General features: G+C 49.2%; 2 protein-coding genes across 5 annotated transcripts; one reads left to right on the top strand and one right to left on the bottom strand.

Moving 5' to 3' along the window:
- Positions 1–5,904: 5,904 nt before the first annotated feature.
- Positions 5,905–21,582, bottom strand: LOC144178118 (max-like protein X). 3 transcript variants are annotated; one of them, XM_077705652.1, is made up of 7 exons: positions 21,403–21,582; positions 21,006–21,071; positions 20,805–20,924; positions 16,788–16,979; positions 14,898–14,997; positions 12,657–12,741; positions 5,905–11,486 (listed from the first exon to the last, which is right to left on the bottom strand). In XM_077705652.1, the coding sequence occupies exons 1-7, from the start codon at positions 21,410–21,412 to the stop codon at positions 11,295–11,297; spliced, it is 765 nt and encodes a 254-aa protein (XP_077561778.1). In that variant the 5' UTR covers positions 21,413–21,582; the 3' UTR covers positions 5,905–11,294. The 3 variants fall into 3 exon arrangements, with proteins under 3 accessions (XP_077561778.1, XP_077561780.1, XP_077561779.1); XM_077705654.1 differs by lacking the exon at positions 21,403–21,582 and adding an exon at positions 21,205–21,378; XM_077705653.1 differs by lacking the exon at positions 21,403–21,582 and adding an exon at positions 21,218–21,378.
- A 7,373-nt stretch (positions 21,583–28,955) lies between these two features.
- Positions 28,956–62,495, top strand: Abi (tyrosine kinase Abl). Of its 2 annotated transcripts, none has more exons than XM_077705651.1 (8): positions 28,956–29,140; positions 29,577–29,716; positions 31,109–31,510; positions 35,182–35,368; positions 37,368–37,517; positions 47,055–47,357; positions 56,799–56,858; positions 61,625–62,495. In XM_077705651.1, exons 2-8 carry the CDS (start codon positions 29,588–29,590, stop codon positions 61,786–61,788), a joined length of 1,395 nt encoding a protein of 464 aa, XP_077561777.1. In that variant the 5' UTR covers positions 28,956–29,140; positions 29,577–29,587; the 3' UTR covers positions 61,789–62,495. The 2 variants fall into 2 exon arrangements, with proteins under 2 accessions (XP_077561777.1, XP_077561776.1); XM_077705650.1 differs by having other exon boundaries at positions 28,957–29,140; positions 56,721–56,858.
- The last annotated feature ends 8,356 nt before the right edge of the window (positions 62,496–70,851 follow it).

Here is a 70,851-nt window from a genome sequence, read left to right as displayed (position 1 = left end):
TTTCAAGCAGACGCACGGCTTCTTCACATGTGGGAGGCCAAGAACAGTCTACGACATCGACTCAGCAAATATAAACTAAATCGCAACCTGCGTCGTCGGCTTGCCCGACTTGACAGGGAAATCGAAGACTATACTCAGCAACTCTTGCGACAAAATTGGCACGCGGCTTGTGATCGCATGGAGAAAGAGATCGGGATGGCTAAGACATGGCGGATCATGCGTTGTCTAATAGACCCTGACAAAAGTAAGACCACGCAACGACACAATCTAAATATTGTCCTCCACAAATTTAACGGAACCAACAAACAGCTTCTGCAGGCCCTTCAGGATCTCTACATTGCCCCTTCGGCTACCGAAACGCTCCCCCCTTACTCGGGCAGTGATAACGCCTTCCTCGACAGTCCCATCACCTTAAAGGAGTACTGACACGAAATTTCAAAGCTGAGATAACTATGTAAAACGCTTCCTTTTTATCAGGAGATATCTCCCAGCAAGTTTCAACAGCAACCGTTCAGCGAAACATATTTAAAATCCATTTTAATCTTCGCCCGCACGAGAAAGCCCAGAGCGGACCGACATGACATCATCTGCTACTTGCCCCAAACTGCCGACGTCTGGGCTGCCGTGACGAAGCCGACGCGCTGGCTGTGGTTGGCGCACGCTGCTCGCGCGTGTGCACACGTCACGGTTTTGCGACTGACGTCATGCTGCCCGGGCTTGTGGGGACGGCGAAGACCTCGGCCGGTCTGGGCGCGCGCGTGCGCTCGCTCGCGCGCGCTTCCAGAGAGGCAGCGATACCGCAAGAATGGTGACGTCATGTGATACAACCTGCCATGGCGGCCGCTCGGCGTTTTTTGTCGAAACCGAAACGAGCACGACTAAACGACGCCGTAAATGAATGTTTACGCTGCGCTCGACCGTCTAATCTGTCATTCTAGGATTAGTGGGCTGGCAGACACGCATAGCAGCGGACAAAACGTAACACGAAAATTTCGTGTCAGTACTCCTTTAAGCGAGGTACGGGATGCCGTTGCGGCCCTCCGGATCGGCTCAGCACCGGGGCCGGACGGCATAACAAATAAGATACTCCGCAACCTAGATGACGACTCCATCGAGACTCTCACGCGCTACTTTAACGTGTGTTGGGACGCGGGCCACATTCCCGCTCAATGGAAAACGGCCAACGTAACCACCATCCCAAAACCCGGAAAAAAGCTCCAAATTGAAAACCTTCGTCCGATTTCCCTCACCTCTTGTGTAGGAAAACTTCTGGAGCATGTAATCCTAAACAGGATCAACGCCTACATGGAAAAAAATTCTTTATACCCACACACCATGATTGGCTTCCGCCCCAAACTCTCGACACAGGATGTGATGCTTCGACTGAAACACGACGTTATTGACGGAGCGCGCTCCTCGTCAACAGATACTCGTGCCGTCCTCGGGCTCGACCTCGTTAAAGCCTTCGATAACGTCAAACATTCGGCCATCCTAGAGAATCTCAACAGCCTGGGGATCGGAAGGAGGGTGTACAACTACATTCGCAACTTCCTCACCGATCGAACAGCAACTATCACTATTGGCGGACTTAAATCAGACAAAATTCACCTAGGCAGTAGGGGAACCCCTCAGGGTTCGGTTCTTTCCCCCTTCCTTTTCAACGTGGCAATGATCGGTCTGCCCAATCTCCTCAATAGCATACAAGAGCTCCAGCATAGTCTTTACGCCGACGATGCAACACTGTGGGTGTGCGGCGGTAGTGACGGTCACATTGAGGACACTCTCCAGCAAGCCATAAACACAGTCGAAAAATACGTTACACCCCGGGGCCTCAGCTGCTCACCCGAAAAATCAGAGCTTCTTATCTACCGTCCCACCAGTAGAGGGAGGAAATCTACTTCCACTCCCCCTTCAATCCAACTTTTTGCCGCCAGTTCGCACCGCATTCCCATCGTCTCGAGTATTCGCGTTCTTGGGCTTCGAATACAAGCCAATGGACACAATTCCGAATCGTTGCTAGCGCTCGAAAAAGTTGTGCACCAAACAACCAGGCTAATATCCAGGATAGCTGGTCGCAACCACGGAATGAAAGAAGCCAACCTCCTACGCCTCGTGCAGGCCTTTGTAATAAGTCGGGTGACGTACGCCACTCCGTACCTCCGGCTACAGCGGGTAGAGGCAATTAAAATAGACGCTCTCCTCCGCAGAGCCTACAAGCGAGCCATCGGTCTCCCACTAAACACGTCCACCGAGCGATTTGAGGCCCTGGGCCTGACAAATAGTCTGGACGAACTGATCGAGGCTCAACGGCTAGGGCAACTCGTACGGCTGACCTACAGCACAACGGGGCGCCACATACTCGACTCGCTGGGTATAGCTCACCCCCACAGTGCGCCTACTAGTGTCGCGATCCCGTCAACAATACAGGAAAATATTCAGGTCTCTCCGCTCCCGCGTAATATGCATCCTACACATAACAGGGGGCGGCGAGAGGCCAGAGCCCGTGCCCTGCAAAGACGCTTTGCGAAAGTCGAGAACGTTCTTATGCGGACGCGGCTGATTACGCTGGTCGCGAGGCAATGGCCATAGCGGTGGTCAACAATCAGGGCAACACCATCGCCTCCTGCTCTATCCGAGCGAGAGACTCGGTGGTTGGAGAAGAGGTAGCCATTGCTTTAGCCATGGTTGCCTCCACAAAAATCAAGACAATCATCAGCGACTCTAAATCAGCAATTCTAAATTTCTCACGAGGACACATACCAAGCGAAGCGTCCGCAATCCTCATTTCTGGTCTCCACCTCGAAAACCGGACAGGCAAGATCAACTTAATTTGGACCCCCGCCCACTCCGGCCTTGCAGGAAACGAGTCTGCGCACGAAGCCGCTCGAGGCTTTACCGACCGAGCGGACGGCCCTTTCAATGCGGAACTCGTCCCAATGTCAGGCAGGGACAGGCTGTTATGGTACAGTGATATCATCGGTCATTACCGTTTAGGCCGGGCCCGCTTCCCACCCGCGCACCCATCCCTCAGTAAACGGCATTCGGTGGTCTGGCGACTGCTACAGACCCACTCGTACCCAAATCCCCTAGTGTATAGCTATTGCTACCCAGGGCGCTATTCCCCCCAGTGTCATAGATGTCAGGAACGAGCGGACCTGGCGCACATGCTATGGCAGTGTCCGCAGGCGATCACAAATGGCCGCACAATCACTAACAGTGAGCAGTGGGAGACCGTGCTGCTCAGCTCCAGCCCGGAAGATCAACTCTGGGCCGTCCAGCTGGCTGAGGACGCTGCCAGAGCCCAAGGGCTCACGGCCGACGACTAAGCTACACAGCTGGCAAATTGAATAAAGTTTACTCTCTCTCTCTTTATAAATTCTTGACCACTTGCACTTCCGCGTCCAATATTTGCAATATTTGGGCTGGGACAACGCCACCTCCACCCCTTAGACCTGTCCAAAGTTTTGCGACCTAACTAGAGTTGTTGTACACGCGGGTATAAACTTTTGTGCGACTTTTGCCTCACTCGCTAAGTGAACCAAAATCAGTCTTGCTCGTGGTAACAAATACATCCGCACAAATATCTGCCGTCGTCTTCGCGAAGTGCGAAAGCTAACAAAACTGCTCCTCTCATAAACAATAAACTTAATTTTTTTTCAATTCCCAAATGAAGTATTTACTTCTGTAGAGGGCTAGATTTAGTTTACTTGAATGTAAATTGTTTTCAACAGCACATGTCTCTGGTGAAAGTATACAACAGCGGTAGATAGGTCATTTTTTTGTGTGTGTGTTTTAGTGCATCATTTAGCTGTGGAAACTGGCTTATGGTTTTAGATCCCTTTTATAATTCGATCCTCCATGTACAGCAAGGCGAAAAATGCTGGGCTGATATTCGCGAAGATATATTTGCACAATGTATAGTAAAAATAGTGATTGATCTCCACCTGCCTGCTCTTTTCTTAGCTTGTCCCAGTTCGCGATCCACCCCCCCATCCGCAACTCCTCCACTAAGAATCCCACCCTTACCCCTAGCGAGCGATGGGACATCTTGCTGTCCAGCCCCGCCTTGAAGGATCAGCTACGGCTGGTTACCAGGGGCCAGGTGGCGAAGGCAGCATATGGAATCCCGTGAAGAGGGAGCCACTGTCATCCAGCGCGTTTCGCGCTGACATGCTCTGGATTAAAAGTTTTTCCTCCTCCACCCGCCTGCGGTATATTCTCTTCGGAGGTAGCGATGTGACAGCCGAGGCGGCGGCTAACCAAAGCTGCTTTTCGATATCGTACGAGAAACTAGCATTGCAAATCAGGGCCCGCTTTTTCACTCGCAATGCCAAGGATTGGTACAACGGCAGTTATTCTGTTGGAAAAATAACTGTCGTACGGTCTGCTTCATTTTGATTGATAGCAAGGCGATGTCGAAGTTGCGCCTAACTTCATTATCCTGTGCAAACGCTGGTGGGAGTTCTGTGGAAATAACTGGGCGAAACGCGACGCTACCACGCGCATTTGAACGCGGCTTTGAGCGGCCGCCGGTTCTAGCGCGGCTGCTTCCAATCCATCATGTACGTCACGTCCGGCCGCCGGTAATGGCCGCCTTTTCTATTCAGTTTCGGTTCCAAAAACGCCAATGTCGTGAGCCGTTTGCGTCGCTCGCGTTTATGTTCGAAACGTAGTATTTTGCATTTCACACTCTTTTTATGTGTACTATTAGGTGACACTTCGGTGATAAGGACAGCCACAAGGCGATCGAACAATTGGGAAGGGCAATGTCTTTCAACAAGGCCTGGAAAAGGTGCCAAAATTGTATCAGAGATGTGTAACTGTATCAGAGATGTGTGTAACCGTTAAAAATGCCAAGTAAATTTATTTTGTGTTTGAACCATGGCGGAGTACTTACACGAAATTTCAAAGCTGAGAACTACGCAGTGTTTCCTTTTTATCAGGAGATATCTCCCAGCAAGTTTCAGCAGTAGCCGTTCAGTATAACTCCATTTTAGTATCTGCGCGCACGAGAAAGCCCAGAGAGAGCCACCATGACATCTGCTACTTGCCTCACACTGCCGATGTCAGTGTTCCTGTGACGTAGCCGACGCGCTGGCTGCGGTTGGCTCGCGCTGCTACACCGTGTGTACACGTCATGGTTTTGGGACTGACGTCACGCTGCCAGGCACGCAGGAATGATGAAGACCTCGGCTGGTCTGGGCGAGCGCGTGCGTTCGCTCGGGGGTCGGTCCAGATTGGCAGCAGTGCGACAAGTATGACGACGTCAGGTGCTACCTCCTGTCATGGCGACCGCTCGGCGTTCGTTTTGGCGAAACCGAAACTGACGCGAATAAACGACGCCGTAAAGGATTCTTTACGCTTCGATCGATCGTCTAATGAGCGATTCTATGATTAGTGAGCTTATAGGCACCCATAGCAGCAAAAAAATAATAATAATAAATAAATAAATAAAAAAATAAACGCAACACAAAAATTTCGTGTCAGTACTCCCTTAACAGCATGTTCTTGCGGTACTAACAGCATGTTTGTGTTATGCGTTTCCTGGCCACTACGTATTTTTCTGCGGTCCTGTGAAAAGTGTACAAGCAGGGTTCTACCGTATTACTCGTGTGGCGCTGCACTACGCAAGGCAAGGCAAAGAATGTGCCCCAACCAGCTTCCGGGCTATGCTATGCAATTTCTCTCTAATAATAAACCTCTAAAACAATGCTGTCACTATGCTGTACACTCAATCGGCATCATTTCGCCTGCATTAACTAAAATCTTTGTGTATTCATGTTCACATTTCTCCTTTTGAATCGGATTTGTCCACAGCTGTACATGACTTTTTCTTTAAACCAGAATGAGTTCCAACCGGCTTTTACATGATGCACAAAGGAGAGCAAATGCAATGTGAGCAAATGAAAAGAAAATCTCATTTTATTACTCACAGGAACATACCACATCCCGCAGCATAAACGGCAAGCACGCAGTTGGTTCTAGCCACCACGAACACTTGATGCTCCATAGTTCATAGAAACACACCACATCAGGCACCGTCATGAGCAAAAGATTGCTCGTTCTCGCCAGAGAAAAAAAGTTCACCCTAACCTTGGCATCACAAGATACACTCCGAATGGAAAGTAATAGATACTGAAACCATGTATCACTTTAAACAAAACAGCTCTTGATAACTTGACAGCAGATGCAAGCCTGTACACTGGAATAAAAGAGTTCATAAATCTTCAAAACGCATGTGAAGTGCCAACCTTTATGGCACGCACTGTTCCTATGTAGCCACAAACCCATGCGGCTTAGAGAAGCAAAAACAAAGGGTCAGGTGTGCCTATACAAGCATGTATATGATGCACGAGCAATTCAGATTACTGCACATGAGCGACAGCTGCAAAGAAGTACACAGGTTGACGCAGGAACCGGAGGCCCAAAAGGCCAGCACGCACGCTGCAGCAGTTCTGAAGGTGCAGCGCTCTCAGGACGTTTGGGTATGCTTCACTCTTGCGTGGGCGCAAACAGTGTGTGCAATGAAAGCGACACCCACAGTAGTTCGAAACCAAGGGGCTCAAAGGCCTTTGTGATACAAGCACTGCTCTCAGCAGACACTCATAAAGATGACCCAAAATGCACAGCACTGGCTGTGTGTTTTGTCAGCAATATCTTATGAAGGCATTAGCCTTTGCAAGACATTGCTAGTTCCAAACATAAGGCCTAACTTCACTCGACGGACTGGTTACTTGAAGCGCTGCACAAGGGTCCAGTAGTTTCATGGCAAATTTTGTCTAACGTCACGTGTGCCATGCTTACGTGCATTTGTGCATAACACCGTGCCTTCATTAAGCAACTTTACGCACTCCCCAGCCCCGCCTCTTTTCACGGCCAACATCAGCGGGTTCCTGCAGTTGCGCAGGTCCGTCCTGCACGGTGTCCTTCAGCCACAGCAGCAGCAGCTGTACAGTGCCCCGAGGCAGTCACAAAAGAAAGAGAGGCTGTGGGAGGAATACCTGGCAGTCGATGTAAAGCAAGGCGGTGCAAGAGAATGCGAGATCAGGAGGGATTTGTACTTGCACATGTGACTGCACCCGGGGCTGCCCTCCAGGCTGTCGTAGGCCAATTGGGCACACGAGGCAAAGCCCTGATCAGAGCGCCCACAATACACAAGCTTCGGGTTTTCATGCTGGCAACCAGGCGGCCAGGCAGCGTACATAGTGCTGATTATGGACGTGACTGGGACAGTCGTTTGCGTGAAGACAACTCCCCCCTCGGGAGTGCGTATTCTGCACGATGCATGCAAGACGGGAACAAGGGAGCGCAGTGTCCGACAGGGCACGACTAACCTCGGCTTCTGCGCAGCTCCAACTGCTGGCTGGCGGGCAAAAAACCACGCTTCAGTATGTACCTCTAATACTTGCGCGCTGCAGATTATACTATACAAAGCGTCTTCCTGTACAGACATAGAAGCCACCTGGCTAAATGGAAAAGACTCACTAGTACCGGTGACAAACAAGCCTTCTTTAACAGTGCATGGTCAGCATGAAACTCAGTCCAACGTTGCCAATAAAACAAACAACACGCCCTTTGCCCCTCATCTTTTTTTTTTCTTTTGCAGTGCATGCAAAGCTAAACACTGCAGACAAGACTACAAGACAGCTAAAGGCCAATGAAAACATACTGCATCCCCTTTCATTTGTCGCCCCGATAGCTGCTGAATAAAAATGGAGCAGGGGTGGGTGTTGCCATCATTTTGTGCAAGCGACTGTACATTTGTACAAATGCTCTGAAAAATAGTACATTGTGGGAACCAAGGCTATGTACAATTTGCCCCCATTACACTAAACTTCAAGATCCCAAGAACATTTGTACAGCTTATCTGCAGCTCAACTTAAACTTAATGAAGGTCGCCAAAATACACTGCGGCGTCAGTCTGAACAGCCATCTGAAAGTTTAGCCAACACCAACAAAATGCCGCTAAACGTGGCACTTAAAATGACTTTTGTATTTGGACAAAATCTAATCAAATTAGGAGCCCTTATGCAACTAACCATGCTAACAGCAAAAATGAGATTGGTTTCAGGATATCTTCTATACTTTTTGAGTTACAAGACTAATTACCTGAAGGCTACATTAAGCATAACAAACTAATTAGGTAAGAGCTCAACAAGATTTTTATACCAGAGAGGTCAAGAAGGTCTACGCTATGCAGAGGAGCTGTTAGATTATTGTTTTACATCTTTTAGGTATGAAAAAACAATAAGAAAAGTTTTACCTTCCTTTCAAAACTAGAAATAGTTTCACATCAAAACGAAAGTGAAACTTTTCGATTTATTTTTGGATACCCAAAGAAAATAAAGCAATAATGTAATAGCTTCTTCGCACAAAATAGACCTTATTGATCACACTGACATAAAAATCTTGCTGAATTATTGCCTAACTAGTTAATTATCTTGGGATGACTTTGTGAAGTCAATTAGTCTTGTAACTTAAAAAGTACAGACGATATTTTTAAGCTGATTTCAGTTTTGTTATTAGGATAGTTAACTCCGTAATTGCTCCTAATTTGATTATATTTGATCCATAAATAACAAAAAGAAATTTACTTCCCATGCCCCCCTTAACAACAAACCAAGTGCATTTCGTGAAGAGAATGCATTCACTGCAGTCTTTATGACAAACTTGTGCAGAAGACTCCTCTCTCGCATTTTGACTCTTCTTAGCACATTAGTGGCAGCATAAAGTGGAACAAGTCTATGCGATTATGCTATCTTTCACTGCCTCTACCTGTGTGAAATAAACTGCAACTTAACAGGGACATTCCAAAATGTTCGAGTTGAGCAAACATTTCTGACTGCCTTCCCCCCAGTTTGGACTGCTGAATGATTTGGCATACGGCTGAAGTGAGCTGGTGTAACAGCAGGCTACTGAACATAGATGTGCTTACCTTACCACACGCTAGCAGCATTGCCATGGAAACAAACTTATTCCAAAATCCAACTCAGTCCAATCTAACACAATCCGTCAACATCGTGTGAATGAATTTTGCTGCACCCATTCATCAATGGGCATAACTTAGCCAGCGGCTGCACACCTTTCTGCTGCCACAATTGGCACCTCGTTGCAGTTGCTATGGCTCCAAAAAAGTGCCACCGTGAAACGTCCATCACGCGCACGGTAATTTTGCCTGCTGACAGCGAGGGGAACCGAGCAGCATCATGCTGGAGACGCGAGCGTGCGGTTGACGTAAACAAAGCATAGCCATTTCTAACACGACAGTGTTTCATTCCGGGATACACAGATTTCACTGACGTCATATCCGTCACGGAAATGAAGCCAGTACATCGAAGCAAGCGGCCTGTAAAGGGTGCACCCCTGCACACAGGGTCTGATTGCGGGAAAGCAACCTTTAGTACTAAAAAGTACGTTATACATAGGGTTGTTCGTTTTTGGGTTTTATATTTTAACATGAAAGTGTTTAATGCCGGGATACACCAAGATTTCACTGAGGTTATATCGGTCACAGAAATGATGAATCACTTTTGCCGAAGCGCCCCGCCACCAGGACGTTGCTCGCCAAGCGCCCCCACAAGACAGCCGCCGACCCACAAATCATGCTGAGCGGCAGATTTCGCTGCACATTTCGCTTTCGTGTTTTACCGATTCCTACGACAGAGGAATCAACATAATTTTTTCTACACAAGGCTTCACCAGCCCTAACCATGGATGTTTTCCAGAACTTGAAGATTCCCACGTTGAATTCATAAATTAGCAGCAACTGCATCAACAGTCCATCACATTTAAAATGATGAAGGTCAAAGCACTTTAAATTGCAAACACTTTCAATGTTTCCTGCACCAGTTTTAATGCCAGCAGGACCTGGATAATAAAGTTTAGGAAGCACAAGACATTTTTGCTTCCACAGTTGCGTGCGTCAAATAAAATGTTGCAGTAAAAATTCATGCAGTGAAATTGGTGGCAAATTATTTTTTTGAGTTTTCCAAAGAAAATTTTGCTGCACAATGCAATTTTCCAAAGAAAATTTTGCTGCACAATGCAATCGGGGCGTGCTCTAATCATGCAAATACTGCAGTTTTCTCCTGCCACTGTCACGTAATTCCCTCTCGCTTCCCTCGTGATGAATGCAGTGGAGTCTCGTTGAATTCAATGCTTGTGTTCACACTGCCCGTGCACCATTTGTTGGGAGAGCTTGCGAAGTTTCTTATCTTTTGCTTCACTCTGCCTGGAGCAGCACTAGCTGACATGTTTCCTTTGAGCATTTGATTTCATCAGGCCTCTCTTAGACGCAGTGTATAACCTGGTTTCTGACTATGTGTGATTGTAAAAACCAGCCAAAGGTGAATAGTCCTTATTAAGAGGACACTGGTCCTCTCGGTTATGTACATATATTTTGCTTCAGACACACCTTAGGTTTCCTCTGCTATTGTTCAAGTTTTCAATGCACAAGCGACACTTATCTGGCGAAAAAGGCAGCACCCCAGACTCACCTAACCAAACAGCACAGCCAAAAGCTGTCGGTCAAATTCCACCTGGCGAGTGATTCCCTAGAGGCTGCTGTGCAAGGGCTCAGCTGTTGCCTGGCGGCAAGCTTTCACCAGACGGTAACAGCTTGCTGGACGCACCTACTTTGTACCCAAGGTTTATAAACGCAATCGAGGAAGTGTCTACATCATCTATAGGGCAGCTGAAATGCACAAAGACACCTGGCTTGGCGAGAAAGCAGTTGAAGAACACATTAATTGGTTTAGGGCATGGCTTGGATTCACGATCAGCTGTATAGGGCACTTGGTGTGCCTCTCTGACGTTGACATCTCAGTCATGCATTCTTTTCTCCCTCCTTCCTTTTTGCTTCCCTGCCAGACACAATGTAAAGAAGTTTCACTGCACACAAATTCTGGGTCTGAACAATATCCATGTCCTGCTGCCAAAGTCACCACAGGAAGTCAGTGGGAAGAGCAAATGGCCCAGTATGAGCTACTTATTTGCGGTGCTGCAATTGTAAATGGTCCAGTGTATACCACCCATTTTGGAAAAATGGCCAAAAAATTAAGCACTGAGCAACCGAATAATGCAGGCCACCTGGCTAAAAGAAGGACCACTAGAGAGAGGCGGAAACGCAAACCCAGTGGCACCTGTATTCGTGCCTCCTGCGCCCAGCACTGCCACAAGCGCATGGCCACAGGCAGCACCATCACAGTGCCACTTTGAGTGGTGGCTGCTGGTGCCGCAGCTTGGACAACTGCTGCAGGCGGCAAGCACAGCACGCCCTCTCTGAGCCTCCTCCCCTAGGAGGAGCGCTGGGCGCCCGCCACCAGGTGGTTCAGCTGCGAGAGCACCTGCAGCGCAACGTCCTTGAGCGTCTGCGGCTTGCAGTACTCCTCGAGCCAGCTGAAGACGCACGCCGACAGCTCCGCAAAGTTGGCCACCGAGATGGACGAGTCGAACGACTGGAACAGCGAGTCCCCAATCGCCTGGAACTGGACGCGGGGGGAGGGGGCATTCGGTGAGCGTCTTCCTCGCAGCACCCTCAAGAGGCGCACACAGCAGGGACAAGGAGGGAGAGGCATGGCTCGAAGGAACTCATTAGGACGTATACGGGGACACCGCGCGCAAGAGGCAGTTGCCACATACGAGGACTTAGAAGGTGGGGCAGTCAAGAAAGGGAGCGTGACGATGAAAAGAAAGCATGACGAAAGAGAGAGATCAACGGATGCCGTTAGCCCCATGCTGCCCAGTGCCCGTCTCCAGAGTCTTGTGCCAGACCACCAGTTACAAAAAATGACCACGCCCTTTGTCTTCCATGGTACCATTTTTCACAATGTGGAGTCCCACAAATGTCCCTGGCAGAGTTACTATTAAACAGGGGGCTTTGCAATGCCTTCCTGCCAGGGTGGAGGGAAGGTGTGTACGTCCGGGGCTTATGCTGGTTTATATGCAAAAAGTTAAAGGGCTCTTAATTAAACTAACAGCGTTCAAAGCTGTGTGTGGGCATTTTTGAGGGCCACGCTGTCTGTTACAAATCCATATAAGAAGAATGCTCAGAGGAAATGAAGAGAAATCATTGAAAAATAGCGACCACTGCTGGAGCCATCGCTTCAACAGGGAGGCTTGTCTTCAGACAAGTCCCGTTGTCAAAGCCACAGCTCCAGTGGCATTTCCTTTTCAAACACTTCCCGATCCCTTGTTTCTTGGAGTTACAGTAACAGCAAGCACTTGCACTGTGGAACAAAATGCAAACTTCCATTCACCTAGCAAGATCAAGCAAGTGACGGACACCCACTCAGTGCTTAGGCAGCCTCACGTTGCTTTTACGCTTATTGAAATCAAACACTCAAGAAATTCAAAACATTTTCGAGGGCTTCCATATTCGCAGGTTTTCAGTGGCCTGCATGTACCCTGTGCGTGGGTGAGATAAGCGCCCCCCCAGAGCTACGACCGAGCAGCAGCCACCAATGGGCACAGGTGTGCACCCATGAGCGTCCGCTGGCTGCTGCTGCCTGCAAGGGCCCCGACCTCCTCCTTCCCAGCCTTTGCTCACACACAACCAGTCCTCCTGGCGACCCCACGGATAACTACATGTGCAACACTAAAGGCCACGAAAAAGGTTCCTCGTCCGGGCTATCAAACGAGTCGCCACGAGTACATACCACTTGAAACTTGACTTCATCACTGATCTGGTTGTTATTCTGGCCAGGCTGACTCTGATGAACCTTGACAATCTGCTCGTAGTTACTGCAGGCAAGAGAAGAGCAAAAAGAGCGTGCCAATAATGTTAGTAAGAATGCAAGTAAACTGCGAAATCAGTAATGTTTTCGAAGGAACGGCCACGCAGGGCTGTGGCAAATTACACTGCCAGCTGAGGCTATTAGCAAATCAAACTGATGAATAAAATAATTCGGTTAGTTTTCCCACCAAACTTTCATAAATCCTTCTTTGTGGCTATGTGCTGCTCTCCGGATAACACGTTTCAGGGGCACCTGCAGAGAGGTGCTAAAGATTTCAGCATTCCGTACAGGTAAGTTGACATTGGATAATTGACCAAAATTGTTCACCAATTAAGTGTTTCCTCAAAACTTGGTGCGGATATGTGCTACTCATGCTCACCCGCCCGACAGTCACCCAAGAGTGAAATGCCACGGTGAAACAGCTGAAACAGATTTGGAAGCAGTTTTTGGGGCAGCAAAATCACCATTTTGGAGCAGAGGAATGTTAATTGGGAGCAGCTAATGACATTTAATGAGTCATCTTAGGAGCCTAAAAATCAAATCTGTAGCAACTCAGGGGGAAGAATACACTTTTTCGTCAGTTTGTAGTACAAACATTGAAACAGCCTTTGGAGAAAAATTGTCTTTAACAGAGTATCACAAGGTACGAACTGCACTACCTTCCTTACAAGCTTCCTAAATTTTACTGACATTGTATGCATAGACAATAGAGAGAGCGGTTAAAAATATCAAAGGGCGCTGCAGCCGCAAGGTGTTGCACTGTTCGTACGACGCAATCCAAAACTGCGTTGTACAAGCGAGTGTAAAGCCACGGCAAAAGTTATGCGAAATAAGGTGACAATGGGTGCACACCGCCAGCCTCTCCCGTTTCCATTCCCGAGGTGCAAGTGCACCACGATCGTGATTGGAGTAACATTGCCATGTTGAGTTACCTCGCCTTTGGCATCAAGTTTCAGTTCCGGTACAGGAATTATTACGCGCGCGATATCGGGTGCTGCCTGAACATTTTGCGGCAAAGAAGCCTGAGCAGCAACTTTGGCGCGTTGATCATCCCATTCTCGCAGCTTGTCAGCTGCGAGAATGGGATGATCAACGCGCCAAATGAAAGAGCAATGAGTCCAAAGACCGAGAAATTGCTGAGGCTCTCTTGATAGGCAGAGAAGGGGAAAGGTGCGTCAGCACACCATCGTTGGCGCTGTCCGTAAAGGAATCCAATTTTTTGTAAAGGGGAAGGTGGTTGCGCATGGGCGATGAATGAATGCTGTACACACGTCTGGTTTAATTTATGCCATGTGATATGGGCCGGTGCTGTGGAGTGGCCTGTGATATGAGCGATGCTGTTTTGTTTGCTTTCGCTGCGTTTTTATGATAACCTTTTCAAATATCATGTACATATTGGTGTTTCCATGTTTCTGAGGCATAAACTGCATTGAAATTCTGGCGTGCGTTTCGTCTCCTCTTTAGCTTGTCCCTGTCCTAATGTCTGCTGGTACGATGCATTCCTTAGTTAGTAACCAACTCGCCCAACTGAGTGCTTCAGTTGCGCAATAGCCATTTCAAAGCACAATGTGTTAAGAAACGCAGACTGTGTGTACCTCCAGAGGGACTACAACCTTCCGCTGAGGTCTCAAAAGCTTCCAAGCTGATGCAGACGGCAAATGGAAGGAAAGCGCCTTGAGGCCACCCTTCATTATCGGCCCCGATTCAGGACCCTGTAACCGAGAACATGGAGGTAGCACAATTCTGAGTTGGCGGAGCGGCCACTGCTTTGCGGCCTGCCTGAGCTTTGAGTCGCTGCCCACGAAGAGCTATCTGCTGATGGCTCGTGAGCCGTAGGGATGGGAGAGCATGTGAAGTGGCGACAGTCAAGCGTTGCAGCTTGTCTCGTAAACCGCTAGCTGCAGCACAGGGAGACACCAAGGAACAGGGCACTGCTCCTGCACACCCAGGAGGTCGCCTCAAGCCGCTCAGGAGGATTCCCCAGCAAGCTGCCCTCTCCACATGTCCGCCCATGGTGCCCGCTCTCTCATCCCTCCTTTGGCTTGCCCCCAACGTGCCATCACCCCAAACCCCTTTGGGTGGCACTTGAGACCTGGTGCCACGCGTGCAGCCCCTGCTGTGGGCCTCACAGCGCACGGAGGGGGGAGGGCAAAGCATGCTCACGCCTTCATGATCTGCAGGGCGACCACCTCCTTCCTGAGCGCACTGAGCTCCTCTTCGTGCTTCTTCTTCTGCTGCAGCAGGAACGTGATGTAGTCGATGGCTGCACAGGGGCAAACGGCAGGGGGCAGCAGTGAGGCCAGGGGCCCTCGGGAAATCGCAGCGCAGCCCGCCTGCTTTTTTAAAAGCGCCGACGGCCATCGTGGAACCAGAGACTACAGCTTTTCCCGCTCAGTTTAATTCAATTTCCATACAGTTTAATCCAGGCGCCAGCCAATTTAATCCAGGTGCCAGCGTATTTAATACAAGTGCCAACCAAATTAATCCAGCTACCAGAAGAATGTTCAGGAGAGTTTTGTGTGAAATTAAACACAGCCTTGCAGACTTTGTTGCATGTGGTGTGGTGAAAATTTGTTTTTTGAGCCATTATGTGCAAAATATCATATACGCACAGCTTAATTTACATTTACTAACACGCACCGACCATTAGTGCCGGGTGCTGTGAGCTGATCGTCTGTGAGAGCACCATCGACGATAACGCACATCACAAGTATCATCTGCTTTTCGTGTAACAATGCCTTCAGAAGCTCTTTTGATAAGAACACATTACTTAAATGCCCTTTGCATTCTTATTTTCAAATAATGAATGCTTTCTCGCAGCATCAAGCCTTATTTCCAAATTATAATATCGTCAGCGAGATCATCAGAAATGTCGCCTGCTTGCGACACAAGTGTCGTCTGCTTACATAACAATACACTGGCAAATCTGCTGGCGTAACAATACGCGAGCACAAGATACTTCTGCCGATCTCGCAGACGATCAGCAAACAGCCCCAACAGATCAAATGAGAAAGCTCTCCTGGTCTGTGGGCGTTAGTAAATGCCTATTAAGCTACACGCACAAGATATTTTGCACATAATGGATCAAGAAACCCCATGTTTTCACCACACCATGCGAAACAAAGTCCGCAAAGCTGCACCTAATTTCACACAAAACATTCCTGGACATTCTTACGATAGCTGGATTAATTTGGTTGGCGAAGGGATTAAATTGGTTGGCACTCGGATTGAATACACTGGCCCCTGGATTAAATTACATGGCATCTGGATTAAATTGAGCGGGAAAACCTGCAGTTGCACAAATACCACTTAACATCAAGACACACAACCTCACATTACTTTCCTCACTTTAAGTGATCTTTAAAGATAGCCTCTAAGAGTACTTAGCAAATACAGCAATGGAGCCAGCGTCTTTATGTCCCTGCTACCGTCAGGTGCAGTGGAAAAGTGGTCCTCGCCATCCCTGCACACCTATGCCACCCGAAAGGTTTGCCTCGCATAAATAAACACAAGTTCATATGGCCTCAAAGGACTAAGCAAGTTTTCCTGTTTCTATAGAAAGAAAGAATGGCAGCGTACTTTTTTTACTAGCAAAAGTACTCAGAAGAAGGAACACAAGTGGAAAGGTCAAGCCATTCCGTCCTTTGCAGCAGAGATAACAGAGCACTGCTTGACAAGCAGATCGTGTGCTGCCCTCTCCAAGTAAAAGTATCCAGCGACATTCTACGAATAGACAAATTCTCTCGTGGCACCAGAACTGTGTTGGCTGATGTCAGCCCGCAGTCAGCTGGAGATAACAGGAAACGCAGTTATCTGCCCGTTTGCGACCTCCCCACCTCTGCTCGGTGTGGCAGGCGCACCTCAAGAGCAATGGCTGGCTTGCACTCAACGAGGGGCCTCAGTGGCACGCACTCAGCTCAAACTGCACAAACAGAAGGGATGCAGTGGCAGACCCTGGGGCAGGTGGCAGAGATAAGAAGGGACGGGGAAGCTTTCGCGCCAAGGGCCAGCCCCGACTGCCGCCTGGCACTGACGCATGGCAGCGCTGCTTACACTTCTGCAGCACGGTGGCCTTGCTCATCTTGAAGGAGTTGGCGCTGTCCTGCTGGCAGGTGGGCACCAGCACCTGCAGGTCGTCGTAGCCCTTCTTGATGGCGTCCCGCCGCTTCTGCTCCGCCTGCGTGTGCGCCTCGCGCCTCCGCTCCTTGTAGCTGATGGTCGACTTGTGGTCGCTGTCCTCGTCATCTGCAGCCAGGCAGGCAACGGGTTACGCTGCTGCTGGGGCACCTCGTCGGGCCACAACTACGCTGGGGCAAGCTGGTGGCTACTGAAAGTGCCCAAAGGCCGGTGTGAAAAGCGGTTCTGTTTGTCTCAGAAATGGCCTCTTCACTGCCTGTAAAGGCAAACAGACAAAAAAGAAGTAAGCCAATTCGCTCATGCAAGAAAAAGTCACCAAAAATGCTGGGGTCACTTCTTGTCCCTGTGAAATCCCTGTCCAATGGAAAGCGAGAATTTCGTCGTTGCCTCCATCCACGCAACTTTGTGCTGGGAGGGGGGCATTACCTACCACAACTACATTCAACCCGCACGTCGTCACTGGCACATTGGTGCTTAAAAGGGGCCCTGCACCACTTACCATCGACTACTTGGAATGTATTTTGGGGTAAAGTTTATTGTCACAGCGATCTCCTCAAGCAAGAACTACGAAAATCCGTTCACTATCACCAAAACTAGGTGCGATGACAAATCGCGCATAATTGTTCCCTCTCAACTCGACCGCGGACAACGCGACAAAAGCTGCATGCTCTCTCCCAAAGAGGGGGGCAGCTCGCGGCGTTCTGTTCCGCGGCCTTCGATATATCACAGGCCGATGAGTTTTGTTCTTTTCTCTGCAACGTGCAGGGGTCTATTTCCGGTCTGGTGCCACAAAAAAGCAGGCAGGGCTGTCTGCTAGCAAGTGAATGCTCAGGCTGGAAGGGTGTTTTTGAAGCAATAAACGTTTATTGTCGAGTGGTCTCACTGAAAGGGGAGTATTGAGTTTGTCAGTTAAATTCCGCGCCCCTCGAAACACAAAAGAAACACCAAAACTGTGCGTACTGGTTCAGGCATAGAAGAGGTTGGTACACAGCGCCGACGACCGCGGATCGTCACAGAAAATGTGAGAAATAAGCCGCGAAGTTGACCAGCGATAGCCAATAGGACAGCGACGGCCTCAATGACGTCGTTTAGGCCATGCCAGGGGTGCATAATGAGGAAAATTGAAGAGAGCGTGGTTGCTTTTACCACGTCTGTCACAGCGATTTGCACGCTAACCAATTCCCATGCATGTGTAATATTTGGCTCAAGTATTTTTGGCAGTGTAATTTAAACGTTGCGCAGGTTTACTTGAACTGTTCAACGGGTGTTGCAGGGTCTTTTAGCAGCTAACTGAACACGTCACTGCTCAAGGGCCTCAAAAAAAAAAAAAAAAAGCGCCTCGTTGTCAAAAACCAAACTTGCATATGCGATTCTTCCAATAGATGCACAAAACCACTCCGCTGTCTCAGCAAATGCCACTGCTACTTAAACACACCATACTAGAAGGCCCTACAATTGTGCACTATCTATATTGCTGGGATTTGGATCGTTTCGGTACGCTTTGATGCTAAACCGAGCAAATATTCACTGGCAATAGTGCGGCCCCTACAGCTGGCTTCCCACAGCAGTGGCATTACTGAGGCCAAGTAAAGTATCAAAAATGTCCCATCCCACTGAACATCAGTCCACACAGTGCTCTACAGCTACATTGCATTAGTTGATTTATCATTCAATAAAGAAAAATTTGTCAGATGACATCATGCCACCAAGGTGGCTCAGAGTTATGGTCACTTAGTACTGACACTTAGAATTACTTAGTACTTTATTTAAACACGCACATATGCCAATCTCTTGGCACAAACTTATTAAAAATGGTTTTTAGCGGTTTCCTGGTGGTTTTACGTTCACACAAATATTTAGAACCCCAGTCGGACTATAGTATGTCATCGCTTATACTTCCACAAAAGCCCGTGCAAGACTTGCTTTAACCAACCCAAGTTGCAAAATAATTAGCGCGATATCATCTGCTTAACCTGCCCCAGAAACAGTACACGGTACTGAATGTGCCATGGATTCCAGAACCCAGAGGTAGGTGTCACATTAAGGAACTGGCATCGAAACTGTGAAACTATTACCACCACTAGGTGCCCACCTCATCAAATCACATGTCGGTTTGGAGTGGGGCTAAAACTAGCTAAAAAAGAGAAAAAACAAGATAAGCAAGAATCACCCAGTAGCACTGCCCCCACTCGAGTGCGAACAGTCGTATTCACCTCAGCGAAAATAGCTTTGTTTTTAAATACAATTATTAAGGAAGTTAAGTATCTGTATTGACAATACCATATTGAAGCATCACATCCAGCTGTAGCAAGTGCTTAGCATTGTTTACATAAAACTATTGTCAGTGGTACAGAAGAAGTGCAGCTTGCTGGGCTAATTGGTACATTAGAAGGTTGGTAAAAACCAGCGAAAAAGAGACACAAACACAAAGTAGTAACGAAACAACACGCATGCTCGACTAGCAACTTCCATTTTATTAAAAAGAAAAACGTTATACCCTGCAAACAACCAAGCCAATGCATGCACCAACAAGTACGCATGGTTTGAAAAAAATTCCATCGTTCAATTTTGCAAGAATGCGATCTCTTTATTGCCGAGAAAAATGGACGGCACTCTGATGCAATTTTCTTCCAGCTGTTGGCTGATGTAGAACGCTTCAAGTATTTCTCTTTCTGTTCCAGTCCTGCCTTTTCCAAAAATGGTTCCACTATCCAATAACGGCTCACACTTGCACTGACAACAGTGATGGGCAAGGCGACCAGCTCCTTGAGGACTGACCAAGGCGCAGTGCTCCCTCAGCCGGCCGTTTACAAATCGGCCCGGTTGGCCGATATAAACCTTCCTGCACCTCTACGAAATTTTCTAAATGACCCTGTCCTCGCACTTTATGTACTTGTTTACACGTTTTGTTTTGAAGGTGCATCTTTCTTTTGCATGATTTTCAATGCACATGCACAATCCACAGTTTACCCGACGTGGGAAACACCACTTGAACACCATGTTGGCTGACACTTGAGAAAATAGGACATTACCTCAACCTTTTCTTTTTCCTTCGTTTCATTGGGCTCTTATGCTCTTTGGTTTTGCCTTTTAAGCTTGACACAGAAGGACTCAGCGACCACCTTAAGCACTGGAGTCGGAAAACAACCTGCGGCAGTTAACCTCCGGGACTGACGTTCAAGGCTTTCCTGGATTGCGTGGACGCAGCTTTACTGTATCACGCTGCGGGAACAATGTGGCTATGGCACTTTTTACTAATTTCGAGTGGCTTGATTCGAACGGGAGCAATGCCTTCTTAGTTCTAGGTGAGTAAATCCAGCAAACGTGGCTGTCGTCTTTAAAAGTTGGTGTTTCAAAAAAACTTCTGGTTTTGTTCTTAGCAAGTTCAAGGGTAAATGTGAGAGATCCTGATTGAGTTTGACCAGAATCTCTCGGAGTGGTCGATAGCGTTTTTTCGAACCATGCGTACTTGTTGGCGCATGCTTTGGTGCAGTTGTTCACAGGGTGTATGGGCTTTTTTCAATTAAATGTCAGCTGCTAGTCCAGCATGCATGTTGTCTCGTCTCTCCTTTGTGCTTGCGTCTTTCTTCGCTGGCTTTCTCCAACCTTCAGTGGTACAGTTTTAAACAAAAAATACAGAAAAAAAATAAAGAAAAAGCAACGAAAGAAAAGCAGGGCCACATTATTTCCAGTTATTGGATTCTTTTAGTTCAGGTATTCAAGCAAACCGATTGGTCTAAAACAGCGATGGTTGCTTACGACGCCTACAGCGCATTGGAAGTCTATAAAGGGTGCTTCACATTTATGCATTGCATGCCTCATCCCTGCGAGTTCATCAATGGCGCCAAAGGTTAGTTTAGTTTAGCTCACTAGATGAAGTAGAGGCTGCGGGAAATTATGTATTCGGTTGTTGTTGGTTGTTGTGAACAGCACCTGTGTTGTGAGCTGAAGACGACGTCAGCAGGTTGTCTATGGACCCCGTCGATGAGGTCCGGGAGAAGGAAAACTTCCCTGGCAGTGTCGGGCTCGAGAGCCCGGTCTTTGGATCCCACTCTGTGCGACGGCGCAAAGAAGCAACGAAGCGCCACTGTGACCTCGTGATTCAACTGGCTTCTGCTGCTCGATGAGCCTCACCTGCAGATTCGTGCTTAGAGTCGTTGCTCATGGCTTCAGTCATATCCGAGCTGCATTCCCAGCTTCCTGCAAAGCGGACACAGAGCGAAATTCTCGCAGATGCAAATCGTACATCGGCTGCAACGTTATCTGTTCTCATCGGTTAGCCGGCACATCCACGCAAAATCACTGAGACACTCAGTCGGAACAACGTGGGAACCTGAGTCCTGTACCCCAACCACGGACAAGTCGTGGACAAGGCGAACAGCGCGGACGGCCACCTGCAAACAATTACTGTGCGCGTGAGGGAAGAAGGCTACACTTCTTAAACACGCAGCTCATCGAATTTTTCTAGGTAACCACCGCGCAGTGGCAGTACAGTAAGGCACAATCTAGTCACAAGCCGCTACACACACACCAGAAGCCATCCCCCTGCTGATAGCTGGAACAGCTGAAACGACGCGGCTACAGCAGCTACAGCCTGCTCAGCTGCTGACATCCGTTGGTATTTGGCATCGTAGGATCGCAAGATCGTAGCATCATCGGCAGCACCTAGTTGCGCACACACATGGCACGGTGCTTTTAGTTGGGATAGTGAACTTAGCATCTGTGTGGTCAGCAGCGCCAATAAGCACCAATTTATTTGCAAATTTAAGTACATAAAATTTAAATAGTCGGCCTAAATAAATTTTACCGCACAAAACTGCTTTAAGAATGTTTTATTGATGTTCTTCATTTAGCAATATATTGAAGAACTTTATATTGAAGCAAACTTTACATTTCTCTTCAAAAATCTTGGCTCTCAAAGTAACTTTTAATACAAATTTTGTCTTAAATTCGCATTGCGGTTGGTGCGGTCAAAGGTTTTGCTTAGGAGTGCGCAAAGTAAGGAGAGAAACCACCAGATGCGCTGCAAGCCAACGTTGGTGCCATGTAGACCTGTGCGCCGGTCAGAAATCGCCGGCGGCGGCGTGTGATCGGCGCGAGGGTCACCGGATCGGCGGCGGCGCGGCGCGGATTAGCGGGGAAGGGGGGGGGGGGGGGGGGGGGGGGCGGAGGGCTAAGCTCTGCCGGGTATAATCAGCCCCCTTGGTAGAGAGAGGGGGGTGTCACTTGTGCTTCTTCAAAGTGTAAACTGGGCATCGAAAAAGTGAATACGACTGTCGCGGCTCTCGCAAAACCAGCCTATTCAAAATTTTCCCCTCTTACAATGGAAGAAAAGGAGGAATGTCTGCGGTGTCCATGATATGACGACTTGAAGAGTTAATTGCAGGTGGGGCGACTGAAAGGAAAGACAGCGATTCCTGGAGAGGGGCGCCTTCCGTGTGGCCGCGACGCGCGGAAGAATGCAGCCATCGAGCTTGTTCCTCGATGGGGGCGACAGGCGCCAACGATCCTGGTCATTGTGTCCTCAGCGGCTTTTCGGGTGGCTTTTTCTTGTGCACTACAGAGGTCGTGTGAGCTCACGCCGAATGTATCGCTTTTCCTTTCATCAATGCGGTGACTCTTTGGAGAAGGTGATGGCCGCTTTGCCTGTAAGATTGCCACGGGAAATTGAACATAATATTACTGAAAAAGAAATCTGGGGAGGTTAAAACTTACAGACAGACGGAGGGGGAGGGGGGGGGGCTGGGAGAATTAAAAGGAAATGAGAGTAAGCATGTAAAGCTAAAACGGAGGTTGGTTTGACCGAACAGAATTGGTGGTATTTGTACGCACAACCTGTACGCGCTTGATCAGCATTGATGAGATATAGAACCTGCAGCTGTTTTCAAAAGGCCCGTTCTTCCTCCGCGACAATATCCTGGACTTGTCCATTAAAAAAAAAAGCTGGCGAGAACAGTGTCTTCAAATTCATTTAAACTTGACAGCGCAGCCTAAATAAACCATTCATAAGATTTTCTGCATTTTTAGGGGCAACCGAATGTTTGTAAAGTTTTAAATTGTGAGAGTGCATTTTATTTAGAAAAAATAACATAGAGAATGCGTTAGCCATCGTAAACATCGAGTAATTGTCTTTGCTGCATGATTAGCATGCCCCAGAAAAGAGCGAATATAAATAACGTCTTGTCGTAAATAAAAAAAAAATGTGCAAAAGAATTCAATCACCTGGCTGCAAAACCGATGTTCCCTGAAGTAGGTATTAAAGAAAAATACACAAATGTTCAGTTTCTAAAAATACCTGGCAAAAAAATCGCAAACACTGCATCAATATTAAAATGCAGTCGCTGCCCTAGATTGTTGTCCAAAACCCATGTTAAGCGAAAATAAAAATATAACGGCTGTTTCAAACAAACAATTCACCCGATAATACGGTCGCCGAAATGTTCGCGCAAGGATCGAAATGCCCTGCACCGAAACGTCCGTACACCGATATGTCCGTCCACCGAAATGTCCGTACACCAAAATGTCCGCACCGAAACGTCCTGCAATGGAATGTCCAGCAACGAAATGTCCTAGACCTGGGACGACGCTGTGCGCTTCTTTGGTGGAGCTCCCACGGCTTCTAGTGCAATTTTCACCGATACTGATGAAACCTCGCAGCGTAGAGCTTCTATGACATTCCAGACACTTAGATGGCTATGTCCGACTAAGCTACTAAACCAACGGTTCCAGGCTTCGCAGTTCTTGTTTGCGGTTTTAATCCAATTACTTGCATTAAAATTTTTAATCGATACTCAGCCCTACCATCCATCCTCCATCCGTCCATCCATCCATCCATCCATTCATCCATCCATCCATCCATCCATTAAACCGTCCGTCTGTCAACCCAATTTGGTTTGTTGGGTTTTAGCCTCCAGAGGCTTTAATTTCTGCCCCTATAGGAATATTAAAGCATTCCATCTCTTCCTCAACCCGTTGCTAAAACGCAAAGGGATAAAATCAAAACCGCAAAAAAGTTCAGATCTAACTTGAAGGGAAACATGTCGACTGGAGTATGGTGGGACCATTTTTTCCGTTTCCGGGGTTCACCCATCGCGGCCATGGTGGCTGCTTTTCAAATTGAGTAGAAAAGCGAAGACCCCCGTGTGTTGAGATTTTGGCGCATGGTAAAAATCCCCAGGGGATCAAAATTAATCCGGAGCCCCCCACTACAGCGCGCCTCTAGCCCATGGTTTTTTTTTTACTCACAAGTGTCAAAAAACACATGGGCTATGAGGCACTTCGGATTAATTTTGATCCAGTGCGGACGACCAGCTGGCACCACGAATGGGGTTCTGAAATGAGGACACTACTCAGCAATTTTTGAGCTGACGAAATTTATTCTCTCTCTGTCTCTCTCTCTCTCATAGCCCATGTGTAGCTTCGGTGCGCTAAACCCCACAATCAATCACGTTCACGTCACACAGCATGCGCTATTAATATATATACAACTTTTACGTTTCAAAATCATAGCTTTCTTGCGGAGCGTGGACATTGCTCGTCGAAGCTCAGTTTGGGATAGCCTAATTCGGCTGTAAAGAACTCACAATGAAGGAAAGAGGAGTAAGAATGCATTGGTAGAACCCTCTGAATTTCTGTAGATTTTCTTATGGTACCTTTCACCATTATTTCTGAATTCTTTTTCTCCAAATTTTGTTGTTAAAGGTGTTGTGCCACCAAATTTGTTGCTTGTGCATTCTTTGTTGCAAACGTTTTATAATTCGTTAGAAAGCATGATACATGCTCTCACACGCACATATTCTGAGTGAAAAATTTATTATCGCACGATTCATGTGAACAGGATTCGGTTTCGGTTTCTGGGCGCCGATTCAAGCAGTGACGTCAAAGTGTTGCGAGGAGGTTCTGCCACGGCGGCGCTGCGGTACGTTGCGACTTTACTGCGGCGTCTGCTCCCCCACATACGTGCTTCACCACGGAAGTAAACACGCCGACTCGTCACGTCAAGCCGCGACAGCTCCGACGCGGATTCTTTGTCTGCATCCTCGGATGCAGACAAATGAAAACCATGGATTTGCAAACCATAAAAATGCTAAAAAAACGCTCAAAAAAAAAAAAAAAAAAAAAAAGCTGCCTCCGCCGCGAATCGAACCGGCAACGTTGACCGGATGGGCGGAACGCGCGAGACCACTGAGCCAGCGAACAAACGATTCCGCTCCGCGATATAGCCGGTGTACTAGATGGAGGCCCATCCTTGGAGTCGTACGCCGGTGTTTACTAGCTAGTTTACAGAATTCCTGGCTTGTAAACTCACATTTTTTAAATAGCGCTTGCGCAGCAAGTTTCCGCGAAGCCCCCGCGACAGCTTATCGCCATCAACTCTGCTCTTCTGCGAAAGCGCTAGCAAAAATAAGTGTGCCCGGCTGCGACTGCGATTTTGCACTGAAGGGATAGTGCTTGCCGTACTTTGGTTTTACGTTTTACGTTAAAAACCTTTCCCGATACTGATCCCTTATTACCCAAATTACCCTACGTAACTGTTCTTCTGCACGAAACTGACCTTATATTTTCTACAGGCGAGCCGATCGCACACGCATTCCGGGGTAGCGGCGTCGCCGAAGAGCACGGCCGAAGCGTCGAACGCCAAAATACGGATCGCATTAGCGCTAGTGTTGAGTTGTATGGGCTTCATGGAACTTACTGAGTTTATTACCCTCCAGAAACTAACAAAATAGAGCCGCGTTCATTGCGGCACGAATGTTGTCGGGGCGCAGTTTTCGCTTCTCGGTCGATTGACGACGCGTCGTGCGACCAGTCAGGCGACCGGTTTTGTTGGCGTCTTCGGTCGGCGAGTCAGTCACACTACGGCGACTTTCCATCGGCCGACGTGTTTGTGTCGCCGTCGGCGTGGTGTGACAACGCGGTCAGTTGGCCGATGTTTTAACGACTCGTCGGCGTCGCCGTCGTATCGGTATAGTGTGTCGATACGACCAAGCGACCAAACAAACTGTGGTAACTGGAGTTCACGTTCACGTCGCTCGAGTCGCTAGCGTTGTATGACGTCACAAACTTTGCTGCGCTGGCAATACACTGACGTCATGGTTAGTGGCGCTAGCGATGGGTCCCGATTTCCAGAAGAGCATTTAGGTAATTTTTAGAAGCGAATTAAAATATATATTAAGCACTTGCTGTACCCAGCACTTCGTGTTGAGGGTCGTTGCATGCAGAGGAAGCCTACAGCAGGCTTTTTACAGACTTAAAATTTGGTGGCACAACACCTTTAACTGGCCTCCAGCGCAGAAAGGGCAGCATGACGTAAGCTCCTCTGCCCTCAGGGACGCTATTTTATCACAGTGCTCAAATACGACATTGGTTATCTGAAATTGTGCGAGTATTAGAATTTCCTTCCAATTTTGTGTTTCACAATGCATTGGTGATGTTAATGAGTTGTGATGCTTGTACCAGGCTCAGAGTTCCGGAGATCCTAGCTGCGCTTTCATTGACCCTTCCTGCGTACCTGGACAGTTCATTTATTGACCCACTTCCCGTGCACTCTTCCCGTAATGACGCTGCCCATTCAAGCTTGCGCGCGCACTGATTTTGGAGACTTGTGTACTCCGGTCGTTCTCTTTCACCCGCATTTATTCTTTTCAGTCTGTCTGCGACCGCATTTGTTGTGTTAATGTTTTATTTTCCTTGCTAGTGTGTATACTTTTATCCCCGTTGGATGACGATGTTATTAATACGCCAAGGGACCGGCCTTTATCTAGAAGGAAGGTGGTCAAACACTTTTGGTCATGTTTGTACAGTAGAACGAATATGGCTTGAGGGGCTGAAGCTTGCGTTCGCTCCTGTCCTCCGTCCTACTTCCCTTTGGAGAAGAAAGAAAGAGGGCTATTGACACAGAGAGAGTCCGGTGGGCCTGTTTAACCATGGGTGCCTGGAGTAACATGGGTGCCTGGTCATTTTAGAGTTTCTGAGAAAGCGGATAACACAAGAAAGATGTCGCGCTTGTGTGGCAGCGGGAGAAGCTGGGGTGCTTCAAGAGGATTCCGAGTCAAGCGCGTCGAGACGGTAGGCAATCACCCATTTATCCTTTGTTAACAAGGTCGCGGTACGCATGCAATGTAAGAGGATTAGCATGAGAGGGGCCGGGAAGAAAAGGTGAAGGAGAAGGAAAGGGACTAGAAGTCTCCCCACACGAGCAGCAGAATGAGCTGACTCCAGGCAGAAAGTACAAATCATCCGTTGATGCATGGTGGATGGCGATTATTTCCCGACGAACAGCACCGCTGAGAGAGCCATTTCTTGCAGAGGGAGAAACGACAACTTCCAGCGAAGCGACGTATTTTCCTTTCATACTCCTTCGTTCTTCAGAAGAGTCGCCCTTCAGAAGCTCCCCTCAAAGAAAAGAATAATAGGTGGGGCGGGGAGCCGGCGGCGCGCCGAAAATTTTGCCTGGCGGCGGCGGCGGCGTGCTCATTCCCGCGACTTCGGCGGCGGCGCAGACGGCGCGACCAAAATAGGCGGCGGCGGCGGCGTGGCGCGGCGGCGCACAGGTCTAGTGAGCTTGATCCAGTGGCGCGAACGGGAGCCGCTCTGCAGCGCTCGGCTGAAGCAAAACGCGTCTACCGCCGCCAGGGGCGCCACTGCGCCTTCTTCGAATGGTGCCGCCGTTGAACCGGCCATTGCTTGGGGCGCTCGCCAGGTATTGCCGCTGCCGTTTTTTTAGTGTGGCACAGTAATTAACCTTTACGGAAGAAATACACTCGCTTTTGTTCTCTCTGTAACTTTACAGGGACGTTTTGTTGCTTATCAGACCCGTTTGAGCCATCGGGAAACGGCTACAAAGTTGCGCTGCCCCGTCTGCCAGCGGCGCAGACGATAAGCGGATGTGCGATGCGTTGGCGGCGCGCGGTCAGACAGACTGTCCGTCGGTTTATGATCGAGTCCTTGCATTTCCTGAGTGTTTTGCGTTTCCGTAATGCTTCCCTACAGCAGCAAAGAATATGCAATCGTCAGAAAAATAGTTATTGCGAGTGCTGTCTAGCTCCTATACCCCTCTGTGGAGTTTGTGGCTTATTTGGAAAATGCCTTCACTACGTGTCTGAGCCTTGATATTGTGGAGGTGGTAAAGGCAAAAAGAGAGCTCCAGCTTGGCTGCCCTGACCACTCCAAAAGTTTGGCAGCCGAGCTCATTGCTTTTAAAATAACACACTTTTTTCACTAAGAACATTAACAGCATCAACACTCGAAAGCGCCAGGCTTCGAAGTACTTGAAACTGAGTCGCAGAACTTGAACTCGCCGGTGTGTTCCTTTGTTTTAAACACTTTTCTGCGATCTAACTTCGCCTGGCTAAGCCATTGTCGTGACTCCCGGCTAGGGAAAATGCGTTTTCATTTTTATTTTCAAAATTTTCTTGAACTTCCAAAAAAAAGAAAAAAAAGCTCGCCTTTCTTGTATTACCTAACGGCCTGGTAATGTCATGCACATTCTGCAAGTGAGGCTCAAAAACATTTGGGGTGCAAAATATACGAAACAGAATAGGCCGCCTAAATTAAAGATCCCTTCACTCACGGGTGCTACTGGACGCGCGAATGCTCGGTATAATTTGCTTCCGTAGAGGCCAAGCCACTAGTAGGCTCATGCCGGGACTTTATTACAGTAAATAAAGAAAGTAAACCAATTCGTAAGGAATTAAACACGGCAGTTGTACGCCGGCAGCACATCGAACGCGTACACTCGTATCGATCGTCTGCGCAGGTAGCAGGCGACACCAAAAAGCTCGATTCATAGCCGTTTCCGTACACGTCAAACGGGCGGATTTGCAACAAAAGTTCCTATGGTATGGGTATGCCAGATGAGAGCAGCCTTTTTTTGTAAAGGTTAATTACTGCCAAACATTGAAACAACGACAGCCATAACCACTGCCAATCACCTGTAGTACAGCGGCTGCCACGGCGGCACTTTTCGAAGAGGGCGCCATAGCGCCACCTGGTGCTTTCTACACAGAAGAGCACGCCCCTTCCTCGCGGTTCGCGCCACTAGATCATTCTAGTTCACTATAGTGCCATGCAAGCAGCTGGAGGGGTTGCAGCGCTAGCCAAAACAATCCAAACAAAAATCCTCGGGGGAAAGTGGTGCACCGAGTGCAAGGGACGCTGGATGCCTTCACTTGTTGGGCGTATCCATCTAATCGAAAGTTGCACGAAAAGATACAGTAGAAGACCTGCTGAAAATCACGTTATTCCGGCATTTTCGTTGTGAGGAAGACGTACGTATAAAAGTGATGCGCCTTTCACGAATGCAGTACAGTTGTAATGACATTTCCTAAGCCTAACTCGCAGCTGCTACTATCGGTTTCTCTAGTACACAGTTTGCTTTGGTTCCGTGTTTTTTTGGTTTCGTTGTTGTTATTTACAAAGGAACATGAGCATCGTTTCTTTTTTTTTTTTTGTCTGTTTTCACGCCCTTGAGCTTGCTTGGGCGATGCAAGCTTAGTGTACCGGCTGTACGCAGCTTGCAGCAGCACGGCAGAGCAGTTCCCGAGTTGTTCAAGGGTTCGCAGATTTTAAATAACAACGGATGTTGCCACATCCTGTGTACTACACTTTGTTTTCTTCTAAGCTCCCGTGAACTTCACAAGGATGAATTTGTTAGCATGCCGCCCAGCTGTTAAGCGATGTCTTATTTTGATGCCTTCATTGCAGCCGGCCTGAAAATGCCGTCCGTCATGGCCGATCTGATGACTCTTATCCAACACGAAATTCCGGATGGGCGGCAAAATATTCATGACAGCCACACCAACCTTGAGAAGGTTGCGGAATACTGCGAGGCCAATTACTTTCAGGTACGGTCTGAGGCTTTCTTCTGTCATAGGGCCTGTCTTCTTCTGCGGTCTCCGCAAGCTCACAGCTTACATTACTAGGATAAAGGCCCGTTCACACTAGCGACGAAGCGACGCGACAAAGCGACGAAGGCGAAAGCGATCGCCACCCTTGCTGTTCACACTTGCACGCGACATCGAGCGACGGGCGACGACTATTTTTTCCTTTTCTTGTTATTGTCTCGCGCTGGGAGTGAGACTTCACGGGAGCTTCGCCGCTTGTGGAGACACAGCATCCGGGTGCTTTGGCAGGATATGACGTCAGGAGGTCTCGCCTACTGCTTCCGCTTCAAAAGCGACGGCGCGACGGAGGCGACAAAATTTGGTCGAGACCGATCGCTTTCGTCGCGCGACAAAAGCGATGAAAGGCGGCGAAAGCAACATAAATTTCTGTCGCTTTCATCGCTTTCGTCGCTAGTGTGAACGGGCCTTAAGCTAACAAAAGTCTTATTGACAAGGTTGCGTTTTCACTTGCGATGATTCTGCTCCAAGAAGCGTAGTCATTGATTTAATGAAACAGCTCATATCGTTGTGGAAATTGCCCCTCAGCATCATTTGGCTAATGAAATGTGGGCAAGGTCCTCGGAGGCGTCGCCAAATCACCCCCCAACCCGGCTGGGTAAAATCAAGACATACTGATCAGTTGCAGTTGCGAAACGACACCAGCGAGGATTGCTGTACTAGATGGGAGCAGCCTGTCTTGATTTTTACACAACTGGCCAAACCGCTTCCGCTCACTGACTAGCCAGCGTCGGAGTGCCAGTGCACGGGCCGGGTAGGGGGGTGATTTGGCAACGCCTCCGAGGACCTTGCCGAAATGTGTTGCTCACGGTGGCTTGATTGCCTGGAACCATATGAGTAGGGTGAATGGCAGAAGCGTGCCGGATTGTGTGGTCGCCCCTCATTAGTGCATGTATTGGGGCACCCTGCATTGTGCAGGCATTGCACAACGCTTCAAGGGGGTCCTGAGTGTAGCCGCGGCGGCCGCTTTTCTGATGGAGGCGAAAAGCAAAAACGCCCGTGTGTACGAGATTTCGGTGCACGATAAAGATCCCCAGGTGGTCAAAATTAATCCGGAGCCCTCCACTACGGCGCGCCTCATCGCCTGCGCTGCGTTAAACCCCACAATCAGAATCAGGGTCCTGAGTGCAGTCACTGGGAATAATGTGGGATACCCTAGTGCTGCTCCGTGTGTGCTGTATGAGCATGCATTCTCGATTTGCAGCCATGGGATTTGTGAGGGTGAGTGGGTGAGCCACACCACACTTGCAAGTAGCCCTGGAAAAGGGATATGTCCGGGTCCACCGTTTGTTGTCGCGAGGGGTGGTGGGTGAGCCCGCGCTGTCCCTGCCGCAGTCTGAGAACAAGCATGCGGCCCTGGAGGAGACGAAGAAGTACGCGACGCAGTCGCTGGCCAGCGTGGCATACCAGATCAACACGCTGGCCTACAACCTGCTGCACCTGCTGGACCTGCAGACGGCCCAGTTGGCCGAGATGGAGGCACACATCCACCACATTGGCCACACGGTCATGATCCACAAGGAGAAGGTAGCTCGGCGCGAGATTGGCGTGCTCACGGCCAACAAGAGCACGCTGCGGCAGCACAAGATCCTGGCCCCCGCCGCCCAGGAGCGGCCCGTCAAGTACATCCGCCGGCCCATCGACTACGCCCTGCTCGACGAGGTGGGCCACGGCCTGCGCACCTCCGCGGCCAACGGGGCAGCCGCCAGCAAGGCCCGCCGCATCCCTTCCACCCAGGTCAGCCACGAGATCTCTCTGCACTCCCCTGCATCTCACCCAGTCCATCAGCAGCTGCTCTGTTGCTCTGGTGCTCCCCTTGTGGTCAGTCCTCTGCGCCTCACGGCCACTTATTGGTGTGACCACAATGGGTGTCTTTGTAAGAAACGGGAGCTTGCTACAACTCCCTTACAAGCAGGCTAAACTGTAATGGAACAGAGTTTTCGCTTTGAGTCAACACTGAAATATCCTTAAAGTAGTATCATGAGCGAAGCATAGTAATGCCTGGTGGGCCTTGTGAACAGCAGCTTAACTGGACTGCTTGAAACCTTCAGGTCCAATCACTGCTACGTAATTCTAAAGGGTGTAATTATCAAAGCCAGTGCAAGGCCTGGCATGCTTTCTTCTACCTAATTGGCCCTTCTTTAATTGTTAAGGCAGCCAACTTGCGCCGTAAGGTGGCCTCTGGCAAGTGCCAGAAAAGGACACCATGCATTACAAGGACCTTATAGAAAACCCTTTATCAAGCAGGGCAGTCACCTGCAAAGGAGGTTGGTGTGTGATGTTCCAGTCGGTGTACACCATGTTGACAGCACTTGACTCTCTCACTAATACAGTCTACGCTCGTTACAGCGGATCCGGCAACAACGGACTTTCGGTTTTAACGGACCATTTCTGTTGGTTTGTCTGGTCCCCATGCATTTTAAATGGAGTCCACTCCGCTAATAACGGACCCGGCTAGAGCAGACTATCGGCTACAACAGACTAAATTTTGGGCGAAAATTGTTTCGACTGAATGTTTATAGCGCACTTCCGCGGTGCCGGCATCCGATGTGCTTTTTCTTTGTTTATTTTGGCAAGAAAACTTATGTCTGGCAACATTGCTGGCAGCCGGGTCGTTGGCGCAGCCAAGCCAAGCCAGTGCTAGTGGCTTTTTTGTGTGTGTGTGTGCGACCAGCGGCATAAGCGGCAGGGTAGCTGATTTCACTGTCCGATAAATTAAGCGTAATTAACGCTGTCGAATATGGAAAAAAAACAGGCCGACATCGCCAAAAGTACAGGCCTGTCTAAGCAGACGGTCCGCTCTACCGTCAAGAACAAGGCCGGTGCCGATAAACGCGACTCCGGTGAGATTGAAAAAAGTGGTGCACTCGGAGGCGAGTGTGCCCTCGTCAGTTTTTTTATGTAATAAAAAACTCGGGTTAAGTGAAGTTCGGTTTTTATTATTCCTACGCATGCATCGTTCCCGTTCCGTTCGGTGAAAAAGGTAAGAAATGCTTCAAGTAAGTGGTGGTTCCCCATCCATTGTGTGCAATCTGCCGGTAACCGTGCGCAGTCCAACTGGTCTAACTTCCGATTTTACAGTTGTCCGTCATCAGAATATTTCATTACAGCTGTTTTAATGACCAGACTAAAATCGCTAAAAATCTGGAAGCTGCCTTGAGGGAACGTCAGGCAGCGATCCGATTTCTTTGACGAATGGTTTCGGGAAAACCTGCCTCGTCCTGAGGGGATTTAAAAGCGCCTAGCTAATGCTGATGGCCACGACTGATGTTTTATAGCTGGTTAATAATTGCGCCTAGTTATATTCTTGCTTTATTTGCTCAGCTCATCATGCGTCTTTACACGCTTGATCGTAAGCGGTAGGCCTTTTCCAAGTGCCGGTTCTAAGCTTTGGAAATGGTGTTTACGCGATTCTTTGCTCTTGCGCGAACACTGTGCAAAGGTGCTGCAGGCGTGTAGAAAGAACAAAGTGTATGTACTATGCATATGCAATATCGGTCAAAGTATTCACTTTCGGACTCATACTACATCCCCCCCACCCTGTCCGATACTGCATACTTCGGCTACAGCGGACGTTTTTTTCCGGATTCAGAGGGTCCGTTGTAACGGGCGTAGACTGTAGAAGATGTGCCTACGACTCGTTTCAACCATGTCCTCATGTAGAGAACCTTAGGCGTTGGGCACTTCATCGCCGCTTTCACTGGCAGTGGGAATGGCAATCCCTAGCGCAATTTCTGCACTCACCGTGACCCCCTTTTGCACATCTGTAACATTTTCACCGTGAGCTCCATTCTGGCGAGCGGCGATAAGCTGTGCAGCTCGCGTCGGTTCATGCTCATGGAGTGCTCTGGGGTGTGGAAAATGCGTCTCCTTTTTCAGCTTTCTTCATTTCTTGTGATCTTCATTTCTTGTGAACAACAGGCTAGTGAACGCTCAGCTAAACTACCGTCATATTCCAGAACGCTTGTTTAGCAAAAGGAATGGTTCAGGTGGGCCAGGGGCCATCTTACTTATAGCTCACTTTTCAGGCTCGTAACAAAACATGAAGGTTTATTGAAAAAATATAGTTGTTACATTGAAATACAATAATAGATACATGCAGAAGGAGGTCCCAGAGTGAAACACTGTCGGGGGACCTCCTTAGCTTTAAGGGCAGCCTTAGCTATTAGCAGAGTCCGTCAATGCTTTTCTGGTCGTGAAACTTCGCCGTCACGCTATGGGAGAGCTTCGTACGCTGCTCAGGGAGGCCGCGCCGCGGCGCTGGCGTTGATCGGAGGGCAGCCGGCGAAGCGGTCGGAGGGGAGTGCGGCGCGTAGCAGGCGCTCCTTGCGGTGTTAGCAGGGCTCGTGGGGACTTCTAAAAAATCAAGCACAGATAGCAGTCGGCAGTTTTGAGCGTGCGTTCTGCCGCATACGGTTTCCCTGCAAGGGCTGCAATCCTGACGGCTTCGTTTTGTAGCCACAATTGAAGGCACAACTACCAACATTCCATTTCTATCCAACATTCCATTTCTATCCAGAAAAGTGCCGCCAAATACGTACGCAAGTTCTGCCGCGCACGGCTGAACGCGCGCTGCAGCGGCGGCGGCCCGATGCCCTCCGTAGGATACCTCGAGAGCAGACCGCTGTACAGGGTGGAGACACCCTTTGAACGATCCCGTGCCGCCCCTATTGGGTCGAAGGGCTCAACGCGCTGTTCTTTTTGTTTCCCACAAGACGCAGCAACGCGATACAGATACGATGGTTCAAACTTCGCCAGTAAACCGCGTTGTGGAGATAATTACGATGCGGTTTTGTTACAATGACTTGCTGCGGCAGCGAGCGAGCGAACCAAAATGGTGGCGCAACGCATACGTGTCTCCACTCTGTACGGCGGACGCGCGTCAATGTAGGTACTCTAGCCCTCCGATCTGCGGCGGCGTTTCTCGCGGGAGCCTTTGTCCTCAAACAAAACTCGGCCGGGAGTTTCATGACCACAAAAGCATTGACGGACTCTGCTATAAGTTAGTTTTCTGAAGGAAGGCCCACTTTCCAAGCGCATCAGGGGATAAGAGGCAGCCTTAATTGTAAGTTTGCTTCTGAGAGGAAAGTAGGAGATGACAAGATAAATTGCCCGAAAGAGTTACTGCTGTGAATACAGGGATTGCTGTACTTGTTGTAGGAGTCTCATACAGCTCAGCCCCCGTGTAACAACCGCAGTCATAACATGCTCTGGCTTATGATGAAGGCAGCCCAGCCGTTACTTTATGCATTGGGCGGATAAATGTTCTGTAACCAGCAGTTGTAACAGTCAGATGCCCTGGTGCCAGCTTTTGGTGCTGTGTGGTTTAGCCACTGTGGCCCGTGATAGCCTGACAGAGTTCATTACAGGAAGGGCGGTTTTGTGCTCACAAGTGCCATGTGTCGCAGGCGCTTCTGAATGCGGGGCCGGCGCCGACCACCAAGCCCCCCACGCCGCCGCAGGCAAACCGCGGTGTCACCATGGGGTCGCTCACGCGTGGCTCCCGGGAGTACCGCACACCGGCACCGCCCATTGCCCCTCCGCAGGTGCCCAGCAACTACGCAGCCAACTACCCGTTGGGACACCCCCGCCGAGGTGGGACATTCGACCAATTTTGAGGAGAATAAAAGCTCCCAAGACCCAGCCCCAATTCCAATTCCATGTTCCCCCCCTTCCCTGTCAGAAAAAAAGAAAAAAAAAATGTGGGGAACAAGACCTGCTCCAGCTAGGCTATGGCAGGTTTAAAGCCAATATGAAATAACCAAATAGGGCGAAAAGCCAAACAAACATTTTTAAGAAAAACCAATTTGATGATTAAAAAAAAAATACCCCGACGTACGTAACAGCAGGACGACCAAACTTTGCTTGGTCGTCGTGCTGTTTTGTACGTCGGGGTATTTTTTTTGTTTTTTAGAGGTGGAGCCCCAGCCCCTAAGGGGCTCCACCTCTAAAAAACAAAGTAGAAGCAGTGTAGACAAAAGGAAATATCGTTAGACCAGTTGCTTCAGACCCAAATGCAACGCACTCGTGCGCGGCGAGTTTTAGGAGAGGCGCTTCCCCAACAGCTCGCAACCGGCTTGCGTTTCTCGGCCCAGCTCAGTGTTGGGATCTTTAGGTTAGCATCGTGGTGGACATTTGACCGCCGCTATCTCTACAACTGCGAATTACAATCCATAGCACAATTACAATCCTACAATCCATACCCCACTAGCATCCACTTTCTCGCATGTGTAACTTTTCCGCGATCAGATTGATTTCGAAGAGCGGCGACATCGGGCGACATGCTGTTGCTGCCATGGTCTGGGTTGGTTCAAGCCACTTACAGGGCTGTGCGGGCAGGCAGGCTGGCGTGTTTGCAGGCCCGGCTGATGTTAGCGCAGATCGTTTCTGAATGCTGAAAACGTTTCATGATTGCCTGCTTTATCCATGTTTACGGTGAACTACGTGCAGAATTTACAAATTTAGCGCGGCTATTGTCGGGTGGGTCAGGAAATGAGCCGCTTCGTGGTCACAAGCGGTCGAGTTGGCTGCAACGAGAGCGATGCAAAGAATGCAAGCTCCTCCAGGGGATAGCCTTGGGGCGCCTGCTATTGCGGCTCTGTGAGGGCCTTCGTCTCCTCCGCACGCCAGGTCCCGTCTTTGCAGATGTGCCGCCGCTGGCATCCCAACTGACTTGTGTGATTTTGAACACTGCGGCTGCGGCGACTGTGGTTAGTGTGACTGAACTGAGGTGGCCCAGCTCGGTTTGCATTACCTTAGTTAAGCGGTCCTGTGTAACTACTGTATTAGTTAGCTTTGCACTTGCACAGCAAACAGTTTTGAAGGAATGTTTTGCTGCTTTTGAGAGCTCTTACTGGGCCTGTAATTGCACGACATGAAAGCGGGACCACGGCTGGCCCGTTGGCGTTGCAGAGAACAGTGTAAGTACATTTTATGGTGGCGAACGAAAGGTGTAGGTTGGAGTGCATGGGTGCAGTGTAACTGGCCCAGCATTTCCAACGCTGCTACGCTTTGAGCCTTTACCGTAGCCCTGCCTGAAAGGGACAGACTGCATGTATGGACAAGGCGTCCTGCATCCTTTGTTTAACCAGAGTCCTCCAATGCCTTTCTGGTCATGAAACTTCGCCGTCACGCTATTGGAGAGCTTCGTACGCTGCCGCGGCGCGGCGCTGGTGTTCATCGTAGGGAAGCCGGGGCGTGGTCAGAGCGCGTTTGGCACGGAACGGACCACGGAGTAAGGAAAAACAGACGCTCGGCGCCTTATCAGCAGTGCGCTTTCGCTTTATGTGTCATGGGCCGCACAAATGTACTTTGTGAGTGGCGAGTGGCGAAAAAATTTGGTGAGTGGCGAAAAAATTTGGTGCGAACGGGCATGCTGCTACTGTGTTCCTGCCTGCCGGTCTGGCGACAGAGCAGCGGCGGCTGCCCGATGCCCTCGGATTTGCGGTGGCACCCCTCGCGGTAGCCTTTGTCCCCGTACGAAACTTCGCCGGGAGTTTCGGGACCAGAGGAGCATTGAGGGACTCTGGTTTAACGCTGAGCACTGTCGTCCACACGTGGGTAACGCCTGCCCCTCGGCTGCACCACTCGGCAGGGAGCGGCTACTCCACGCTGCCCGCCCACGGCCACCACGGGTCGAGCCACCCGGGCCCGCTGCCCCCGTCCCAGATGACGCCGCCTCCCGCCCTGGCCAGCCAGCCCCAGGTGGGCATGGTGCACCCCATGAGCCAGCAGCACGCCCTGGGTGAGTGGTGGGCCCCAGGGGAGTGGTTCCGTGGGCAGACGCTTGTCCGCACCATTTCAGGGGGGAATGAGGTTGTTCATTTGCAGGCCAATTTTGGCTAAAATGGGTGTGCGAGTGTATTACAGTCTGTTTGTTGATCACAAACCTGCAAACAGATTTCAGATATCATATGGCATAATGAAAATGTTTAAATATGCAATTTCTTACGGGGGTTTGTAAAAATTTTTCACGAACAAAGTTCATTTTTTAAGTGTACCGTGGTTCCTAAAGAATCACTGCACAGGCTATAAAGCTCAGCAAATCCTTGTATACATATTTTGTTGATAGAAATAATTATGAAAGTAGGGAAGAAACAGAACTAACAGCAATTGGACAACAACTCGTACAATTAATCAAATATTTTTATCAAAAAAGAATTCTAGCCTGCGATTCAGTTCTTTCTGTAAAGAACCCCACCAAGTTTGTCAAAATCCGTTTTCCAGAACATCCTCAAAACCTCTGTAAGGCTAGGGAACGGCATGAAAAACACAATGCTGAGAAAGTGTAAATTGAAGTTTACGCAGCAATGCCACTTTTATTTAGAAAGCCTACAGGTAACGAATAGCTTTAGCATGAAGCTCACTTTTCCCTCAATACATTGACACCAACTTCGCTGAAATTGGTTTATCCGAGCATGATGAAAACTATTGTACACCAGGTGCACCTGAAAAAAAAAAAAAAAAAAAAAAAGACTGAGTCACCCTACGACAATGCACCACTTCCAACACTCACAGAATAAGCTTCAGCACAACACCATACTACTTCTCTTCCCACTTAAAAAGTGTTGAAAACGTCGTCCCGCACTTGCTGCACCTTACTATAACGCGAAAAGCTTGCGGAGAACTTCCATGTCCACAACGACTAACTTGGTACCATGATCGCCGGGGTCGCTTGCAAGGCTGACTTTGGGCAAATCAAACTTTCGCGAAGTAGCAGACTTCTCCGCCGAGGAAGCATTCGTGTTATCGGCAGTAGAAGTTCCCTATCGGCAACAGCTTCGCGCCCCAGCAACTCTTCTGCAGTGTAAAACACAGTTTCAACGCGGTTTGCACACAAAGTAGGTCCAGCCACATGCAGTGGAGGACTCGCTTCCGTCTGCGCAGACGTCGACGGCATCAGAGAGCTTCGCTCATTCGAAGCAACCGGAGGTGAAATGATGTCCTGGGCCGACACATTTGAAATTCTCGGTGATGCAGCTTCCTTGTTCCACGCGTTTCCCACTGGCTCTGTGTGTGCTCACTCTCAAGCAGCCACCCTGTGCCATTGAAACGCGCAAAAGTTCACGGCGGACGAAATGTAAAGCTAAAATACACTGCAGTGAATAAAAAGTAGAATTATACGCACAAACAGTGCGAGATTTAAGTAAGGGGAATTAGAAACACAAAGAGAAGAAAACTGCCACCGCGGAGGTGCAGTGGCAGACCGTGGAGTGGCAAACGGTGCTGGCCAAGGTTTGCGGCTGCGTCAGGAGACCGGGGGAGGAGGCGCATGCCGCGGAATGGAGAAGTGCGCGCTTTAGCCAATCAGCGCCCTTCTCGTGACGTTTGTGACCCTCAAAACAATGCTGTTTGCTGCACCGCTCTTATCTGCACGTCCTTCTGAAATGGGGCAAATTGAAGTGGGAAGAAGCAGCCCTCCTACCAGTCCAAGATGGTGTCGATCGCTTGTAGTCAAATTTTTGCATTTTTGCTCGAAGTTGGATGCTCCGACGCATGCTAATTATTTTTTTAATACTTCGAGGCGGAATTAGATGCTGAAATTTTTCCAGATGATACTTCAGACTATAGGGAATTTGAAATTAGAATTTGTGAAAATTGAATTTTTGGGTCATTTTCGCGATTTCAAAGGCTGCAACCCCCCCTTAAAGGGACCCTGCAACACTTACCATCGACTACTCGGAATGTATTTTGGGGTAAAGTCTATTGTCCCAGCAATCTCCTCCCGCAAGAATTGTGAAAATCCGTTCACTACACCGAAACTACGCGCGATGAAAAATCTGGCATAAATGTTCCCTCTCAACTCAACCGCGGAAAACGCGACGAAAGCTGCGCGCTCTCTCCCGGAGAGAGGGGCGGCGCGCGGCGTTCTGTTCAGCGGCCTTCGATATGTCACATGCCGGGGAGTTTCGTCCTTTTCCCTGCAACGTGAATGGGTCTATTTCCGGTCTGGTGCCACAAAAAAGCAGGCATGGTGGCCTGCTCACAAGCAAGTGCTCAGGCTGGTAGGGCGTTTTTGGAGCAATAAACGTTTGTTGTCGAGTGGGCTCGTTGAAAGCGGAATATTTAGTTCGTCACTCAAACTCCGCGTGCACTCAAAACAAAAGAAACACCAAAAGCATGCGGACAGGTTCAGACATAGAAGAGGGTCATACACAGCGCCGAAGATGGCTGATCGTCACAGGAAATGCCAGAATTTAGCCGCAAAGTTGACCAGCGACAGCCAATAAGACAGCCAGGACAGCCATGGCCTGATTGACATCGCAGAGGCCATGGCAGGGGTGCATAATGAGGAGAATTGAAGAGAGAGCGGGTGGTTTTTCCGCGTCTTTCACGGCGATTTCCGCGCTTACCGCTTCACGTGCACGTGTAATATTTGGCTCTGGTGTTCCTGGAAGTCTAATCTAAACGTCGTACAGGTTTACTTGCACTGCACAAAGAGTGTTGCAGGGTCCCTTTAAGGGGGTTGCGGCCTTTGAAAAACAAAAGTATGCGAAAGAATTGGCTTTTAGAAAACCACACATTTGGATTGCATATGTCACAAACTACCTTTTCTGAAATTATCAGCTCCTAATTCATCATGAAAACATCAAAAAACAAATATATAATGAGCTGCACAATCTCCTGAGCAGCGATCAAGCGTAAAAAGAGCCCCAACTTTGCTCGCAGTGCCGCCTTTTTGGAATTGTTTTGCTTGTAAACTGTTGCGCTCTTTTTTCCCACCATTAGGGGTTGCGGCCTTTGAAAAACAAAAGTATGCGAAAGAATTGGCTTTTAGAAAACCACACATTTGGATTGCATATGTCACAAACTACCTTTTCTGAAATGATCAGCTCCTAATTCATCATAAAAACATCAAAAAACAAATATATAATGAGCTGCACAATCTCCTGAGCAGCGATCAAGCGTACAAAGAGCCCCAACTTTGCTCGCAGTGCCGCCTTTTTGGAATTGTTTTGCTTGTAAACTGTTGCGCTCTTTTTTCCCACCATTAGTGCTAGCGGCCGTGGTGTGGCTGAGGCGGGGTTTTCTTGTGACTGGGGTGCTCGCAGGGGTTGTGAGCTTGTCGCCTCCCGTCTGCAAAGCACAATTGGACTTTGCCCACGATCCTCGAGCCTGCGAGGCAATGTGCGGCTGTTGTTGGCTTCTGCGCGTGATGACGCGCTCTTCCCTGCTGTCGGCGGCACCGCGCCGCTGTCTGATCCGCTGCTCTGTTTTTTTGCTCTACTTTGCTGTTTATAATCTTATTGTTCACTCGCCCACTCTTCTTAGTTAGTTTTTGGCCGTCTTTACGACTGCTGTTATACTTCGATATTTCCAAGCAGCCTGCCAGATTGTTGCGTACTATCCATTTTGATATGCCCTTGTAACATGAAAACTAACCTGCACAGCTCAATGAAACTTCACAGTTTTAAATGCAGAGCATTTCAGTAACTCACGATGTCAGCCGCGTTGACGTCCGTAGTCCGCACCGTCGTTGTCCCTACTATATAAAAAGAAAATACTATCCGGCGCCAGGTTTCGATCCCTCGAACCTGCGGGCGGAACGCAATGTACATGGTGCTCTAACCACTGCGCCACAAAGCCGACACAGAATGGGACGCTATGAACGCGCCTTATATCGTTGACTCATTCAAATTACTGCTGACGAGCGCTCTCTCGTCAGCAGTTGCCACAAGTGCAACAACATTAACGTAACGCAAACTACTTAACGTCGTGCACCCCCGGAAATGCTCTGCATTTGATCGGGCCCCTCGCGAGGGGGATGTTTCACTGCATCTTCCTACTGGCCAGTACACTCGTCGCCATCTGTCGGATGTTGTGCGAACCCTTTGCGGCTGATGGCGCGCGATTTGAAACGACATTTAGTCTTTTGTTCTCGCCGCGAAAATAAGCACACTTTCTTGCAGCATGTATTTTTTATATACTTTATACCTGAAAGCCCTTTTTCTAATGTTCACGTTATAGCACAACCCTGAAAATTTCATTCAGATATCTCGAGAAACAAAAAATCACGCCATCTCCACGGAATGAATGATAAGTGGGGTGAAGCTCGAGAGGGGGAGATAATCGGTAACCGTAACTCTCCCGTGAAAGTTCGCCCATTACATCATTAAGAAAGACGTAAGACTGTGTGCGTACATTGTACAAATCAACTTTTATTTTCGGAGTCAATGCTCCCAGGCCCAGACCTGGTGAAAGACCCCGCGCCATCGAGGACTACCCCGCACCTCCGCCACAATTTGTCACGTAGGATGGGACACAACGGTAAAGAAAGAACTTTTATTTAGGGCGAACTTGTGCCCGAACAAGACGAGAGGAAACGAGCAAAGGTCCTTGCGTCTCGTTCGATCTCCGAGAACGACTGCCTGCGTTCGTGGCGTGATCTCTTGCGTGATCTCCCCCTCGCAGTGCACGTGCGCTCGCGCCTCCGTTGGCGAACACAGACAAGCTCGCGCTCCCGGTGCCGAGTTTGCGCTGCCGGTTGCAGCCGGTTCATGCGCGTGCAACGCGGCCCACTTTGCGACATCTCCGAAAGCATGCGGCGGTCACGTACCACGAGACACAAGGGATGGACAGACCCATGGCTTAAGGAGCTTCGCCCCTAAAAACTTGTAAAACTTGGTGTTCAAGGGTAGCTTGTGAGAATGCAGTGCTGCCTCGAGGGCAGTTCACGAGAGGGCAAAGGCAGAATTTTTCCCACAGCTACAACCCTTGCCAGCTGAGCAATGCACGAGTGATTACACCGTTTCTGTGTCGCAAACCTTGCATTTTCTTGGTGGCATCCTGTTTCTTACTTCTGTGTTGACTTTTAGTTACCCGCTCGAGGGATCCGACTATAATGTAGACCTTTGTGGTTTCACTACTTCGTCTCCAGCTCTGTTAATAGCCAAATCTGGCTTGGAGTGACGGAATTGAGCAACCTTTCATCGTTTTTGGTTTGCATTGCACAGAATTGGGAGTCTTGCTGCTTGTTTGGATGCATTTCCTTTCTTTGTTTTTTTTTTTAGTGAGTTATCTACATTTACACTATTTTAATATAATTTAATGTCTTTGCCAATTTTTATGCAGATAAAAAGCGTGGTAATGAATGTATCTTGTACCTGGGCAAAACTTGTGGTCTCATGCGGTCCTTCAGAATGTACCACATGTATGGTTAGTATTGTAATGAAAGGAAAGAGAGTTGTGGGAGTTTGAACATGGCCTCCGCGATCACCCCGCGCGCGTTTTGCTCCGGCCGTCTCAATCGGCCGGGGAGAGCGTAAGTTGAAAAGGGGCGTGGCTGCGCCTTCCGCCGCACCGCGGCGCTCGCCACCTATGCATCAACTATTCCGCTGCAGCTTGGCGCAAGCGAGAAAACGCGCGTCTTCGCAGCTTGCCGTCGAATTGAGTCGAGCAGCTAGTTTTAAAATGACAGATACATGACAATAGCCAACAAATTTATTATGGTTAACTTAATAATACGAGGTGCGCAAGTACAAAGTTTAAGCAGCAGTCATACGAGCGAAGCGCAGTCAGTTCTGGCACTCTCTGCTGCGGTTTCGCAAGCCTATTTTTATTTTTTTAGCTTTAACGGTGTTTATTTACACGCGGTGCCCTTGAAAAAACCCTCACGTCCTCACCCAACATTATTTACAAGAGGGACGACTTGTATAAGCATCTGTCGCATAAATGCAATATTAAGATTGTTTCTGATTAGTATGCATGTCACGACAGATTTGTTGTCGCGGCTTTTTAAGGCAGGCTTAGAAAATCGTAAGCATGCAAGGCCGACACAAACCAACCGTGATACATTCAGACACCACCAGCCATTGCAATTCAGTGCCAGTGAGTATTTGAGAGGTTTTAGTAAGCGCTTTGTGAATTGATATAGCGCATTTGCACGGCAGATCGAAAAGCTAATCATGGTCTGTAAAAACTACACGGTACATCGTAGCATATAAAGCTGCATAATTATCGCAGGATGTGTGACTTCTTATTAAATGCAGAGCATCTGATTCACTCGCCTTGTCCCTCCAGCGTCGTTGTCGTCGTCGGCGTTGTCCGCCCCTCTCCCATTCTCCTCGCCGCGCCAGCTGCACTCTCCGCCGCTCACCCCCTCTCCTCTCCGATAGCGAACACTCTCTCGCCAGGGGCATTGGATTGGATTGGATTAAAGTGGATTGTGTTGGATTGTGTTGCGTCATAGCCGCGGCATGTTGCGTCATAGCCGCGGCAGACGTGCTGGGGCCGGCGCATGTGCAGTACTTTCTCTTCCGCGGTTTCCTCTCCTTCGGGCGCGCTGCGCATATAACCAGTGTGCCGTTCTCCGGCGAAGCAACATCCACGCTTGGCTCAAGCACCTAGAGTCCACGTTGCTTTGCAAGTACGCCAACGTCGTCATCGACTGGGACCGGCTTACGCAGTCCCCTCAACGTTATGCGAGCTATAAAATGCGGTCCCTTCGCCGCTCCGCCTATGCGTCGCATCTACACGGTTCCCGCGAGGGGAGGTGGGAGTTTTCTTTTTGTTTGTCTGTGTTTGCAATTGAGAATGCTTTTTCCTTGTATACCTGTGCGCGCAGATGGCTCAGCTGGATTGGTGGTTCCATATTGTGGGGGCCAAGCCCCTTTAATGGGGGCGAGGAGGCGCTAGCGACGTCCTCCTCCTTGGTGGGGCGAGGGCGATCCTCGCGCGCATCCCTCCTCTCCCTACGAGGTGACGGGGGATGCGCGCAGGAGACTCCCGGGGGAGACCGCCCTTGGGACGCGCAGCGATCGCACGGTACGTAAATGCCCTTCGGCCACTTTTGGCCGTTTCTTGCATTGGCCGTTGTTTCCCACTTCCGTGGGTCACGGCACCCACCGTGTCGATTAGCGCATGCCTCGATTTGCGTCAGTGCGTTTATCTAGGATGCCCGGCGAGTCTCCGCGGGCATATTCCACTCATTGGTGGGTTTCCCCCGCGTGCGCAATGTGACGGCTTGCGCCGTCTAAGGTCAGCGGACGAGCGCCGATGCCGCCTGGTCGAGTCCAGTGGCTTGGAAATGAGTAGCGGCCACAGAGAGCCCCCTTCCCCTACGTCAGCGAGCGTTGCGGCCGGCCAACGCCGGCGGACGCTAACTGCTGCCTGACTGCGGGCTGGGCACACGCTGGCGGGTGTATGCCCCAGGGGCTAGGTGAGTAGTGCAGTGTAGTGTTTGTATCGTGGTTATCCGCGTAATAAACCCCTGTACTATGAAATGTATCGCTTCTCGGTGAAGTGATTGAAAACGTACACTCGCGGCGAGAGTCGTGGCTCGCTCTCGAACCCGTTGTGGGCAGAGTCTCTCGGCAGGGCAGTTCGGTGCTGCGCGAGAACAGTGAGAATAACGACGGCGCGTTATTCTGTTACTCTATTCTATTCCTTAATGCCAATGACAAGGATTAAGGATAGCAGGTGATCGGGATGCCCACAATATAAATTCAACGATTAAATGTGCTAACTCCCCTATTTCTTTTTATTTTGTAAGATCACTTTTAAAATTGGTTATTTTTTATTCATGTTTTTCTTTTTTTTTTCATTATTTTCGCTTCTCCTTTATGTTTGCCAGTTTTGTGGAGGAGCTGTATAAGATTTATATTTTTGAATTTGTTAATATTACTTCTGTATTTCTTATTTTTCTACTTCCTCTATTTTTGATTTTTTTTTTCTAAATTACGTTCGATGAACTATCTTTGTCCATGCTCTCTAGCAATCAATTATATTAACTCCGCTAATTTACATTTCTGTAGAAATACAGGGCTGCACATTTGGTGCCGTACGTGGGGTACTCGATGGTTGTGTATACGTTCGCTCTAGAATCAGCCCACAGCGATAGGCTGCTTTTTTTCTAAATGCGATTGTATGCTTCATGGCATAAAACGTATATTACAGTTATGCGTTGGCTTTCACTCCTCTTGGCTTTCGCTCCTCGGAAGAGTGCGAGGGAGCAGTGGCGGAGTTCATTTATGAATCAATAGGTCTCTTCGATTTTGCCTGCACTTTCTGCATGAGTTCAGAATGAGTTCAGCCAGTTCAGCGCAGGCGCTGCCACTTCAGAACCGGTCCTGCACTTTTGTCGTCTGCTTCTGCACCTCCTCCCCGGCAGGTGCAGGAAAAGCAGTGAACTCATCCTGCACTCTCTGCACCGTCGGAAAATCGAAGAGAAAAGTGCAGGCGCCGCGCGCTGCACTCGAAAATCGAAGAGGCGAGTGCTGCACTACCTGAATGAGTGCAGCGTGTGCAGCACAATCGAAGACGCCTAATGAAGATCGGGGGGGGCTCGACCTACAAGGGCGGAAGCCTATGCCTCGAAGGTGTCGAGTTCTCGCCTGCTCCAATGACGGACAATGGTATCGATAACAGGTGTTCTGTGTCAGAATCTTCGGCAGGAGCTGAGCAGAAATGCAGCCAATAAACTCGCAAATACACTCTTGCGAAGACCAGAAAAACTGCAGCGTTGACATGCCGCGACACGCCGCATTAACAGCGGCCCAACGGCTGAAGGATGCATTCGATGCATAGGTGCGCACTGCCGCCTGGCGGAGTGCGGGGGTACCAGCACGCTTACAAAATTTGGCTGGGGCGCACGCCGATTGGGATGGCCGGAGCAAAACGTGCGCAGGGGGAATCTCAGAGGCCATGGCTTGAACTAGGGCCTTGGGGATGTGATGCTAACGTGCGTCCCCTGCACCACAGCCAATCCTCATGTGCAGCTGACAGATGGCAGGTGCAGGCATCAATGTGTCACGGATTTGGCATTACAAACTTGCATGTTCGAGGCTATGGGGTCGCCTTGCTTGCTTAGGCAGCAAGCAGGCTGCGCCTACGGGCTCCCGCGCGAAAAAGAACGCGATACCAACAGAGGCTACGGCGGGTTCGGGCAAAAACGGTGATACAAAAAACACACTGGCTAACTCTGATTCCAGTTGCATAAGAGCAGAAAGGTCGGTCAGGCTTACCCGGGCAGGGGACACTCGAACAAAGGGTCGACGGAGCGGGTGTGGCCTACTTCTGACTCCTTGGGCGGTCCGAACCGGAGAAGCCATCCCCGTGGTTTTTTGGCAGGAAAACAGAAGCCGAGCACCACCTCCGCTGCCTCGGCAGGCAGCAGCGCACCGGAAAACGGGACAGCTGTGCTTCGCCTCCCGCCACTCATAACGAGAGCGGGACCGCTTTGGAGCAATGCAGGAACAATGGAGCATTCCCACACGACACGTACTGAGGCCTCCACCAGTGATGTCACGTGAGCCAGGAACAGAACCCCCTCCCCCCCTTGCAGGCCACCACCACTCCACGGTGCCGCACCATGGCATGGCTCATGGCGGCCACCCGGGCATGCAGCCGATGGCCCCCCAGGGCCTCGCTCCTGCGCACGGCCTGGCCCTGGGCACCAAGGCTGTGGGCCCCGGCAGCCAGCAGCAGCAGCAGCAGCAGCAGCACTACGGCAGCATGGTGGCCCCCCAGCTGCTGCCGGCCCCCGACCCCATGAGTGCCAGCCTCACGGACCGGCTGCCCGAGCCCCCTCCCCCCCACGCCATGGGCGGCATGGTGCCGGCTGCGGACTACGAGCGCCACGGGAACGGTGAGCACGGAGGCTGCTGCTGGCTGCGGGGGGCGTCACTGCATCTGGCGCAATACGAGCGCTTGTTTTCTCGCAAATTGCGCTAACCACATCACAAGCTCTAGCAGGACCTCAATATGAACAACTTCAGTGTAACAGATCCTCAGGATTACAAAGTTGCAACGTAGAAGTAGCCTAGTGCCCATTGGAAACCAAGTGTACGTACTCTCAGTGCAGTGGAGTAAGTGCTGATGTAAATTCATTACAAGGAAGTCTCCAGACTTTAGGACAATGGACCCAAAAGGGAAGCTTTGCCGTGACAGTACCTGTTGAACTTTTTTCAAGCTCTTTTAAAGGGGGAGGTGGGGCTTTAGACAATTATTTTTTATTAGTGCCAGCTAGATGAAAATTGGCAGTCTTGAGCAGTTTTTCATGCTGATTTCAAATGTGTAATTGGTTTTAACATAGCTGCATTTGTTCAAGAAATACAACACCTTGAAATTTATTTATTGAGGCATTTCTTACGGGGGTTTAGAGCAATTTCGCTTTAACAAACTCAATGGTCATTTATATGGACATAATGCCAAAGGTCTACTGTGGGGGGCTATGCTATTTTTATTCATTTTGAGGACTTTTGCAAGGCATGAAAAAGGTAAACATTTAATATCAACAATTTGTATCACATTGCCTCATCTTTATTAATTTTTGCAAATAGGTAAACTTCATAATGAAAGAGCAATATAAATAGCATCACCCTGTAGATGAATTTCATACGAATACAATGGTACCAGTCTTGTCATCCTAGCCTAAGAGCAACATTACAAAACCCCCGTAAGGCAGAGCATGGTCTTGCAAAAAAAGAAACTGAGAAAAACGCATCTGAATTTTCAGATCATGGTAACTTTTGCTACAGCATAGCTACAACAATATAAATAGCATCATTTTGTAGCTCTGTTCTTTGCAAAGAAAAGCACACCAAGGATGTGACTGTAACACAAAAATAACTCTGGAAAGTTTGATGTAAATTCACACGAATACCCTATAAATTGTGAAGGAAATTAAATTTTCTGCTGTTACACTTCAGAAACTGTATATCCTTGTTCACCTTTTCTCTCAGTGTCTTTTGAGAATACAGAAAGTCACAAATATCATGTGCTGCTGTTATTTTTGTGCTACCAATGAGACTAAAGCACAGCAGCCACCCAGAACTAGAGATTGTCCTGCAACGCATCTCAAACCTACAGCAAGGCTGTAAGTGAAATGCACTTTGGTGATCAATGCTTCAGTGATACAAATAAAATCACGTGCTAGACCAATTCAATACAAATGATTTTATACCAGTCTTGTTATCCTGGCACAAGAGTAAGATAAGGAAACACCCCGCAAAGAAGAGCGTGACCTCACAAAATAAACTGTAGAGCTGCAGGTGGACTTAATTTGGCGATCGATACCAAAGTGATACAAACAGCATCACCTGCTAGATCTATTTATTGCAAATTAAAAAATACCAGTCTTATCATCCTAGGTCAAAAGGCTGATAGTGAAACACTCCGCAAGGCAGAGCATGACGTCGCAAAATAAGATAGAGAAAAATGCATCTTTAGTTTCTAACTTTTGCTACAGCATAGCCACAATATAAAAAGCGACGTGCCACTCTGTTCCTCAAGAAAAAAAAAAACCAAGTATGCGACCGTACCACAAAAATAACCTGGAAAGCTCTGTGCAAGTACCGTAATTACCCGATTCTAATGTGCCCCCGATACTAATGTGCACCCGATTTTCCTGGCAAAGAAAACCGAAAAAACTTGCACCTCCAATTGTAACGCGCACGGAACTTTGTGAGCAAGAAAAACGAATGCAAGAGAAACTGGCGATTTATTTCTTGAAGTGATCTCGATTTAATCTCACTTATCTCACTCCTCGTTGCTCTCCACTGACCACAACATCTTGTCCTTGATGCCGTCAAGCGCGTTCGCGATGCCACACTTCTGAACGAATGTTCAACCATGGTTGATGGGATCGTGGCCCACGCCTCGCACGCCCATCCCGCGGGCTTCTCCAGAGGCGCACGCTTCAGCCGACCGCTCATTTTGAACGTGTGAGAGCCGCTGCTGCCATTGCTGTTATCAAGTGCGCAAGTGGAACGATTTGACGATTTGTGTGAACACCGATAGAAAAGCCTAGGCGCCTATGCTTCCTGCGTCCGAAAAATCATTGCTAAAAGCTTTGGCGCCATCTTGAGATGGCGATGGCGATGGGTGGGACGAAATTTCCGCTGTTTCGGCAGTTTCGGTTTCGTATCCAATTCTAACGCGCATGCTATTTTTCGACCTATTTTTCCGGGAAAAAATTCCGCGTTAGAACGGGTAAGTACGGTAATGAAAATCTTTTCTAAACAGCGCTGGAAAACTGCACTCTTTGCTAAACTTCACGTACGGTAGTTCCTAATTTGCACTTTCTTCAACGTCTTGTACTTTCTTCAAGAAAAGCACAAACATATTGTGCTGCAGACTTCTTTTTCACTAATAAGACTAAAGCACAACAGCTAACTAAATCTGGACGATCTTGGCATCACTGTCTACGGCATCTTTCATCGCGTTTTCGTATGCTTGCAGCGCATAGTTCCTTGAGGTAAAGGTCTCCAGGCATTGCGGCACGAGACATAAAGACGTTGTGACAGAATCGCAATCACTAACGGCAGAGAAAACGTACCCGAATTGAAAATACTGCGGCGGCGAACGTGCGCCTGCAAAAACAAAACGAAAAAAATGGCGGCGCAACTGCACCGGCCAATCAGAGACGCGGAACGGGGGGCTCGACTCGAGCGTGCGTGCTCCTGCCAATCAGCGGCTCGAAAGTGACCTTCGGAAAACCGGCGGTAACGTTCGTTCTTCTCGTGCGACGCCATTTTGAGATTGCGCAAAATATGCACGAAGAAATCAGCTGCAGCGCGAGCCCAAGATGGCCGCCGCGAGCAGTCTGCTTCAAGTGTGGTGCACGCGTGAAGTTCAAGCTTTTGTAGCCCGGTTTTTTTGCTTTTTGTGGCTCCCGCTGCGTTTTCAAAGTTGATTTTGAGATTCTTTCCGATCAAATTCAGTTGTGAAACTTTCAGAGTAGGTGCTTGTAGGTATAAGGACTTCAAAAATGTGTTTTTCGCAAAATGCGTACTTTCGCAATTTTGGACCATTCTAAGACCCACGTCCCCCCTTAAAAGGTTCGCCACATATTCTGGAACACGGCATTTAAAGGGACGCTGAAGACAAAACTGAAGTTGGTCTAAATAGATAGATTGGCATGGCCAGAAAGCGAATATACCAGTCTCTGTGGCAGTGCCTTTAAAGGGGCCCTAAACAGAGTTCCAAAGGTTGCGATTTTACATGTGCAATCGTTGGAGTACTATCCAAAGAACGTCCTGCTGCAAAAATGGTTTAAAAGTGTTCAGTATTAGCCAAGTTATCGTTCATTAAAAAGGGCCCGCAACAAGGCCTGGCGCATTTCCTCTTTCACTGCACCTCCAAAGCACTGTGGAAGCGGAGACATCACCGACCAGGTGCAAGACCACTTAGAGAAGCAGGGTTGGTTTGAGAAGCACGCAGCCATTGGCTCTGCTCAGTGGTACGCCAAACTTCTTTTTCTAGCAGACGACGGCCAAGCTCCGCCTACTACATCCGCTACCTCTCAGCGGGGTCGGTCGGTGGCCGGCCCGCATCGAGGCTCCTCGCGCCGGCCGTGCCCGTGTCAACGGAAATGAGCGGAAACGAGCGTTTGAAGGCAAGATAGGGGGCTTCCAAACACAACGTGCTCGCTAAAGACAATAATTGAAGATTGCCAATGATGACTAGAGCAGCTCGCTAGCGTTTCGGCATGCGGCGCTTTCGCGGTGAACTCGTCCCACTGAGGTCTGGGAAAAGGCTTAGCATCGCCGCAGTTATCCAGACACTGCTTTGCGAGGCCGCGACGACGATACCCCGTGCAACCTTTCACTGCTCTTCAGGCCATTTCACGTATTTGCAAACTGATTTTCAGCAATAGTCCCGCTCTGTGGTGTATGCCGCATCGTGCATACACCGCACAGGGGGCTGCTTGTCGACCATGCAGGCAGCTGCTTGCCGCGGTCGCGCATGTAGCAGGCTTTTGTGCCTGCAGAGATGCTCCGTGTTTTGCAGCGTTATTCATACCTTGTAAACGACGTGCTATATCTACAAACTCAGCTAAGCCCGTGTAACGGATGGCGACGATCTACATTCGTCCATGCCACCGGTGCAGGACGGATACACCGTGCCGCCGGTGCAGGAGCGCCGCGTGCAACCGCGTTTCCCCTAGAGGCGGGAACGCTGATTGGCTGCAACATTTAACGGGCCCACCAATAGCGCAGCCGTACTGTTGAGAGCTTCGTGCGTCACAGGGTGCGTCGCGAGCAGTCTGTCGCACGTCAGAGCGCGGCAGTGTGGCGGCAAGGAAGCGGTAGGTGAGCAAGGAAGAAAGCATCTTTGTTGCGTGTTTGTGCGGCCCCTGCTTTACGCAGAGGTGTAATATTTGGTATACATTGTCGTGAAGGGGTACTCTAGTGATTGCGCGATTGAAATGGCGACCTCCAGAAGACTATTTAGGGCCCCTTTAAAATAATCTCTTGAATAATCAAAAAATGAAGCTACCAGTCGCCCAGCAGAGATGACATAAATGGTGACTGAGCGGATGTGCTAAGAGTCACATGAGGAACAACAGAACGAGAAGCGTGCACGCAAGCTCTCAAGCAAACACATAAAATCTTTCTTTGCTCATTACCTTTCATAAGTCATAAACAATTATAAATGTACAGGTATAATTAAAGCTGTGCCAACATTTGCAAGCTGCCCAGCCATGGTGCCGGCGGTGGTCGTGATGGTTGTCGCAGGTTCGGCATAGTCACATACTGTATAAACCGGTATATAGGTCGAGTTTTTTTCCAAAAAGATCCACACAAAAGTGACCTCTCGTCTTATATAGCGGTCATTGGCAGAATGTAAATTGTCTGGCAACAATGTGCAAGCGAAGTCCGTCGCCATCGACATTCGTGTCGGACTGCTCTCTCGCACTGTCAGGCCTATATTTGCTTTTCTCTTTTCTCTAGTTTTTCGTCTTCTACTCACCTATTGTCTGTGCATGCGTACATTTCTGTATGTGTCTGTTCCGAGATAAGTTGCGGCAGTCGACGCCAGTTCACCGCAGCGTTTAAGCTGAAGGCGATAGAGTCGCCGAGCAGAATGGGAATATGGCAGCACAACGGCAGTTTGGCGTTTCAGAGAAAAGTGTGCGGTACTGGCGGAGCCAGAAAGCTAAGCTGTGAGCGTGCAACCCCCGGAGCAGATTGGTCCGTGGACGTCCAGTGGTGCGCCCCGAGTTGGAGAACAAAGTGGCGGGCTTCACTTGCTCACGATCGCTCCCGGCTACAGCGGAGGCCATCCGTTGACCGGCTCCGCGAACTGTACAAATTTGTGGATAGCCGGCGACAACGAAAAGACCCATACGGGCCGGCTGCAAAGACCATCCCTCGCGACCATGTCAAGCTGGGTGTCCTCTTGGCAGTCGCTGCCCGACGATGTTTAGGAAGTGCTCCATCAGCAGCGCGCCTGACGGCACGGAAGATGACAGTGAGTAGTAGTCATCCTTGGACGACTCCGAGAGCTCGGACGAGTGACTTCGGCAGGCATAGTGAGTGGCAGTGACGGACGGGCGTCAAAAATAAATACAGACATTGTGTGTGCGCTCCTGTGCCGAATTATTTTTTTGTCAACTTTTCTCACCTCAAGGTAGGGGGTCGACCTATATTCCCACTCGATCTATAATCCGGTTTACACGGTACCTGCTGCCTCGGTGTGCTACGTAAGCCCATCTGTCGAGCCATAAATTTGAATGTCTTTTTCGATATTTCGGATAAAAGTGCACACGCACGCTTGCATAGTAATAGTACTCTCGTTCAGGTGCTCGTTCACCCGAGTACCTAGGCTTGTTCTCCCACTAGGCATGGGGCGCAGTTACAAGTGGAACTGATAAATAGCGCCACATATCGAGCCGAGTGCGTCGAAGCAACTAAAACTAGGCTATCCCTAACGAGACTGCAAACCATAAGCGCGCCCCTGGCATCGGTTGGGCCTGTGCCGTCTGCTATTTGTTTTGTAGGTGAAATAAAAGGCCGCGGAGCACATTCACATTGTTCAACCACCATCGCACATCCCGTGTGGCACCAAGCTTGGTGCACACAGAGTGGTAACCTGTGGATGTGTAGGGCGGGCAAGTTGCTTTGTGCTGAGAGTGTGACTAATGGCTCCTGGGGCCGAGATGATTTGCTTGGCAGGTTTTAGTTCTCCTGCTAGACCACACCACTGTTACATCGTATTGGAATACAGTCTACGGCCGTTACAGGAGACCCTCTTAATCCGGTAAAAGACGTCCAAAAAATGGCTAGCCACGAGTTGTCTAAAAGCGTTGTGTGTAACCTCTTTCTTTTATTGTTTCTAATTTCTAACATGGTGAAGTTTCGCGTACCTGCCGTCGCTCAATTGAGAGAATCTGGTTCAAGCTGATGTAGCTAAGCTGTGAGATTCAGCTTTCAACATGCTGCATACGAGTCACGGACATGGAAGTGCCGAGTGAGTGGGGGGGGGGTGACAGTGTGCACCCATTGCGACAAACTGTGAACCGGGGACCACTGAACTTGATTTCAGCTGGAGGTGCTGAAGGGAACAGGCTGAAGCAGCAGAAGTAACCTTGTTTTTTTACTTTGCTGCCACAGTGAGTGTGAAAGAGAATGCAAGAGTTCCTGCAAACATTTGACAGTTATTTGCTATCTGGTTGTCAGGGCCTTGTGACTTTTGGTTAGTTGGGCTATAAAGGCAAAGGGTTATTGTCCTAAGTGGCTAGTGTGCTTTTAAAGAATGCTCCAGAAGAAAAAAAATGGTGCACAAGTTGTGCCACCAAGCTTTGAGTGCCCGAGTACTGATGCGGAGCGAAGCTACCAGAAGGGGTCTCGTTGAGCAGTGCCTCTTATTCGCTCGTTTCAGTTACAGAAGCACCACTTAGTGCATGTGTGTGGGTGCCCAGTGCCACTGAAATGCAGCAGTGTGTAAAAAATCTGTGGAGTCCTTGTAACTGCGTACATTGACCACTGTTTGGGCCACAGTGAAGATCGCCAAGCAGTGTGTTTCTTGTGCCGTGTGCATGGTGCAGTAATTGTGCGAGTGGCTTTGCACGGTGCATGCTGCCCCCTTCTAGTGCATGGCAGGTTGCAGCCGGCAGGCCACTGCTGCATTGGCCCCGCTTCGCAGGGCAAAGGGCGGCTGCGGGGGTGCCGACACTGGCAGCAGGAGCTCAACCCCGGGACATTTGCAGGCAGATGAGAATGCATGCAGGGTTTGGGAGGTCTCGGTGAGGTTGGCCATCATTTGTTGCCAAGCGGGGAAATCGAAGCGCGCGCTTGAAGTTCTGAGCATGCTTCACCGAGGGAGAAAGGAAGGCGTCTGTGGTGCGAGCAAGCGAGGTCATCATCTGCAATGCTTGCAAGCGCTTGAGGAGCAACGTCCGGGCCCGCCACCATACTGGCCATTCGAGTGCTGGAACTTGCACGGATTGCCACACAATCTTTTTTTTGTAGGTTTTGGTGGCCTGTGGCAGAGGGAAACTGATTGCACCTTGGTTTGTATGTTTTGCTCATTTGCTTTTAAAGAGTCGGATGTGGCTTTGCGTATGCTTGCTGTAAAATATCTGCAATTACTCGACTCGAACGTGCATCTTTTTTTCGGGAAAGTACATCCTAAAATTGCAGGCGCACTGGAATTCAGTACTAGCCAAAACAGTGCTAGTGTTTGTTTATTATTATCGGCTTAGCAGGACAACTGTAATCGCACTTTCAAAGATTGCAAGGGCTGTGGCAATGTCAAAATTAGAACGAAGAAACTTGTGCAAGGTGAGATTCATCTTTTCGCGTCGTGGTATGACAGCTTGCAACGTGTTACTACCCACATTCAGAAATACAAAGGAAGATGGTGTGGGAAGAAGAAGAAGAAACATTTATTTGGGAGCAGAGTTAGTTGACGATGGTGGCCGCTGTTTTGGCGGTGACCGCGGCCGCCCGGGCGACCAGGGCAGCTTGAGCCTCCTCCCACTGCTCACACGTGTGTATTTTTTGGGGTAGGGGCCTCTCGGGCATCCCCACACACGGTGCCGAGGGACTGGCAGGCAGTACAGTCAGGTGAGGGGTACGGGGCTGGCTGAATTAGTAGGTGTAATTTAGCGGGACTGGGAAATGTGTTCGTCTGGAAGAGACGCCACGTGTGTTCTCGCTGGATGGCGAGTTGTGTGTGTGTCGGGGGATACACATGGGATCTCCTTCACGGGAGTGGTGGTTGTCGGCAAGGCGCAAAGGTTACATGCAGCCAGTGTCAGAATCTCCATTTGTGCCGATCAAAAGTAAAATTTGAAGGCAACTTTAGCAAATAGCAAGCCCACACTTTTTTGCAGTATCACCTGGACGAAGGGGAAAGAGTAGGTGATGTCAGTGCAGTGCATACCTTCTGCAGTAGTTTGCTGATCCTTGACGACCCACCCCAACACGTGGCTTGCCACACAGTATGTTGAAGTTTAGGGTGGTGATAGCTTTTCTAGTGTAATAATGAATGCAGTTCCTGCGCCCATGCTCGACGTGAAACTTTTGCACTCCGCCTTTTTTCCGGTCGTTTTGTGCATTGGATCATTTGTGCATTGGAATGCAGGATGCATTAGATGTGAGTAAATATGGTACCCGCCTCTGCTGCGACAACCTGTTCCAACTATTTCAAAGACATTTGTTTCCACTTCCTCTGATGTGTTACCTTTGGCTTGGTTATGCCAGCACCAACTGTTGAGAGAATGATGGGGCGCATCGACCCTTGCTAGCGGTGTCGTTGGTAACGCCAAATGTTGCTGCTGAGAACATGTGTGGGCCCTTACTGCAGCTGCCCAGTAACCAGAGTGCTTTTTTGTAGCTGTTGTACCTGTGTTAAATTTTGCTGCTGGCCTGCTGGAAGTTTACACCTTGCAGCTGTGCTTGGCAACCGGGAATGACCTGCATGTGCACTTTTGCAGTGGAACCTTGCTGCGGCTGTGTTTACTAACAGTGTCATCAGCCTGCCTCTGACAACGAGGGGCTGTTTGGTGCAGACCCAGTGCAAGCCATGTCGTAGAGCTGCAGCCCTTTCGAGTGAAAAGGCCTTCAGTGTTTGAGCTCAGCAGAGTTGCAGTTGCATGGCGGAAGCCCACTCGAGGTGTTTCAACGAGTGGAGATGTTGTTGCTGGCCGCCAGTGTGTGTTGTGCGCAGCGTGCATGGTGCATGCCGTGAGGGCCACGGGTGCTGTCTGCTGTGTGCGCAGTGTCGCCTCCGCTCCCCCCTCCACCACCTCCCGAGCCCCTGTTGTATCCTGGTAATCACGTTCCGCCTTCCCCACCAGCCTACGGGCGTACGGCCGACCCCCACCGGGACTTGGTGCCCAAGGTCTACCTGGAGAAAGGCAAGCCCTGCTCTCTCTCTCTCTCTCCGTCTCTAAGTGCAGCAGGAGCTCTAGGCTGCCTGCCGAAGAACTACTTTTGGGTGGGCCACTGTTCTGCCAGCCGTGGCCGTCCTAGGGTCTTTGCACACGTTGACATGAGCATTGGCAGGTTCACAGACTGCGTCGTCTGTTTCTTTACGTTGTTCTAAGAGTAGGGCACAGCCTGTCGCCACGTTTAATTAACGTTGCATTGCGCCAGTAGTGCTGGGCGTCTACCTACAGGGAAACAGTGTCACACTCTGCGGAGACATGCATCCCATCGATGCTTGCTCGCTTCCCTTCGTGGCGCGCTGTGGGGACAGTTTCCTACGGGTATGTATCGTCCCTGCGTGGTTAATCAGCCACCACCGGCTGCAGGAGCGAAGCCAGGGGCCAAATGTGTGACTCCCACTAAGCGGGTGGCTTTTGTTCCGCAAAAATATCCTAGCATCGCAATGCTTCCCAGCTGTGTTATACTGTGCCTTCCCTGTGTCAGTTTTGTGTATTGCAGTGTAGTCGAAGAAAAGTAAATGAGCCACCTAAGAAAACCTAGGAGCACCCTGTAAGTGCCACAGGTGGGACTGGAATGCTTTTGCACTGTCGGAGAAGTCCTCTAGGGGTTTCCTCTAGGAGTGGCCTCTAGGCATTTGTCCTCTATCATGGTGAGACTTGGAAAAAGTGTGTGTATGTCATGTGTGCTATTGTATAAATCACTCCGTGAATTATTTTACAACAGTGGTACCCTGATGATACGTCCCCCAGTCTTGCGACAGATCACTGAGGTCCCGGCAAGCTCCCCATAGAAACAGTGTATTAAAAACCCCAATTATACAATGCCCGGGCGCACGCGGTCCGCTTCATACGACCGACCCTGGCGGGGATAAACGGGTGTTTTTCTCCTCTTTTACGCCGCTTCGCCGCCTTGTCCTGACCTTTGTTTATCCTTGACCCCCGTTTGACACTGCGTGGTGCACAAAGGTCCGCAGGTGGGCCAAAGCACTTGCTGAACAGACGCAGGCCAGTACTGGCAGTTGGGAGTTAACCTTCGGCAGTCCCATGCATCAGCAAAACGCCAAAGCGCCAACTGCTAAAAGTCAAGCTGGCCGACAAACCACAAATTTGAAGCTCCCATCGAGCCAACGAACGTGAAAACGCATACGTTGCGACCCCTGGCAATGACTGAACACTCCCTTTCCTTGCCCACTCGATCCCAGTTTCTTCCTTTCACTACGCTCTCTCCCCCCTCCCTCATCGGTGTCTCTTCATTCCTCTCTTTCCCACCTTTTTTCTATTGTTTATCTCACACTTGCCTTTTCCCCTGTCAAGTTGCTTGGCCGTAGAAACGTGGGATTTCAGCTAAGGGCTCATAAATTGCGGGAGCATGCGGTAAACATAGTAGTTTAAATAAGTTCTTAGCCCACCTGTCGCTTGGGGCCGTCTACTAGGGCAGCATTTACCCGTACCCCGATCATGACGCTTTTGTGCGGGTTCCCTGAATGTCGCATCATGGGGGTTCCACTGTTGACCTCGTTATAAGAGGCATGGATGTAAGAGACACTGTTCACCCACGAGGTTGGCCGCTCGTTCTTTCCCACTAAATTGACCTCTTTTATAACAGACATCGGATGTAAAAGGTGGTTATAAAAAGGACAAGTTATCCTTAAATTTTGGCCAACAATCTCGCTTTTATCTTTAGATGTGGTGCCACCAGTCACTAACTGCAGTTGCATGCGTTGCGGAATTAACCCTTTGAGGATGGAACTGTTTCGTCAGATGCGACCCCCCAAGGTTGATTTCTTTTATTGCTGATTTAAATTCTTCGGATGGATCTATTTCGAGAAAAAATTATCGTTATTTTTTAAGGGTGACCATAAAGTGACAAAAAAATCGTTTGTGTTGTTACCAGGGTTCGCACAGGTCCTTGAAAACCTTGAAAACCCTTGAATTTAGAAGTGTCCATTTCAAGGCCTGGAAAGTCCTGGAATTTTTAAAGGGTCCTTGAAAACCCTTGATTTTTCCGGAGAGAATCAATGGCCCTGTCTTTTCACAAGAATTTAAAGTGTTTCTCGTGGATTTTAGGTGCTAACAAATGTAAAGAAACATTTTAACAATCGAGTTTCAATGTATTGCGTGAGTTTGGTGGATTTTCATTATTACACGGCAACATTGGGAGTAGGCACTTGTCAATCCAATCCATGTCGCGATACAATCCAGTGAAAGCCAGCTTCTGTTCTGTATCTTGCATCTTCCATCTAGTCTGTGACCGCTCGCTCCTTGCATGTTTGCTGTGCCTCATACGCTCCATCGGCGTTTGCTTTTACGTGCAAATGGTGGACGTCTGCATTATTCATCCTGCCTTGCAGCAACACTTGTGGATTTAATTTCAGCTGATATGCTTGCTGACAAAGCAGGAGATGCAGGCAACATTAACTACGTTTTGAAATCAAACAGCGTCACCAAACACAAAGGAAAAATTCCCCCGCATTTCCCCGAGGGGGAGAATGTGAAAGTGCGAATGCACGGTTGTCGGCCCGCTTGCGGCGCTTGCGCTCGGCCCCCGCAGCCCACCGCCTCGCCGCCTTCTCTTCCATCTCTTCCATCGGGTTTGTAGTATCACGTGTACACCACGCAGTTATCAAGCCGCTATAACGCCGCTGAGTCGCCAACGCACGCCGCTGACGACGTAGTTTGAATGCGTTAAAGATATAAGGCGCGTCTAACACTGATATCACCGTCGCGTCCGTAGCTTGGTCGGTAGAGCGTCGCGCTGCGGCCGCAAAGTCCTCGGATCGAAACCTGGCGCCGGATGCTGTTTCTTTTTCAAATATAGAGGAGCACTGCGGACGCCAACGCCGCCGCCGGCGGTGGATGGTTTGGGGTCGCTTATAAAGTGTGAATACACTTTATAAGCGCAGTGCTCCTCTATATTTGAAAAAGAAACAGCATCCGGCGCCAGGTTTCGATCCGAGGACTTTGCGGCCGCAGCGCGACGCTCTACCGACCAAGCTACGGACGCGACGGTGATATCAGTGTTAGACGCGCCTTATATCTTTAACGCATTCAAACTACGTCGTCAGCGGCGTGCGTTGGCGACTCAGCGGCGTTATAGCGGCTTGATAACTGCGTGGTGTACACGTGATACTACAAACCCGATGGAAGAGATGGAAGAGAAGGCGGCGAGGCGGTGGGCTGCGGGGGCCGAGCGCAAGCGCCGCAAGCGGGCCGACAACCGTGCATTCGCACTTTCACATTCTCCCCCTCGGGGAAATGCGGGGTAATTTTTTTCTTTAAAGAGCACTGCGGACGCCGCCGCCGACGCCGGCGGTGGATGGTTTGGGGTCGCTTATAAAGAGCATTCGCTCTTAAAAGAAAAACCTCTAAATACCAGTCATGAAATAAAAAATAAATCTGGGGGAGCATTTTACGAACCCGTTAGCACCTATCTAAATGTGCACTAATGTGCTTAGGTATTGTGCAATAAAAAACTTTTGCATTGTGTTGGAAAAGTTATAAATAATCCCAGATAAAATATTAGATGGGGACCTTGAAAATGTGTTTACTGGTCCTTGAAAGTCCTTGAAAACCCTTGAATTTTTGCTTTTCAATCCTGTACGAACCCTGTGTTACATACATGTGGTTTATGCATAAGTAACACAAGAAAAATTCTAAATAAAAATGAGAGTAACAAGCGGGCACCTTTTGAGTGAATCGAAATCAGGTAGACATCAGTTTCGCAGGCACCCTTGATATGTGGCAGGTGCAAGAAGCGAGAGGCACCCGGTGGGCGTAAGGGGCCTTAGGTTGGCGATAGCTAGCGCGCCCCCTCGCTACCGGATGCAAAAAAAAAAAAAAAAAAAAATAGAAGAGCCATCGGCGCAAGAAAATAATTTGACGTATTTCCGCAGTGTGGCAGCACATGCCAAGCAAGATAAGTTGGCGAAAAGGGCGCGCTTTTTAAACATACAAGCGATGACGTACGTGTACATTATTGACCATTTTGAAGGTGCTTGCAGAGGATGTACATGTACGTCTGTGACCCTGAAAGGGTTAAAGGGGACGACAGATGCCCGGAGTAGATATAACTTCAGCAAACGCACATTGGTTCAGTCAGCTATGAAATGATGACAAGAAGCCCTGCAAATGGAAATGAATGTGCAAAAGTGGTTCAAGCTTACCGCCATGCGTACGAGCGCTAGCGCGCATGCGGGCTTCTGCGCAAGCCAAGAATACCGGGAGTACGCAGTGGGCTCTCCCAATTGTGTAGCTGCCAATCAACAAGCATCGCACTTGTTGAGTCCTGCTAGTGTGATGAATAGCCCGAGCACAGAGTGGAAGAAGCTGTGCGCTCTGGCTATTCATCACGCTCATGAACTTAACATCTACGATTCATCTTTCACAAACAGTGAAAGAAGAGAAAGCTTGTAGAAGCTGTTGTAAAAACAGTGTAAATACAGTCATGAAGCAAACAAAAATTCAGAACTATTTCGCAAATTCTAGGGCCCAAACACATTAGAATAAACATTTTGCAACATGCTGTGTTGCTCTTTTGAGCTGATTTTAGTCTTAGGGTGCCCGCCCACATTGAACTAGGAGTTGATCAGTTGGTGAAAACATGGTTCCCTGGTTGTAAGAGACACCTTATACAAGCGTCTCTTATACAGGGGTTCAGCTGTGTGGAGCAGTGAGCTGTGCACTGGGAAAGGGGTCCTTTCCTTGCGGCATGTTTTTGTTTCCCTTCCCTGGTGCAGTTGTTGCTATCTACGACTACGAAGCGGACAAGGATGACGAGCTGTCGTTCTCTGAGAACTCGGTCATCTACGTGGTCAAGAAGAACGACGATGGCTGGTACGAGGGCGTCATGAATGGCGTCACAGGCCTCTTCCCCGGAAACTACGTTGAGCCCTGCATGTGAACCCCTCAGGCCACCAGGAGGCCTTGCGGGCGGCCATTCGTTCCTATGCCTGTGCATATTCAAGATGTGTTGCAATACGAGTTCATTTGGGCTGTTCGAGCATGTGGAATTGCGGCGAGGCCTGGAATTAGACCTGCTCTCCTGCCACTACGGGATATTTGGGGACAGCGATGATGCCTGCTCCACAGTGATGTTGGCCATTCTCTTCTGGGAAATGCATGGGGCCGCTTTTTTTAGTGTAAATCCCATGTCATTAGTGATGATTTATAATGAACAAACTTTTGTTTTTGTGATTTGAATTGGGGCACGTGTGAGTGGTTGGGTTGCCATATTGGAAGGAGCAAGTGATGAGTATGCCTGGCAATCACTTGTGCATGTAGCCTGGAAAAGCAGCTCGGAATCGAAACGAGAATCCGAGAAGCACGTTTTGGACAAGGAGAGGAGCTGATGAAGTGCCATCTAGCCACTGTGTCAATTAACTATGCACCCCTAATGGAGAACAACACAGCTCTTTGTCATGTACCCTGTTTGGTTTGTCCTTTTGGTACGTTTGAGGAGAAGTCCTGTAACCCCTGTGGAACAAATTGCTTGGACGGGCAGTGAGGATTGGGCACTGACATCCAGCTATTTATTGCACTACCTTAACCCGATGCAAATGTGGGTGTTTATCTCCCTGTTGTTACAATAAACTTGTTTTTCTTTATGCAGCTGGTCGCCTCTGTATTGCTTTGTGCAACGCCTCAAAGTTGGGCAGAGTTGCGTCTGTGTGGCGATGCAGGCAGTGCATTGGGGACGGAAAGGCGTGTGGACGAGTGCTTTTTTGCCTTTGCGCTGCTGCTGTGCCATCTTTGTCCAGTGATAACTGACCAAACAGTAATCGCGTCGGGCTGAGTCAAAATTCGACATTCCCGCCGCAATCTTGCCGACTCGTTTCTAAAGCTGGACATAATTCACTGAACAGTACCAATCAATCTTTTCTCCTCAAGCTCGCAAAGCTCGAAAAGTTGTCCCCAACGTTAAAGTTGACATCTCCTCCTGCCGCAGCATTGGCGCCCAGGGTCAGCATTGCCGGGGAATTCCCGGCAACTTTTTTCCCGGGCTAATGTGCCGACTGCCGGCAAAATAGCCACTTTGAAAATGTGCCGGCAGCCGGCAAATAGCCCGCGTGGAAATGTGCCGGCAGAATAATCACGTGGTCTGGGCCAGCCAATGGGAAGGAACTGCCGGCAACTTTTCTCCTGGGCTAATCTGCCGGCTGCCGGCAGGATAGCCACTGCCAAAATCGTAAAGTAGCTTTGCAACCAGGCACTGCTTGACATTTTCAGCTGATTTCTGGGATTATTACTGTCAGAGCGCAAACCTGACGATTGAAAATCGTTTGCTAGTTCCCCATTCACGCCCTGATAGCAAAAAACAAGTGCTGGTGCAGAGTAATTACGAGTTGCACGCATTGTTCGTTGGTAGCAGTGACGCGCGATGACCACGCCCCTTTTCCACACCCAGGTGATTCATAAGCATGTCAAAAATCACGTTTTCGTTGCAAAAATGAAAACAAAACTGATTTTGAAAGGCCATTTGCTGATCTAACTCCGAACAGCTTTACTTGTTCGAGAAACGCCTGGAACGCTATGAAAAGGCGCTCCCAAAAGTATCGATCAAATTGATCGATTTTGATAGGTGCGGTAGCGAAAGAGTTAACCACAAAGACTCTATCACCAACCGGGCTGGCTTCCAGATTTTGGGCTCCCAAAGTTCGGTGTGACAGCACGGAGGAGGAGCTCGGGCTGCGTGCAATGGGAGGTTCCCGTTTGAACCCATTCCTATTTCATCCTTCCTGCTTGTTCCCTCCCGTTTCAACACAGTGCAAAACTACCTTCCCTTTTTGCCCTTTCCCATTTGAACCTTCTCGTTTGTTTAACCCGTTCCCATTTGAACCTTCTCGTTTGTTCCCTACCGCTTCAACCCGGTACAAAATGCCCTTCCTGTTTCGTATTTTACATTTTAGCCCCTTCCCGGAATAACGAACCCAGTTTCGATTCGGACCGAGGCGTCCCATTCGTGAAATTAGTCAAACTGTATTTTAACCTGATGTTTTGATTTGCATCCGAAGCACCTGAAAGTAAAAAATTACTTGCGTCCACCATAACCTTAAATTTAAATTGAAGTTACGTCAAACGTATTAAAAAAAACAACGTATGCAGACGCCATATTAACCTGCAACCTTTTTGCAATGGTCCGTTTTACGGTACGTGGCGCCAATTAAAAAACAACACGTAGGTTGCTGCGTTGCGTGCGACCCGGTACAGCGTTGGTGAATTACAGCTGAAACCACACCCTTCTGTGGGCTTCTGCGTTGGTCGAGCGGCCTGGAACGTGTTGCTCGCATGCGTACTCTGGCAGCGGTGATGGTTCTAGTCCCTACGGTTGCGTAAACGAATGCACGTGCACTTATATGCAACACACACAAAAAAAGAAAGGACGAGATTGAACAAAAAAATTACGCCCACCTCCCCTCGCGGGAACCCTGGTGTGATGCGACGCTGAAGGGGGTTCCATTGTGCGTTTCCGTTGGGTCGATTACTCGAATTGCGTGAGCAATCGTCGGGTAATGCGAGAGAAAGAGATAGCAAGCGTAGCGCGGACGACCGTCGACTGAGAGACCGGCCGGAGCGCGGCACTCCGCTTGTATGCGCAGCGCGCCCGAAGGAGAGGAGACCGCGGAGAGAAAGGGCGCGGCACATGCGCACAGTGCCGCGAGCAGCGCCGCCCACCGGCGGAGTGAGAGCGCGCCGCACTGCGCGCGCCACAGATGTTGGGGGAGAGGGCGCGCTATCACGGCGAGAGGAGAGGGGGTGAGCGGAGGAGAGACGCAGCTGTGCGGACGCGGACGACGACGGACGCAGGACAGGGCCGCCGGCAAGAGATGCTCCTCTCAGCGTCGCATCTAATAGAACCTTTCCGCGGTCGCAGTGCCAGTTTGTAGTGTCCGTAGCTCTTGCCTTGAATGAAGTTCGGTGTTTTAACAAATGCAACTAATTATTTATTAGGAATAGTTCAGGGGCTACTGTTTTATTTCTACACAGGAAGAAGATCTCACGAAATATAATTACCAGATCTAGCTAACTACAGAAAAAACGTATTTTATGAAAGCGGTAACTATTATGTGCTAAGCCAGTGGTATGGTCCATTTTAATGTGTGGCTAACGGTCACTTTGTATGCAAATGTCTAAAAGAATGGCCATTGAAGTCTAAAGCTGAAATTTTTGCTTGAAAATAGTTCACACACATTTTCAATCTTGAGAACACCCCAAGATGTATTCTCTTACGCGTACTTTTTATGGATTATACATAGGCGGGCGCGCAGTACGTGGAAAAGTAAAAGCATAGAGAGTTCTAGCATATCGTTACCGTGTTTGCATTACCGTTACCCGTGTTACCGGGAGCCGGAGTTTCCATGTGCCGCTGAAAACGGTCGGACACGTTTTAGCACACCGTTTGTGGTGCGTATTCCGGCCGGGGCGGCGCAAGTAGCGACATCTGATAAATTAGTCTCAAAGCAAATCATGCGTAATTTTGTTGCTAATATGTATTTGCTTTCGTTTAAAGTAGCTTGAATGTTTCACTTTTCCTGTGAAGCTTTCACAATAATTGTAGTTTTAAGAATACTGTAGCCATAATCGGTAGAGCTTAAAAGGAAAACTATGAAAGAAAACATTGGTGGCGCCATCTAACGAGTAGACTTAGAGTCAAGGTAAAATAGAATTCGCCCCCGCGCCAAATATCTATGCAAGAAATGAGTAAAATATGCTGTTGTCATTACTCAGTAACCTACACTACCTTGCCCTGTACAGTTTTGGATGCCTAAAAGCGCACTGCGAGCTCTCAAACTTATCGGAGCTATTTGAGGCGGGCGTTTTGGGAGCGGGTTGAAACGGGAAGGGTGTTTTGGGAACGTGTTGAAACAAAGCGGTCAAACGGGAAGGGCGTTTTGGGAACGGGCCAAACGGGAAGGGCGTTTCGGTAATAGGTTCAAACGGGACGGGTTCAAACGAGAATGGGTTGTTTCGGGCTACACCCTGTGCAATCGCATCGCATCGCGCAGATTGAGAATGTTTTAGCGCTGTGTCGACAAAGACATGCCGGAGGGCAACCGTGTTTGCTATATATATCCTGAAGGGAATGGGAGATTTGATTTCAACACTGGCACTGACGTGCACAGTGCCCTGCTCCTGGCCTGCATACGAGGCTTTGTTTCCAAGCTTGCATCCGTGCCCAGCTTTTGTCTCTCACTTGCGCGGCTGCTCTGACGAGCCCTCGGACCCACTCATACGTGTGGCGGCCATGTCTAGGGTGCTCAGCTCGCCGCGCCCTACTTTCCACTGACCCGCATGCCGCTGTTATTGCAGCATCCGAGGTAACAACTCCCGTTTTTGTAGACGGCGCCAACACGATGAGCGCTGAACACGAGAACATGCACCCGGATCACTCCAGCCACCGGTGGCAGGCGTGTCTCCTCCACGCCGCTTGCCGCATCCACCCTCCTGCACGTTGTTGCCTCTTCGTCCATGTGGCTTTAGGAGGGATAGAGTTCACCTATATAGCTCCCGCTAGGGAGGGAGGGAAAACTGCGCCACCTGCAATCCCTCCCGAGCGTTACGTACCATTCCTACCGGGCTGTCTGTTGAAGGTACTATCTCTATGGTTGAAGGTGTTGGCGCAGATGCCCTTATCGAAATTCGAGTATGCCAATGATGAAAGCGGGATTTTGTGCAAGCGGACCCAAGTTGCGGACACTCGCAGCCAACCTTTATGCAGCGTTAACAGTAGCATATGAGTATGACTGGTATGACCCAGCTTCCCGGTCAACACACGGCACGAGTTTTGATTGGTACAATTTGCCATGTTTAATGCAGCGTTACTGAACTAGCCCTAGCAAAAATTACCAATAGACAAAACAAATAGCCTATTGGGTTATTGACACCATAGCATAGAGTATGATTGACACCAATAGCTATTGGTGTATTCGCCCCAAGATCGAACACAGCCGGCCCCTGGCGGCGGCGGGACGAACCGCTCCTAGTGTGGATCAACGTTATTATAATAATGGCCTCCGAGATTCCCCCGCGCGCGTTTTGCTCCGGCCGTCCCAATCGCCGCGCGCCCCAGTCAAATTTTGTAAGCGCGCTGGTTCCCCCGCGCACCGCCAGGCAACAGTGCGCACCTATGCATTGAATGCATCGTTCAGCCCGTTGGGCCGCTGTTTATGCGGCATTTCGCGGCATGTCAACGCTGCAGTTTTTCTGGTCTTGGCACGAGGGTAAATTTGCGAGTTTATTGGCCGCATTTATGCTCAGCTCCTGCCGAAGATTACGATCGGGCTCAAAAACCGAAATAGGCTTTAAAGCGGCTAGCAGCATTGCCATGCGGAACAGGCACGGAGTCCCCGCAAAATCCAATAAAAACAATCCGTCAACAGTGAGTGAATTTCGGCGCACTAATTCCTCAATGGCATGCCGCATACCTTGGTCAGCTGTTACACATTTTTTGTGCTGCTGCAATTAGCCCGTAACGCCTAGAATTATGAAGATCAAGGCACTTGAAATCTCAAACAGCTTCAGTGTTTCTCGCTATGACTTTATTTCCAGCAGGAGCTGGATAAGCAATCTTATGAAGTACAATCATTTTTGGCTTCCACAGCTGCATACGCCAAATAAAATCTCCCTCTTCCAGGTACGTGGTGTCGTGTCTTTTCCATCTGTGCAGTACCGTCAGTGTCAAATATTTTTTACGAATTTTCCTGCGTGAACTTAACCGCGCGTTACGATTGGGGGCGCGTTAGAGCCGCGCGTTAGAGCCGCGCAAACGTGAACGATGTGTTGCAGGGACGCGGGGGAGGGTTCGCAAAGCAGATAGCGAAGGGGGTCACCGAGCTGAGGGCGGTCTCGGAGGATGTGCAGATTGCGGTCTGCACGGTACCGGAGGTGCAGAAACAAGGGGTCCACGTAGAAAGGGCGGTGGTTGCGGCAAACAGGGAGCTTTGGACCCTGGGTAAAACGATGAAGTTTGAGGTGGTCAACCTGAACCGGGACCTGTTCCGTGCAGGCCGCAACGAGGCGTTTGTGTTCGACGGCATACACTTCAGTGGCCGTCTAGCTGAGCCTGTAGGGCACAGACTGGCAGCCCGCGCAGTGGCTTTTTTAGGGGGGCCCCGAACGTTCAAGAAGAAGGCGGACTGAGTGGAGACGGTAGCGAAAGGCAGGAAGGAGGGGGCACTGATGCACGGCGGCGGAAACGTAAAGCAAAGAAAAGGAAAATAAACCGTGGAACTAAAATTGGTTATATAAACATGCAAGGCGGCCGCAAGCAGGAAAAATGGATTGAGATACAAACCCAACTCGAGAAAGAAGAAATTGACGTGTACGCCCTGACTGAAACCCACCTGAGAGATATGGAGGAGCCACCAGTGATGGATGACTACGTATGGGTGGGGTGCAACAGGGCAGCGGGAGAGAGGAAAGGAGGGGGCGTGGGAATGCTGATTAGGCGAGGAGGGAATTGGCAAAGGGAGAATCAGGGCTGCAAGGAGCACTTGTGGATTTGTGGAATTCTGGGTGGAAAAAAGACACGGTTGGGAGTGGCCTACCTATGGACAGGGAATGACGCCAGAGAACAAAATAAAGAGTTGGTGGACTGCCTCAGGAAGGACATAACGAAATTTAAAGAATCCGGCGAGGTGATATTAGTAGGCGACTTAAATGCCCACATTGAGGATCTAGATGGATATACGGACTATAGCGGCTCAATGGTTCTAGATATGTGTGAAGAACAGCAGCTGGTAATAGTTAACCGGGAGCATAAATGCGACGGGCAGATAACGTGGCAAAGCGGCAATAGACAGTTTTGCATAGACTACGGCCTGGTCTCAGAGCACACGTACGAGCGGTTGAACCAAATGACGATAGATGAAGAAGGAGAAAACAGCCTGGGCAGCGACCACAGGCGTATAATCCTGAAATTTGACAGTGGAGGGGCTAGGCAGGAAACACCGGAGGTTGGGCTCCCGAAATTAAGCGAAAAGCAGATAGCAGACATCGTCAATAGCATCGAAAGAGAATTAGAGGCCCAGCCCACGAAGGTGTGGGAATATGACGAGGTTGTGAGTTGTATACAGAAGGAAATATACAAAGTAAGGAAACAAAACCGCTGGAGGGGTAAAAGGAAACCACGAAGCTGGTGGGACAAGGAAATTAAACTGGCTATTGAAGAGCGACAACGGGCTTCTGGATTGCACAGAAAGGCAAAACAAATGGGATATCAGGATGAGGAGGTGCAGATAAGGTGGAGCCGGTACCGAGAAAAGAAATTTGAGGTGCAAAAACTAGTACAAGCAAAGATTAAAACAGCGAGTGAGAAATGGGTATCAGGTATACCCAAGAAGGATAAGAGCGCCCCCCAAAAATTCTGGAATCATTTAAAAGCATTGGGAACGACGACTAAAGAGGAGCAAACTCAGATACAGGACGGGGACGGTAACGTTCTCCTGGGGGACAGCGCATTAAAATACCTACATGGAGTCATAGCAAATACTTTCGGCCAAACACGCGAGATATTGGCTACTCGGACACATGGGGCCAATAGAAGAGCGACAGATGAAAAATTTCATATCGAATTGTTGGACTGGAAGAAGGCAGAACACAGTGTCCCCAAAAGTACGGCAACAGGACCGGATGGTATCCCAATAGAGATTATCAACCATTTGGGACCAGCGGGAAAGACGCACTTGTATAGAGCCATCGAGCGCGCTATAAAATCCGAGAAGATTCCCACACAATGGCGCGAAAGCAGAATGAGGTTGATCTATAAAGGCAAGGGAGAGAAGGACAAGGCGAGTTCATACAGGCCGATTACAGTCACGTCAGTGCTCTATAGATTAGCTATACAAGCCATCAAAACCGAGTTGTTGAAGTGGGTGGAAAGTAACGGTATTTTAGGGGAACTGCAGAATGGATTTAGACCAGGTCGACGCTTAGAAGACAATATTTTCGTAATAACCCAGACCATCGAAATTTCGGCAGCACAGGGCAGACCAACATGGCTACTGTTTCTGGACATAAAGGGAGCCTATGACAACGTAGATAGGGGATTGCTGTGGCTTATACTGGAAGAAGAGGGGATTGGGTCAGAATTTGTGGGGCTGCTAAGGGCAATATATGAGGAAAACAAGGCGCATATTACATGGGAAGGGCGTACAGGCACAGAGCCCGTGTACATTCGCAGAGGTTTAAAACAGGGGTGCCCCCTTTCGCCATTGCTGTTCACACTTTACATTAGATGAATGGAAAGACGATTGGAGGAGAGTGGATTAGGCTTTGACTTGTCGTACCGAAGCAATGGAGAGTTGGTGGAGCAACGGATTCCGGGATTGATGTACGCGGACGATATAGTGTTGCTGGCTGATAATGCGGAAGACCTTCAAAAACTGGCCGACATTTGTGGTGAGGAGGCAACTTACCTAGGCCTCCTACATTTTAACCCACAGAAATCTGGAGTCATGGTGTTCAACGAAGAAGCTCATACAGCGCCAATAAGAATTCAACAGGAAGCCATACCAGTAGTAAATAAGTACAAATACTTGGAGATCTGGCTTAATGAAGGAAAAGGCTACCTGAATGCCCATGAAGAACACCTCAAACTGAAAGGGAGGCGAAATGCAGCAGTAATGAAACATAGAACACTTTGGGGATACAATAAGTACGAGGTAGTGCGAGGCATCTGGAAAGGGGTAATGGTGCCGGCGCTCACGTTCTCTAATGCCGTATTATGCTTAAAGTCCGAGATCCGATCGGGTCTGGAGGTTAACCAAAAGGCAGTCGGCAGATTGGCACTGGGAGCTCACAGTAAGACTAAAAATGAGGCGGTACAAGGCGATATGGGTTGGGCCATTTGAGGCGAGGGAAGCGCAAAGTAAGATACGTTTTGAGGAGCGGCTTAGACATTTAGATGAAAAGAACTGGGCAGCCAGAGTGCACAGGTACGTGTACCTTAAAAGTGTGGACACCCAAT

Source organism: Haemaphysalis longicornis, unplaced genomic scaffold (genome assembly GCF_048455015.1).
Source record: "Haemaphysalis longicornis isolate Haplotype H1 unplaced genomic scaffold, Haemaphysalis longicornis Haplotype H1 scaffold_4, whole genome shotgun sequence".
NCBI lineage: Eukaryota > Metazoa > Arthropoda > Arachnida > Ixodida > Ixodidae > Haemaphysalis > Haemaphysalis longicornis.
This window is presented reverse-complemented; position numbering and strand designations above follow the sequence as displayed.

What these genes read in the sequence shown, in the direction of transcription:
- LOC144178118 (XM_077705652.1), bottom strand. An exon ending in GCCCTGCAGATCATGAAGGC is followed by an intron (nt 12,742 to 14,897) that starts GTGAGCATGCTT and finishes TCTTGCCTGCAG; the next exon opens with TAACTACGAGCAGATTGTCA. An exon ending in ATGAAGTCAAGTTTCAAGTG is followed by an intron (nt 11,487 to 12,656) that starts GTATGTACTCGT and finishes CCCCGCGTCCAG; the next exon opens with TTCCAGGCGATTGGGGACTC.
- Abi (XM_077705650.1), top strand. Translation starts at nt 29,588, where the DNA reads ATGCCGTCCGTCATGGCCGATCTGATGACTCTTATCCAACACGAAATT. An exon ending in GCCGCATCCCTTCCACCCAG is followed by an intron (nt 31,511 to 35,181) that starts GTCAGCCACGAG and finishes CATGTGTCGCAG; the next exon opens with GCGCTTCTGAATGCGGGGCC. An exon ending in GAGCCAGCAGCACGCCCTGG is followed by an intron (nt 37,518 to 47,054) that starts GTGAGTGGTGGG and finishes CCCCCCTTGCAG; the next exon opens with GCCACCACCACTCCACGGTG.